Raw genomic sequence first — 72,089 nt, 5'->3', positions numbered from 1 at the left:
AAGCTACCATACAACTTTGTGCTTATGCGATTTTCCTTCCTCTCTGAGAGGAGAGTCTAAAACTTAGGAGGCATCTTGATGATACTCCCATAAGAATAATCTCTCGCATAAAAGAGAAGGAATTAAAAGAACAAGAAATAAGTGAATCACTATGTTCCTCTCAAGCTGTGGCTCCATGAAAACAGCAATCTAGATGGTCACAACTCCTCCCAAGAGGAAACGGTCAACCCATAGTCCTTCTCCTTGTCACTCCAAAAGGAAGACAAGAAACAAAGGAATAAAAAGGCAAGAAAGAGGTCACCTCTTCTCTCTTTCTTCTTCGCCTTCCTCCTCTTCCGATGAAATCAGCAGCTATTCTCCTAGAGAATAGAAGAGGAGAGTACATCCCAAATCCTACCCTGCTTGGAGAAGGTCCCAAAAGCTTAAGAAGCTCAAAGAGGGAGGAAAGAGTATCTCTTTTCTCACCTATGATGGCACCTTTGGTGCTATCGACAAAGTATTGGCCTTCATCCAGCAATTTGATGCGGAATTTGGAGACAAGGACTTCACAGAGTCCTCCAAGCTATGTCATGTAGCTATGCACTTTCAGAAATCTGCTCGTCAATGGTGGGCTAGCAATCGTGGCAATGGTGAGGCCCCAAAGACATGGAAAATTCTACGAGTTTCCATCATGAAGCAATTCCTTGCAAGCGATTCAAAGGACAAAGTGCTTACCGAATGGTGGAGTTTGAAGCTGCTCTCCAACGAGTATATCCACAAATATGTGGATAAGTTTTTAAATTAACATCTCAAACCTATAGTCTTTCAAAAGATAGACCTCGCCAAGCAAAAGAAACAATTTTGTGTGGGCTACCTGAAGAAATGGCCGAGTATGTCAACTCACAACGGCCTGGTTCTATCATAGAAGTCACTCCACCACACTATGGTTGCTTCTCATATTAATTTCCAACAAGGGGCTGACAGGAATGCCAAGCCCATGAAAAACAAAGATCAAAATGATTCAAAGGGGAAGAACAATGCTCAATTTTCTTCCCAAGGTAGTTCCAACAACAACAACAACAACAAGATCAAGGAGAAGGGAGTCTATAAAGATAAAAATAAGCTATCTTCTAAAGAGCTAGAGGCTTTTTGCAAAAATCATAAATTCTTTAAGTGCGGGAGCAAGGACATGGCTACCATTCTTGCCCCAAAAGAAATACGTGCAATGAGACTCCTAGAGCTTCCATGGTCGAAGCTCCAAAAGAGGATGCTCATTGCAAATGATCAACTCTCTCATATGCTTGAGGAAAGGTGAGGGAGCATGATGCCTTCATCCTTTTTAACCCCTGGCTCTACTCACAACTTCATATCAACGTTGTTTTGGCCACAAAGCTGGGCATACAATCTTTTGAGATGGGAGCTACTGTAATTGTTGATGGAGATTTCAAGCGACAGCAAGCCTCTCTTAGTCCATTGATTGGGAAGTTGAGGCCTCGTGTCCAAATCTACATTGACAAAGAAGAATTTTTTCTCCCCCCTCTCCAACATGAGGATGTCATCCTAAGGGCACCATGGTACAACTGCATGGCTGCCAACATGAAGTTCCATGAAAGAAGAATCAACTTCACTTGTAGGGAAAAATCCATGTACATAGATGCTAATGAGTCAAGGAACACCATATCCTTGGTAAATACGCTTGCTTTTGATAAGTCAATGAAAAGCTATATTTTTTCGTATATGATTTTGTTAGAGAATTTGTTATACCGTTTTTTGGCTATCTGGAATTTCCATAGTGAGATACCTCACCCTATCAAAATCACTCAAACATTGTGGCTATCCTTACCCTTGCACTGTACATAGGCATGTGTGAGTTAGGGGACTTTCTCCATATCTCCTTAAAAACCCTCAATTGGCTAGTCACTACGCTAATTGAGCCAAATAAATAAATAAAATAGAAAAAAAGTATATTATGGCCTTTTTGTGTGTAAATATTTCATTATATCTAGGGCCTAAATATAGGTATTTTTATAATTATTTTGATATTTATTTAAATATTATTTACCTAGGTGTGTGTTTTACTAGACCTATGTATGCCTTCTTTCATCCCCTTGCAGCATAAGTATATTTTTATTACCAATGTGTACGTTCTCTAATCTCATAAATATTTTCTTCTTTTATAGAAATCACCCTCTTATTTCTACCCTCACCCTTGTAAAAACAAAAAATAGGTTTCTACTTCCTTAGTCACTTTTATTTTATAATTTTCATTTCCTTGCATACTTTTTCCTCATTCACCAAAAGTGATAGAAAAGAGGGACCATATCCTATGATTCCAATATCTTTGTTCATATCCATGATTCTTTCATACTTTTTATATTTTGTACTCATGACACCATGTGCTCATTAAGCTAAAGTCCATGAATAGTCCATACACTAGTCTCACCATGTATATATTTCTTTATTCACCAATAATCCTCCTCCATGCATGTGTAAAGATAGGTTGGATTATTTGTATCATGAAATGACTCATGGAGGGGGTCACTCTTGGATGCATTGTGAAAATTCAACAAAGGAGGGGACCATTGAAGACTTTTCTAGTGAGAAAAACAAGCATTTTGGTGGGATTTTTGGCGCACACCTCCACTCTGCATTTGATAAAGCATCAACAAACAAAATGTAGCCCACAAGTTGAATAACCATCTCAATTGTTTTCATATTTTTTGGGGCTACCACTACTGGGATATGATTTTTTTGGTGGACCCCAGTCTGTCCACTTTTTCTCACAAGTCACCCTTGTCATCTCTCACCTCCATTCACTTCCACACACACGCTCACACACTAATTCCTCTTCATCCCTTACTCAAACCTACACCTTACATGGTTTCTCTCACCCTCTTCACCATTAACCTCCCCTCTCACTTTCATAGCTCTCATATGAACTCTACATGTACATACATCATCTCTTTGCCTTTCTCTATGACCTCTAGATTACAATTTCCTTTACCTCTTCTCTATCTACATAAAATTCAACATGTAAAACCATGCTTAATCTCTGCTAATTGGAGAATCTCATCAACCAACATTGGCATTTTTATCGTGGTGACTCAACCTTGGCTACGACAACGCAACAAGAGAAGAAGAAGAAGAGGATCGGCGGTTGTTTTTGAGAACCTAGTCCAAAACTTCTCTAAGCTTCACCATCACAAGTATTTCCTCACTTCATTCAACCATATTACTTCAACCATCCACCTCATTCTACCCATTGTAAATATATCATTAGCTTTTTAATGATTACTAATACTAACCACTAGCCTACTCACACAAAAAATCCATTGACTTAACCATAAAAGGAACCTCACCTCAATTCTTGTACATAGTAAAAACTCTCTCTCTCTCTCTCTCTCTCTCTCTCTCTCTCTCTCTCTCTCTCTCTCTCTCTCTCCTTCATTAACTCTATAATTTCACCCTATCTACCATCAGTAATGCTCTCTTTTGAACCCACATCCATGACTCAAGAAGACAAAGAAGACCCGCAATGTTTTGAAATTCAAAATAAACCCTAATCTTGATTTGGCTAGCTTGTAAATAAGGTTATCAATAACCTTAATGAGGGACCTCCAACCTATAAATAAGCCCCTCTCCTTCTTGTCAATCATATCCAACGTCTCACAAGCACCCCAATACTATAGGTGTGAGGAGAGACTTAGGTGTAGCAACCACTTTGTGAGATTCGCACTTTGTGTGAAAGAAGCTTTGATACTACACATTGCAAAGTGAGAGAGTGTGATTGTCCTATCTCAAATCACTATTGTATATGCTCTTTCTCTATCAACAATTGAGGTTTGGTGCTTCAAAGATATGCTTGGCTTGAGGATCTTCATTCTTCCACTTGTGTAAATCTCTTTGGCAAATGCAATGTGACTTGTATCTTTTAAGTTCTATCATTTGAACTTTTTCAAGAAAGTGCTTATTGTGTTTTCATCGTCAAATTTGTGTCCATTGTAAGAGGGTATTGTTGTTAGAGGGCTCCCACACCCTAAGACAATGTGCATGTGTGTTGGTAATTTTTAGCATTCTCTATGCATTGGGATAGTTTTTGTACAGGCTTTATGGTAGCGTTAGCGAACCATCTCCATTTGCAACAAGGTATTATGCAAGTCTCCTTTCTCCCTCTCTTCCCTTTATGCTAGCTCTCTCTTTCTTCATTTGGTGTTGGTCTTGGTGTGAGATTACCTGTGTGTGTTTTTGTTGCACCTCTTCTTGGTTGTGACAAAATCTCTCTTGCGTTCTAGTTTGCATCACATAACTAGGTGGTGCCCCTTCACTTGTTTGGAGGTGGGTTTGTTGTTGTTGTTTATTGCTTACGGTTACCCCAGCCCCAATTGAGCATCATGGGAGCCTTGAGAGGTTTTTAGAGATCATCTCTCTTGTTTCCCGCCTTGGACCACCTCAATTTTGGTGTCCCCACGGAGGAGGGCTTGTGTATGTTGTTGTGAATACTCAGTGTTTAAAGTAATCAAGTAGCTTGCATGAGTCACAAAAATTTGTATGACCCAATTGTCTCCATTGCAAGGCAAAAATTGCATATCAATGTAAGCATAAAATTATAATTTCAACGAGTAATTCGTAGAATTGTGGGCCCTCTTAGGTTGGCCGAGCTTTAGTAAATCCTTTTATTTTTCCTCTCATTAGGTACGATCTTAGTTTGAATGTCTATATTTTTGTTTTCTTTTAAGCATTAGGTCATGCATAGACCATGGATAATAGCCTAGGAATAGAGGTTTTTTCCTTCCATTTCACTCCACATATTACAATAAACATTGGAGTTAGTAGACAAATCCATTTTCAGCAACGTATGGTGTTCATGTTTGGTGCTCAAAGAGTAGGAAAAATTCTTGTGTCACCAAACTATGTCATCATGCCTCTTGTTGACTATCATAGATCATTTTGTGTGCATATTTTAATTTTGTTGTAGAAAAGATTACAATTTAGAAAGTTTTATTGTGTAAGTATTTTTAAGAAAGAAAAAAATGTGTGTCACTTTGAAATCTATTCAATGGAGGCCCAACACCAAACGTCAGGATATCCCCTCTTCTTTAGAGATTCTGGCAAGGATGCTGAGATATTTCTAGCAAATTTCAAAATGGTTTTCCATATAAAAATAGTGATAGGGATGATGAATGCTTAGAAATGCTTGAGGTAGTTCCGAGGAAGGATGGTAACACATGGTTTGAACCTCTATCTCAAGAGGTTAAGGAAAACTATAAAGAATTCATTGATCATTTCAAGCAATACTTCTTTGACCCCCAAAACACTCAAAATCTATGGCAAAACATCATTTCTCACAAGAAAAATGACTAAGATGACTACTACATGTACAAACAAGAGTTTCTACGTCTTTGGGCTGTATGGGTGAGAAATGTTGCCATTGGCCAACCCTAGTGATGGTGCAAAGTTCCAAAATAAGGAGGATGCTATGGCGATTCTGAAAACGCTAGGTAAGGGGGTGAAGTTGGGTTGCTGAAAAACGCCACAATCTCTTTCCCACGCTCAAGATAAAAGTCAAGGCAGGTGCACCTGCTACCTTTGATGCAACCTACCTTTGATGCAACCTACCTTTGATGTAACTAGTGAAGGTAACCTACCTTTGATGTAACTAGTGAAGGAACTAGTCACCAACCAATGCTTCTACAAAGACAAAATGGAGCAATACCACCTCCACAAGGAGTGGAAGGAGTTCCACCTTTGCCAGATCCAAATGTGCATATGGTAGAGGTGACAAATTCAAATGAGGTTGACATGGAAGAAAATGGCATTAAGTGTGGCTGAGCAAAAGGTAAAGAGAAAGAAGGAGTCAATTGGAAGCTCAAAAATTCTTTCTTATTTGTTTCTAACTTTCAAGCTTCTAGTTTGAAAACATTTTTCGTTGGATGCTCTGTGTAGGATGCCAACCTCCAGCTTGAACAAATGAGGATCTACAGTCATAGAGTCACAATCCTAAAAGACTCTTTAGAGATTTAAGCAAGAAGGCCTAAAGACCTGCGGGGCCTGCTGGATAACAGTGGCTCCCTAGATGTGATATTTAATTGGGTACAAGAGATGAATGATGAAGTGCTCGAGTTGGCCTGTAAATATTAAGACTCAAGAGGCCCTAAACTTTTCCAACAGGCTTCAGGAAGAGATAGATTGGCTGTGAAGATTAGTGCTATCCACTAGCTATTTTGGACCCTTTGTACCCCTGGGACTAGTACAACCCCTTTTTGTAAAGATGTAGTTAGACAATATGAAAGTGAGCTTATGGACTTATCCCTTAATGTATCTAATCCTTTACCCCTTCCATGGGTGATCAGATGTAATTTTGCTTCTCTCTTATAAATTCAAAGTGCTTATCTGGTTAAAAGAAAAGACGGAGTCCTATCACAAAGTGACCATGGACGAGAAAAGAAGGCAAAAGAGACAAAGGAAGCCAAGAGTATTAGCCATCATATCAACCTCCAAGACTTCCCTCTTGGACATGGTATGGCTCCATACAACCTGTTGGAAGACGTGGGAGGTAAGGGCTTTGATATCTCATGGCCTCAATTTCTTGCATTATGTCCACAAGTTAGAAGGGATTTAACAAAGGAAGTTAGCACTAAGATAAAGGTAAAAGAGAGTGTGCCTGTTGTAAAAATTTCACAAGTTGAAATGAATGAGGATATAACACATGTGCTATATTGTTATATCAAAGGGAGGTTGGTTAGGATAGGTCTAGTGGACGGGGGTGCTCAAATTTGTAACATGAGAGAGGGAACCATGCAAAGACTAGGCATGCACATCCATGAGACACTTGAAATTAAAGTAAAAATGGAAAACAATAGCAAGGCTAGGTGCGTAGGCATTTGTAAAAATGTTTTTGTGGAGGCCTTTGGCATTAAGAAGTCAATGGATTTTTATGTTATGTCAACCAAGGGGAGTGGCTATTTAATTATCCCTGGAAGACGATGGCTAATGAAAATGCAAGCTTTGCAGGATTGGGAGAGTGGAAAGCTGATTTGTAGGAATGACAATCATAAAAAGGTTGTCTTCGGCATGACGGAGCAACGTCAAGAGGAGCTCCATGAGGAATCATCACAAAGTGAGACGAAGGAAGAGTGGACTTATAGCACTTTAGAAGAAGAAGGTAGAGGTAACACTATAGAATAGGAGTCTTCAATTTAAGTCATGGGGGTGAGGTTTAAGCCAAACAACCAAGAGACCTCTTGTCAAGGTTTGGAGGAGGTAGGTTTCAAAGAGAACCAAAATGTGAGAGATGAAGGGATGATAGAAGATATGTTATTAACAACACTTACAACCAAAGAAAGATAGGAGTTCAAATGTGTGCTAAGGAAGTTTCTTAGGATTTTTGTTGAAGGCTATATAGTTCTACGTGGAGTAGATGTTGCTTAACACAAGATCAAGTTAAAGCCGGAGGCCACACCTAAGGCTCAAAAGCTACAAAGGCTAGGAGTCATCAAGGATCGGGCTATACTCAAGGAGGTAAGGAAGATTCTAGAAGTAGGTTTCATTTATCCAATGGAGAATTCTGAGTGGGTCTCTCTCATTGTTGTCACTCCCAAGAAGAATGAAAAGTAGAGGGTGTGTGTGTATTACCGTCCACTCAATGAGGTGACAAAAAGAGATCGCTTTCCCCTCCCATTTGAGGATGAGATACTAAATGAGGTAGCCGGTCATGCGAAGTATACTGTGTGTGATGGATACTCAGGTTACTTTCAAATAGGGATTCCATTAGAAGATCAATTGAAAACAACCTTCGTCACTCCTTGGGGTTGTTATGCTTTTAGAGTCATGCCATTTGTCCTGACAAATTCTCTTGTATATTTCCAATGCTTCATGAACATGGTGTTTTAAGCATTCTTTGGGAAAGTCAATTAGGGTGTTCGTTGATTTTTTTTGCATTTATAGCTCAAAATCATTGCATCTAGAGAGGGTAGAAGAAGGATTGAGGAAGCTCTATGACATGGGAGGTCAACTCAACCCCGACAAGTGCCACATAGGTGAGGATGAAGTGATCTTTCTTGGTCACAAAGTTTCTTGCAAAAGCATTGAGGTGGATCCTTCAAAGTCAAAGGCTCTTATTGAGTTACCATCACCCAAGAATCTCAAAGAGGTCATCTCATTCATTCAAAAGGTAAAGTATATGTCCCGCTTCATTCATCTAGCCTCAAAGTGACTTCACCCTTTGCAAAAGTTGATACAAAAATTTGAGTTTGTTTGGTCTAATGAGCTTGAAGAATACTTCTGTAACATTAAATCCATTCTATCAGAACTACCAACACTCATGCCTTCTTGTTGCGAGTAAACATTCTTTGTTAGCTCTAGCGTTGGAAAAGAAACAATTGGTGCTACTTTTTTACAACAAGATCCCCACAGTACCAGAATGTAGTCCATCTACTTTGCTAGTAGGTTCATGAATGCTTTGGAGAGATGCTACACAGAAGCAAAACTTATGATGCTTTCTCTCATATTTGCAGTGAAAAATTTTAGATCCTACTTGCTACCAAAACCTTTTGTAATTCTCACTGTAGAAAATTTGCTCCCTTCGGTGTCATCTCAAATGAATATTAGTACTAGTATCTCAAAATGGATTATGGAATTTCAAGAATTTCAATACTCTTTCAAGGTAGCAGATAGTGTATGTTTACAAATAGCATGTATCCTCACTTATAGGGTACATGCGAAGGAGATTAAAGTGCATGAAGTAAAGACCCTACCATTGCCACCACCTAAAAGTATCCCTAATGCATTTACCTTGTTCTTTGATGGAGATTTTCAACGAGCTATGGGTAGAGCAGGGGGAGGGCTAGTGTTGCTCAACCCAAGTGGAGAGGTGGTGATGGAAGAGAAGTTCAATCTACCAGGTTCAACTGCAACACTGAAGAAAAATGTGACACACTACTGCATGGTTTAAAGATGTGCATTGGCCAAGGTATACAACGTCTCATGGTAAAGGGGAATGCACTTCTCATTGTGAAGAAGATTGTAGTCATTTGGGCATGCAAGAATGAAAGCCTAAGGACAACTTTCATGCCATTCGTAGGTTGTTTAATCAATTTGAAGAGGTGCAATTGTATCATATTCCTAGGAAACAAAATGAAGATGCTAATTTGCTTTCAGAGAAATCACTGGCATGTGTTAACACCATTGTGAGTTACATTCCGGAAGGCAAGTTTCCACGAGATTTCACAAAAGCTCAAAGGAGACTCATGAAGAAGGCAAGTTCTTGTCGCTTCCTACAAGGCTCCCTCTATCAAGAGGAAAGGATGAAGTGTGCATAAGAGTATTATAGAGGAAATTCCAGCCATTCCAAAAGACTTGCATGAAAATGCATGTGGTGGTCATTTTGCCCAAGCTTTAACTGTGAAGAAGATTTTTCTTGCGGGGTATGTCTGGTCAAGCCTGCATGTGGATGTCCAACATTGGTGTAAAAGATATCACAACTGTTAGGTTAATGGAAATAAAAGAGTCGTACATGGTCCAAGGAAAATTTTGCTTGCAAATGGACCCTTTGAAAAGTGGGGCATTGATGTTATGGGTCCTTTGCCTAGAACAAAAATGGTAAACTCTACATTCAAGTGGCTGTAGATTACATGACTAGGTGGGTAGAGGCTCAAAGTGTGGCAATTGTAAATGGAAAAACAATGAGAAAATTTATCTGCACTAATATTTATTGCAGATTTGGTACACCTTAGGAGATTGTTTTTGATAACGGTCCATGGTTGAGGAAGGGTTTACTCATGGAAGTTTGTGAAGAGCTTCATATTCTACAAAGTCATAGCACACACTACTACCCACAGTCACATGGTTTGGTGGAAGGCTAATGGTGTTATTACAGGCATCATTAGAAAAATGGTGTGAAAACAAGACAAAGTTGTGGGATGACTTCCTGTGCCTTGTGGGCATATTGAACCACATATAGGGAAGCCACAAACTTCACACCATGTCACTTGGTCTATGGTCAAGAGGCCTTGTAGCCTATCGAGCTCAACATTCCAACCATGCAGCCTCACGGTGGCAAAGGGGCATACGATGACCAAGAAACATGGACAGATTGACTTCTTACCTTAGCGGAACTAGAGTCAGAAAGAGAAGCACCTTACAAGTGCTACAAGAGAAAAGCTATGCAAGCAAAGGAGAATCTCGATAAGAAGGTCAAGAAAAAGGGTATCAAGGAGGGTGGGCTGGTGTTAAGGTATGACAATCCACTTGACAATAGGTTTGATGTCAAATTCAATATGTGGTCAAAAAATCATTTAATTCAAGTTACCATTAGCTCATAGATTTTTATGGCAAGGACCATCCTAAGAAGGTGAATGGGTACCGACTAAAACCCTACTTGAGTCGCATTCTACCAAAGGATCTGCAAGAGCATTACCAAGAAGCTATATCATCATGTAAGTCTTGTAGCTTGGTTTGTGTCAGTAGTTCAAGACAAGGTGAAGAAGAACTACAAAAGGAAGAATTTTTTGAGACACAAAACACTGCAAATAGCTTGGAACCACTCTCATTGGAGAATATGTCTTTTGATGGTACATGAATGTACCATCATCTTGGGGGAGGGCTAATGATAGTGGTTTCTTGGCTATCCGGAATTTCCATAGTGAGATACCTCACCCTACCAAAATCACTCAAACAATGTGGCTACACTTACCCTTTCATTGTACATAGGCGTGTGTGAGTTAGGGGACTTCCCCCATATCTCCTTAAAATCCCTCAATTAGCTAGTCATTGGGCTAATTGAGCCAAAACAATAAAGAAAATAGAAAAAAAATTATATTATGGCCTTTTTGTGTGTAAATATTTCATTGTATATAGTGCTTAAATATAGGTATTTTCATAATTATTTTGATATCTATATAAATATTATTTACCTAGGTGTGTGTTTTAGAAAGCCAAATATTGTTTTGGTTTTACTCTCCCTTGACTACTAGGGCATACAAGACCAACAACCTCTATAAGCAACAACCCCTTTTCCCTCCATCTGTAACAACCCCTTGACATACCATATATGGCCATCTCCAAAACATTTTGCTCATGACATTCATCTTCATGCCAAACTCCCAAATGTCGTAGCTATCAGCTTTTGCTTGTAGCATTTCCATGCATTCATACTCCCCTTTCAAATATCTTCTAAAAATTTTATACCTTGTAGGTCACAAAAACATTTAGTAATGACCTTTTTTCATACACACATGAATAAGGTTGACCCAAGGCTTCTCTGCATAGAGGCCTCTTGGCCCTCATACCTCCACCATTGCTTGTGGGACACTTTTCATGCACATATGGTGCTTAGTTTAAGAGAATATTGTATGGATATTGACCTTTGAATTCCTCTTATATTAGTTGTATGCTTTTAGGTTCATACACATTGCCAAATGTTCAAGCTTAAAGTTGAGACTTTTTGAAACTTATGTATGTATTTTGGTGTCTATTGTATGTAAAATGTTTGCTTTTTGGTTTAGTATTTTGTGCCGTTTAAAAAAGGTCTAAATTAAATATCAAAAAGCTCGCAAAATTTGTTTTATTGCAAAAGATCAAAATCAAAAGCTCGCTAAAAAACACACTCTTTCATTTGCAAGTAAGGTATTATGCAAGTTCCCTTTCTCCCTCTCTTTCCTTTGAGCTAGCTCTCTCTTGTTCCATTTGGTGTTGGTCTTGGTGTGTGATTTCTTGTGTGTGTTTTTGTTGCACCTATTCTTTGTTGTGACAAAATCTCTCTTGCATCCTAGTTCGCATCCCATAACTAGGTGGTGCCCCTTCACTTGTTTGGTGGTGGGTTTGTTGTTGTTGTTTCTTGCTTGTGGTTTCCCCAGCCCCAATTGAGTAGCACGGAGCCTTGGGGGTGTTTAGAGGTCACCTCTCTTGCCCGTCCCGGATCGCCTCACTGTAAATGATTTTAATGTTTTCACAAGTAGCAATAAAGGGAATCAAGAGGAATTAGAGTTGTCTAATTTACTAATGGATTCCAATATGTTTTTATTAATGGCATCCCTAGTGAGCTACGTCCAAAACAAGGGGATGATGACCATGCAATAGAGCTTCTACCAGGAAGCTCACTGCCTAATTAACCTCCTTATTGAGTTTTGCAAACTCAACAAGAGGAGATCATGAGGCAAGTGCATGATTTATTGGAAAACGAGATGGTGAGGCCTAGCTCCTCTCCATTTTGTTCACCAGTCCTACTAGTGCAAAAGAAAGACTACACATATCATATGTGTGTCGACTATAGAGCACTAAATTAGATCACTATCAAAAGCAGATTTCCTGTACCGCAGCTACAAGGTTTGACCTACTTCAATAGTATTGACCTTAAAAATGGCTATCATCTAATAAGGATAGTGAATGAAGATACTGTAAAGACTGCGTTTCTTTTTCAAGGCTCGTGTAGGCATACTACGGGCAAGAATCCTACAGGCCACCAAGAGTATTATGCTAAACTAACAAAAAGATACTATGGTCCTTTTTAAATTCTTAATCCAATCAATGAGATGGATTATTAGTTAAAGTTTCCCAGCCATTGGCTCATGCACAATGTTTTCCATGGAAGCCTACTTAAGCCATACAAAGGAGTGCCACCAAAAGAAGCAATAGTTGCAAACCCTCCAAAAATCAAAGATCAAGAAAAGGTACTTCAATTTGAAAACCATCCTATGACATGAAGACAAGGTATTAAGAAATGGTAAGATTATTCGACGATATCTATTAAGAATTATCTTTTAAAAGATGCTAGATGAATGCAAGGAACCTAGCTTAAGGATAATATGAACCTTGTCAGTGCTTACAATGATGCCTTAGCATAAGCATATGAAAATGAAATTTAAATGAACAATATTTTTGTCTTATAAGACTATCTCTTTCTTTTATTATGCACAAAATTTAAGAACTATGCATGCTTAGGTTAATGTTTGTGGCAATGACGTCTCCTAAACACCAAGTAGAACTTGTCACTCTACATTGGAATTATTATATAGACTAAAGATCAGACATGCTTGGGGTACCTAAGTCTCTTGAGCACCAAATGGATTATTCACCCATTCTAGAATGATGCCGTAGGGTAAAAAGGGATCGTCTACCTGCTAAAAAACATTGACTAATGTCTACCTGCTAAAAAACATTGATTAATGACTAAGGCTTTATCTCTTCTACCTCATAGTCGAAGACGAGTATGATTCAAGAGAAAGGTAATGTCATAAAATCTAATATCTAACTAACCCAAATTATTTTTTCATATTAAAATTGAACATTTTATGTGGGAGAAAAAACAAGAACAAGAGTTAGAATAGAGACATGTGCTTTTAGATTTATCTCAGCACGGGACCAAAGGCAATGTGTCCAAATGGGACATTGTCTAGCAAAGAGAAATGACAGCTAATGGATCTTAAAAGACCTTAGGTTTAGCTTCATTAAAGACCTCCAAAGGTTAGTGTTAAAAGTCCTTAGACCTTAGGTAAGCTAGGGTTGTACTTGAGGTGAAAACCCGACCCAAGCTTGAGGTGCTTGTCGTGCTTGCTGACTAAGGTTCTTGAGGTGCTTGATAAGCTTCCCATGCATGGGGAGTAAGGTTTTTGTTGGGTTTAAGTCAAATAGAGACCCTACAAAGGAGGGGGAAAGCCTCCCACTCACCCAAAGAGCACCCCCTTTATCAATGGGAACATGGACACATGTCAGGCTCTCCCTATGCTTAGCCACATGGTGTGATTGAATCCTATTGGCTAGGCTAAAGAGGGGTCCAATAAGCTTTTAGTTTAATACAACAAGTATCTAGATATTATCAAGCCCTCTCTCTCAAAGGAGTAAGGAGGATACTTATCCAAATCCTACCCTTGTTTCTTGATATGCTTTATGCATGTGATTGGCTAGGCTTAGAGGGGTCCAGTTATAATTAATCTTGAGCTACAAAGGGGTCCACCAGGGCAAGTTGGGGGTGTTCTTGGAGGTATACACCCTCTCACATGTTTTTCACACATTCTCACTTTGTTAAGTGCAAGAGCTCCTTCTCCATTGAGAATTTGAGAGCCTACACCAACACTCTTGGCTATGGAATGCAAATCCAACCAAGATCCATGCTTCAATGCTTAAGCTTGAAATCTTCTCCATCTTCATTACTATGCCATAATTTCATGCGAATCAAGAAGAGTTATGATAAGTGAGGAGCTATTTCTTTCTCCTATGAATGATCCTTCTTCCTCTTTCCTACCCTCATTCCCTGCGAGCTCTCTCCACCTTTGAAGGTGTTTGAGGCCTTGGGACTAAGGCTGGGGATGGTTAATGCTTTTACAAAGTTTATGTTATACTCATGATGCATGAACCTTTTCATCTTCATGCTATCACCAAGGTCACAAGGAACACAAAGATTGTATTGTATAAAGTCTCTCGTTATGTGAGAATTTATAATACAAAAACCTATTGGAGGGGGGACCAGCTCCACATAAATCATGTCCTCAACTGTTGTCAAGTTCTTTGATTCTCTCTCTTGCAAAAGTATTATTCATGCCAAGCTAATTAGGTATAATAATTATGTTGCTACCACTAATTAAGTTCACACTCTATGCTCTCAAAGTAGTCTTATAAAAATGCTCACTCTAATTCCTTTAATTCCACTATTCTCAACGTTCATAGGCCAATTCCATTACACATGCCCACCCGGGCCCAAGGGGTAATTTTTTGTGTGTGTGTGGTTGTTTTAACATAAATAATAACACATAATTGAGCTTTCATATTCAAAAGACAACTGTCTCTAGAGAAAGAAAAATAATTTGCAAAAACAACTCAATCTTAGAATCATTTTTGTACAATGCTTATAAGAATGAAGCCTCATTCTAGCATACAGTTATCAGAAGTACTTCCTCTGCAGTAATTGTATGTGAAACCATGTGTGGAGAGGAACTTTTAAGTCAAAAGAAACCTCCAGGATAAGATACAGTCATTACCTGCATCCATCCAAACAAGACAACATATATGTTAGCCTTGGATGTGTTTTACAGGTATCAATGGACTATACCAGTTGTTATCCATGTCCATCTTTTAACATTTCTTTAAAATTCTTTCAAGATTAGTCCAAAGTAATTCATCTACTTTTTGACCAAGTAATTATTAACCCAAAGTTTTATTTAGTATTTTAATCTTTTCTTTAGAGGGCCAAAGCCCTTTCTACTCCAAGTGGTATGTTCCCCAACACCAACTTCTTGAGTTTTTTATTTGCCAAATTAATGGGGCTCTGTCTGTAAAGAAGCCTAAGATATTATAAACGAGTACAAGCCTGTTGTTGAATATATTCAAAACCGATAAAGTTTTAAAGTGGAATCCAATCCTTCTTAATTCTATAAGTAACAACCTCCTATCAAGCCAAGTGGTAGAGATCTTTCATGGTATCTTGACTTGTCTAATTATCAAACCAAGAAAAGAAACCGGTCAAGTTGTGAATGCCAATAGAGTATAGCATTATCTTGACCTATCAATTGATAACAAACAGGTGCATACATCTAGTGCAACCGAGCCATAAGCCCCCAAGGTCACCCAAAAAATTCCACATCAACGTGTGAAAAGGTAGAAAAGGACCCAAAAAAACCCCAAGTAAACCTAACCAGAGGGTTATACTAGCTTTTAAAAGCGACAGTCTAACATGATATCATGTTATAGCAACAGTACCAAGCACAAAAACCAATAATCATCCGGGGTATACCCCCCATCCCAGAGCACCTTAATGTACTGACAGCAATAATAGCATATGCAAGAACCAATACCCATCCGGGGTGTACCTTTCCAACAAAATCTTCCATTATGCATAGACAATATACTTACCTTCTTAGTGAGTAAGAGACATCACTACAAAATCTAGTAAGCCAACCCCCACTATAGGGTTCATCAGTATAAGTAAACAACAGGATACTTACCTTCATGATGGGCAAAAAGATATCATGATTAACTAGTTTAGTAAGCCAACCCACATAGTAGGTATCACCAAAATTAGTAAGTGATATGCAAATGATGACATAGTGTCAACATCATGTATTAGACCCACTATTCATTAGGTGTATAATCCATCCCCAAGCTCCAGGCACCTTACTATTCCTATATCAAGCTAAGAGGTAGATACCATACCATATTCTCCTATATTATTGCGCAACAAATCAATGTTATTCGTGTTGTCAGTATGTTTGCAGCCAGATTATGCCAAAACAAGTATTTTTAGAAAAATACCTCCCCCAAAAAAACCAGTGAACCAGTTATCACAGAGTATCAGAATAAAAATTTGCGCAAAAAAATTTCCAACCAGAACCTCATCATTAAGTGCTACCTTTATTAGAACAATGTGTGTCATCTACTGAAATACAATCCAAAACCCAGTTGATGGTTTAAACAAAAAAACCATTCAACTTTGTAAAGCAACCATATTCAATAGGCCATAACAGGCATCTTGAATAGGTTTAGAAAAATACCCAACCTATGCTTATGAAATCACAACAGGAAAGAAAATTACATTTAGTAAATAATGGAAAACCTGGGTTGGTTGCGCTATGAGCTCCATGTTGGTGCAACAGTAAAAATTACAAATCAACACACAGTCCTCTCTTTTAGCAAAAACACACACACCCAATGCTAAGTGAGGGGCAGAAAGCGCCCTCACCTTCTTAAATAGAGGGGGAACATCATCATTCTCGATGCGCAGATCACTTCTTCAATCTTTGAGTGTAGTATGCGCCCTCTGGGGAATTGACACCACGCGGACACCTCAGTAGTGGTACGTAGCCGACTAACTTTACCACAGCTCCTCACGGTAGAGTTGGTAGGTGTAGAGTAGATATAGTCACATTCTTTTACTTTCTAGTTATAACTAAGTGGTAATCAATAGCCTTTAAGGGCTCTGCCCCATGATATATTCTACACTCAGTGTAAATTTGAAGCCTTTTAACCAAAGTGACATAATTTTTTTGGTTTTTATACAATTTTATTTAAGCTGAAAGCTGTAAAAAATCAAGTAACAAAGTGAGTGTGTGTGTGTGTGTGTGTGTGTGTGTGTGTGTGTGTGTGTGTGTGTGTTTTAATTCAAAATCCCATCACTTAGAATCATATACTGAGAGACTTAAATACTGATTAAAAAGGGATTTTGTATAAAGCAAAAAAAAAATGAAGCATTTCTTGATTAATACTTGATTACAAAATACTCTGATACATGACAAAGTAGGAGCTTAAGCCGGAACTCCTATCAGATGAGAGTAGGGATCTTTACATGCTAGCCAACCACAAGTACAATTAATTAGAATTAATTTGAACTAAATGGGTGACAGGTATATCAAGCAATCCCCACTGCTTGTTATTGATGTCAAACCCTGGACCCCCAACCTTACTCCTAATCATATGTTATGTTTTCTTTTGCTCGTCTATGCAAGTAGCGTCGATTAGGGTCTGTGAAAGTTTTTATGGGTTTAGACGGCTTGGAGATGGGGTATGTCTCTAATTTCTAATGGCTTCGTTTTATTTGTATGTGCTACCATGAGCTTGTCCCGAATCTCTTGTAGCTTAAAAACATCTCAAGTGATGCTCATCCTAGTTGTCTGCCTGTACCCCTGTTTGTCACCAATGATTACACATATGAGTTTAGCATTCTTAGATACTATACTAGATGTTTCCTTAGGGGAGTCCTTATCTCTATGATTTATAAGTCAGCTTTCCAATTTATAAGTATATCTAATTTGTGAAAATTTTGGCAGCATTTTGTTTGTAAAACCTTTCTTTTTTCAAAAAAAAACCATGGCATCTGTCCTCATAGGAGGTTATCATATACCCTCTTTCAAATCTTCATTATATTTTTATGCTAGAAATTATCATAAAGAAAAAGTACATAAGGAAAAAAACTTTTCTTTTTAACATCATTGCTTAAAAACAATTGTACTCAAGGCTTTCTGTACCAATTCACCTGGTTATTGCTTGTAGTAGACATCTATAGTGCTCCTCTTTCCCACTTAGTGTTCAAGGTAATGCACCACTTGAAACTGCTACCTTTAAATTTCACATAATTTTGTGCAGAGATATTAGTCTTATGATACCGCTTTTAAATTATGCACATTATACAATTGGTTTATAAGCCAATACGATGCTTTAATGTGTTTATGTGCTTATGCTTTTGTACATGCATGCCAAACCGTATGTATAAGTGTGTGCTTATTGTCAAGACCACCACTGTGTTTACAGTTCTACGTGTGTAAACTTTGATGCTGGTTCTATATTCGAGACCAACTCGTTGGTACTTCCCAATCATACGTGTGTAATTAGCAATCCTTTTGTGTAGTGTATGAAATTTACCTCTACTTACCGTGTGTATGAGCCTTCAATTACCGAAGCCCTACATGTTTTACTTGCTCTTGTGCAGGCATTTGAACAAAACGATGAAGAAATCGTTGATTATGTATGCAAAAAAATCACAAAAATGTCTATGTGCTCATTTTGCTGCGTAGTTGAAGGTTGCCAGGTAGGTGTTTCCACCCTTTGCCGTATTGTAGCTTTTGCGTAGCAGGAGGCCACTATTGGTTTGGTGTAGATTCGAACTGAGATCGTTGTGCCTCTCTGTTGAGAATTAACACGGTACTTATTAAATATGTAAAAGTGATACTGAGGACTCTCTGTTGAGCAGTAACGCAGAGCTTGAAGGTTTAACGCATTGTTTGCATAGGCTTACATGCAGCGTTTGCATATGCTTAGTCTTACACGTACGGTGCTCTAACAGTGAGCGCATATGCTACATGAATTAGGCGCCACCTATGGGAGTTTTCATGCACTATAGAGTATTTATAGCCTACTCTGTATACATTCCTTTAAGTCCTTGCGTTTGTTTTTTTAAGCAAGTGGCACCGCCTAATACAGCTAAGGCTTTACTTACTGGCTTGACCTTGCCAGAGTACCTCTTTAAAAGATTTTATTTTAGGAATGATCCTTAGCTTTTAACCGAGATATCATAGTGAAATGTATATTTTTCTGTAAAATCGATTTGGGCACTTTCTGTAAAAAACCTTCCCACTGAATCTGATAATTTATGCTACGCTTGTGATGTATATTTAGTGTATGCTTTTTTTTAAAAAAACCGGGTATGATTTTCGTTGGGCATTGCATAGTCAGTTGTGAAAAAACGACAATATCTTGACCTCGATGTCTTAACAGGTAATATGCTCATACCTTCCTTGATGAAAACATGGCCATTTTTAGCCAAATAATACCACATTTATTATTTTAGGGGCACCCCCTTTGCACTAATTCAAGGACCAATGCGAAAATATCACAAAGAATTGAGATTTCACTAAAAAAAAGGGTGGGTTTTACATGTTTTCCCTAGAGCATTGCTCCATGTGAGGGTTTACTATAAAAAAACCATGGCTTTTATTTAGCACACTTGATGTATTGCTTGGGGTCTCCATCTCCTTCCAGTCACTGCTTGTCATTCGTCTACCAATGAAATAATTGCCTCTTGCCAAGTTAATTGATTTAATAAAATTGTGGTGTCCTGTCCTCAACTTATGTGCACTTCATATATGTTATTGGTATATTATGTATGCATAAATGTGTGTGTGTGTGTGTGTGTGTGTGTGTGTGTGTGTGTGAATGAGTACTACATGTACACTATTTTGTGTGTGTGTGTGTGTGTGTGTGTGGCCCTCCCCCATCCCTGAGAAAGGGTACACTTGGTGGAGGATAGGCCACCAAGTGGACCTATCCTCTACCAATTCTATGTTTTAAAGTATTGATGGTAAATCTAATGCCGGGAAATTTGTTTTCTTTGATGAATTTGGTAATACATGCCACAATCTTTTCTTTTTTGAACCCATTCTCTACAAACATAGAATTAAGTTTATTTAAGTCTGTAACAGCATATGATTCATGAGATGCATTGTATAATATGGGAAGGACTTGAGATATGCATACATTATATGCCATTCTTTTTGGCCGATTACAAGTTGCATGAATAAATGGAACATTGGGACATGGTAATTTATCTTTTTTAATGCAGTGTATGTAACATATTCACCTTCTATTGTTTCACATATTTGGACAAATGTGTTTAAATAAGTTACGTGGTTTTGCTTGTGTGTGGCTTTTATCCCAATAATGTCCAAGGGATAAATTGTAAAGGGGTCCTCATGGGACAAGGGTTTTTTGTGGTCTAGAAATTGCAAAATAAATTGATTGTTGGTAAATAACAAATCATCCATATATCTCCATGAATATAAAAAATCTTTCAATATATCATACCGGGAAAGGCGCGATAATTTTGTTATGTATTCAATTTCAAATCATGCTAAATATAAATTACACCATAGTGGAGAGCAATTATATCCCATTGGTATACCGTTTTCCTGGCGGCAAATATGTTTGCCTAATTTAGTAAAGCAATTGTCAAGGACAAATTCATTAATATTTTGTAAGTATTCAAATGTCCATATTACATCATTTTTCTTTTTGGTGAGGACAATCTGCTTTCAGAATTTCTTAAAACCAAGATACTTCATGAGCTTAATAATGTTGTTAATTACATCAAGCAGTCCATGCGTGCCTTTATGAGGGATAGCTTCATAATAGGATGTTATGTCAAATGAATGAATGTTTGTGATACGTTTTGGTAAATTAATCAAAAAATCATATTGATTATTGATGATCTAATACCCATTAGTTTGTGTACCAGACATAATGTGTATCTTTTTATGTATGTTTTCGGTGTACTCAATAAACTTGCATTATTCCCTTGAGTAGTTTAGTGATTGTAGTTGTAGCAGGAGTAAATACATAGTTATGTGCATTAGTGATCCACCTAAAATCCATTTTGTGAATTTTAAAACTACCCATTAGATACGGGAGAGTGTATTCCAAGGTGCGTCCAACCCAATTCCTTGAGTATAAGACCCTATGTCTTGACAAATATCTTCTTCACACGAGGAAAGAAGACAGAATTTGGGTGTTTCTAATCTTCTTCTTGCAGCTAGTTGAATAGGTTTTTTACATATGAACACAGGAGTTTGTGCGGATTTATCTAGTCCACATATCAATAGATCTTGTAAAATATACTGAATTTCATTCATTAAATCTTTGTTTTTGTACCATGGAGTTTGATTTTGCCTGTGATAAGGAAATTTTTGGGAGAAGGTTTCATTGACTAAACTATGGATATAATTGTGATGTGCTTTGGTATCTTCACATCCCAATATGGTACATAAGGCCTTCCATACTTTGTTAAGTTCTCTGACTATTGATGTAGGATTTATAGGTACGTACTAATGGAATGTGATCTAATCCCTTCTTGATAAATTCTTGGAAAGTTTTATGTTTAGCTATGCTAAGGTCCATGGTGATAACATGTTTTCCAAATGGTTCTAAGTCAATTAGAAATTTAAAGAATCGTTTATGAGTTAAGCATCCACAGGGTTGATTTTCATCAAACTCATCGAAAAATACTAAAGTTGGTTTGTACAACGTATGGTTCAAGTTATTGGTATATTTCCAACCAAAACAAATCCTCATCTTAGATAAATCCTTATTTATATGAAAATCATTTATCATCGTTTGAAAAAAAACCATAGGGTTGATAAAATCCATATATTTGTTACAAAACAAAATGTGAATAAACCTCCTATGCATTTTACTATTGCGCTCAAGATGTAACAAACCTTAATTTCTTGTAATAATTGAGTGTAGCTGATCTTTGGAATTTGGGTATTCAAGTGCCTTGGGGGTGTCTCCGTAGTCTTCTGATCCTCTGAATTGTCTTGGTTTCTTGCTTGTTGATTCCATGCTGCTTGGTGTGTGTGTGATCTTCTTTAATTGCTCTTTACCTTTGGGAGGTTTGAGGAGTGTTTCAATTGTGTTGGATACTGGTGTGTTGTGTAGCTTCTAAAGAAGTGGAGTTCCTGGTGTGTATAAGACCAATCCTTTAGCTGCTTCAAGTATGTGCTCATGAAACTGATAATATATGATCACAGCATGCCTCAATTTTGTGAGAAATGAGGCTACCCAAGCTATAAAGGCATACACTTGTGCCGGTCCTGAAGAAAATTGAAAGAACCTTGGTAAATTTTGGAACACCTACCACAAAAATTGGTCAAACTAAATGATATAGGAGGAACAATTGGAATTTGCATCAACCCTTTTGCATTGGCACTTGAGAAAAGGTCTATACAAATTCCAACAGTTTCTTAGAAACCATTTTTGACATTTTTCCCGGTCCATAAGAGACAATCCCTTGGTGCGTGCAATGATTGAGGATCTTGTTCATTTTTTGCCATCCACATCAGATAATTTGACTTGCTTAAGCTCAAAGAGAACATCTTGTGATAAAAGATGTTTGGAATGTAAAGCAAGAGTTTTACATTGCTCCACAATGTCCGTTGGAATGCTACAGAAAAATCCGAGAGAGGAAATCATGAAAGGCTCTCGATGGTTCAAGATTTCATAATCCCAGAGCTTGTGTTCGAGTCGAATAGCATCCAACTCTACTTGCATGGGTGGTAGTAGTGGGATAACTTCTGAAAAGAGCTTAGACATTGCTCTCTCTGGGGATATGGTGTTGGCATCTGCTAAAAAAATTGAGTGCTTCTTTCTCTTCTTCTTCGAGAAGATCAAGGTCTAAAAGAGGATTGATGACTTTTTTGAGTGCTTAATTTCTATAGGGACAGCAGGGAGGTTGTTAATAAAATACAGCTTGTTTACAATAGTGGATAAAGAGGTAAAATAAAAATCAAGATCATAGCTATCTTGTGTATCAATAATAGGTAGCTTAGCTAAGAAGGTGCTAAATGCTTCCAAAAGCTTATCTTTTCCTTTTCTGGAGAGAATCGGTAAAGAAAACTATTCATTGCCAAAGCTGTGTTTAAGACAGATATAGAGTGGGTGATAATAGCCTATTTTTCAAAATCAAGAAATCTTTTTGTGGAATTCTACACCTTTAAAACATGAAATCATACATTGGGTACCAATTGGTAAAATAGGAATGTCTTCTTCTATACCATATCCCAACCGAGTGAGAGATGGAATCCAAAAAGCCTGAATCCATAAGAAGCCTGAATCAAAAATCTCAGTATATGATGGATACCCGACCAAAGGAACCCTGGGAAAGTTTTGTGTGTGTTTGAATTCAAAACCCCATCACTTAGAATCATATACTAAGAGACTTAAATACTAGTTATAAAGGGCTTTTGTGTAAAGCAAAAAAAATGAAGCATTTCTTTATTAATACTTGATTACAAAATACTCTGATACATGACAAAGTAGGAGATTAAGGCGGAACTCCTATCAGATGAGAGTAGGGATCTCTACCTGCCAACCAACCACAAGTACAATTAATTAGAATTAATTTTCAGTGAATGGGTGACAGGTATATCAAGAAATCCCCACTGATTGTTATTGATGTCACACCCTGGACCCCCAACCTTACTCCTAATCATATGTTATGTCTTCTTTTGGTCGTCTATGCAAGTAGAGCCGATTACGGTCTATGAAAGTTTTTATGGGTTTACACGGCTTGGAGATGGTTTTCTTTGTATTTGCTACCATGAGCTTGTCTTGAATCTGTTGTAGCTTAAATACATCTCTAGTGATGCTCATCCTAGTTGTCTGCCTGTACCCCTGTTTGTCACCAATGATTACACATATGAGTTTAGCATTCTTAGCTAGTATACTAGATGTTGCCTTAGGGGCATCCTTATCTCTATGCTTTATAAGTCAGCTTTCCAATTTATAAGTATATCTAATTTGTGAAAATTTTGGAAGCATTTTGTTTGTAAAACCTTTCTTTTTTCAAAAAAAAACAGTCTTACACAATGACATCTGTCCTCACAGGAGGTTGTCATATACCCTCTTTCAAATCTTCACTATATTTTTATGCTAGATAGTAATCATAAAGAAAAATTAGCTAAGGAAAAAAAACTTTTCTTTTCAACTTCATTGCTTAAAAACAATTGTACTCAAGGCTTTCTGTACCAATTCACCTGGTTATTGCTTGTAGTAGACATCTGTAGTGCTCCTCTTTCCCACTTAGTGTTTAAGGTAATGCACCACTTGAAACTGTTACCTTCAAATTTCACATAAGTTTGTGCAGAGATATTAGTCTTATGATACCGCTTTTAAATTATGCACATTATACAATCGGTTTATAAGCCAATATGGTGCTTTAATGTGTTTATGTGCTTATGCTTTTGTACATGCATGCCGAACCGTATGTATATAAGTATGCCAAACCGTATGTATAAGTGTGTGCTTATGGTCATGACCATCACTATGTTAACAGTTCTACGTGTGTAAACTTTGATGTTTGTTCTATATTCAAGACCAACTCATTGGTACTTCCCAATCATGCGTGTGTAATTAGCAAGCCTTTTGTGTAGTGTATGGATTTTACCTCTACTTACCGTGTGTATGAGCCTTCAATTACCGAAGCCCTACATGTTCTACTTGCTCTTGTGCAGGCATTTGAACAAAACAAGGAAGAAATCGTTGATTATGTATGCGAAAGAATCACAAATACGATTACATATATGCTCGTTTTGCTGAGTAGTTGAAGTTGCCAGGTAGCTGTTTCCACCCTTTGCCGTATTGTAGTTTTTGTGCAGCAGGAGGCCACCGTTGGTTTGATGTAGATTCGAACTGAGATCGTTGTGCCTCTCTATTGAGAGTTAACATAGTACTTATGAAATATATAAAAGTGATATTGAGGACTCTCTGTTGAGCGCTACGAAGAGCTTGAAGGTTTAACGCATTGTTTGCATAGGTTTACACGCAGTGTTTGCATAGGTTTACACGCAGTGTTTGCATATGCTTAGGCTTACACGTACGGTGCTCTAATTGTGAGCGCATATGCTACATGAATTAGACGCCACCTGTGGGAGTTTGCATGTGCTACAGAGTATATATAGCCTACTCTGTATACGGCGCTTTAAGTCCTTGCGTTTGTTTTTTTTTTTAGCAAGTGGCACCGTCTAATACAGCTAAGCCTTTACTTACTGGCTTCACCTTGCCAGAGTACCTCTTTAAAGGATTTTATTTTAGGAATGATCCTTACTTTTAACCCGGATATCATAGTGAAATATATATATATATATATATATATATATATATATATATATATATATATATATTACCGTATTTGGGCACTTTGTGTATAAAACCTACCACTGAATCTTGACCTCGATGTCTTAACAGGTAATATGCTCATACCTTCCTTGATGAAAACATGGCCATTTTTAGCCAAATAATACCACATTTATTATTTTAGGGGCACCCCCTTTGCACTAATTCAAGGACCAATGCGAAAATATCACAAAGAATTGAGATTTCACTAAAAAAAAGGGTGGGTTTTACATGTTTTCCCTAGAGCATTGCTCCATGTGAGGGTTTACTATAAAAAAACCATGGCTTTTATTTAGCACACTTGATGTATTGCTTGGGGTCTCCATCTCCTTCCAGTCACTGCTTGTCATTCGTCTACCAATGAAATAATTGCCTCTTGCCAAGTTAATTGATTTAATACAATTGTGGTGTCATGTCCTCAACTTATGTGCACTTCATATATGTTATTGGTATATTATGTATCCATAAGTAAGTGTGTGAGTGTGTGTGTGATTGAGTACTACATGTACACTGTTTTGTGTGTGTGTGTGTGTGTGTGTGTGTGTGTGAGAGAGAGAGAGAGAGAGAGATAGATTACCTTCTCTCTAGGTACGTCGAGAGGAGAAAGGGAGTGAGGGGGTTATGTGGGAGCGTACTCTACATCACAGTGCATGACAATAGCAGAGTACCTGACCACACGACTTAAGTGTTTGTGTCGTGTGTACGTTGTATGGTAGCGCACCTTATGTCATAGTGTACAAAAATAATAAGGTACCTTACCACACAATGTGGGTGTGTGCATAAGCTATTCTACCAAATAGTGCACATCACCTCTTTACACAAGGAATATGATGTCCTTGTAAGTATTGGCTCACCGTATGGGTACTACATCGGCAACAAAGTGATATTAGTATCCTTATAGTGAGTCAACTTCCCTTCTCCATGCAAAAGAAACATATGGATATCAATCTATAATGCAGCCATATTATGTTCGCATTTAAACTATTTGTACTCTCTAGATTCGAGCGGCACTTGGTTGGTAATGTAGTTGTAGAGTGTCGTTTGATAGAAGCATTTGTTTTTGCATAAATGTGGTGTTTAGATTGTTAACCTGGCTTTATAAACATTGTATGATTTTCATATGAATGTATATATGATGTTTGTTTAAGTATTAAGTATTTGAAATACTTGGTCGGTTACGCAGCCGTAAAGAGTATTTCATATAATAAAAGTTATAATGTCTTTAATTGTTGTTGTTGAGTGTTCTTGTCAAAATATATCATATCAAATCACATTTTATTTTATGATTAAAAAAATGAAAAAAATTATTCATGTAATAACTATCTATTGAATGTTGGAATTAGGGTTGCAAGAAAACACACATAGCTTGGAGAAGATTAAGGAAGCTCAAGGCACACAACAGAGAGCGTATTACTTAGTGTGCAATGGAAAGATAAGTTAGCCCTAGAGTGATGGGCGTATATACAATGCATGGGAGAAAAAACCCCCTTGTGAGGGAAAAAATTCCTCGGTGGTCCTAAGTGTGTTCACACGCATCACTACCACATGTATAAGGTAACCAATCCCCCTTGGAGTGATGTGGTGAACAAGAGCTAGCACATAGAGTAAAGGGAAGTTCCATGCCCTCAGGACATGATCAATCCAAAAAGTGGAGTAAGCCCAAAGCTTTGCGAAAAGCTTTGGACTTCTAACGAGACAATTCCTTTGTGAAAAGATCTGCAAGGTTGTCTAGTGTTTTCACATAAGCCAAATTAATCTCTCCTAGTGAGAGCCTCTTCCTAACATAGTGTTAATGCACCTCAATGTGCTTTGTGTGAGCATGAAAACTTGGGTTCCTTGCAATTTCCAATGCGCTCTGACAATCACTATAGATAGTGTTGGCACTGTCATGTCCAACACCCAAATCAACCATAAGGCATCTAAGTCATACATAGTACTCAGCCTCACACCTGTAAGTGTCCACAATAGCTTGCTTCTTGCTCAACCATGATATGCATGAGCTGCCAAGCATGAAACAAAAACCACTTGTGGACACTCATGTGTCAACACAACCAGCCCAATTTGAGTCTGAAAAATCATGCAAATCTTGCGACAATGATCCCCCTTGGGATAAAATAATCCAAGATGTAAAGTTGCACTCAAGTAGCAAAAAATCCTCTTGACAGCCTTCCAATGTGTAGACCCTGAGCTATGCATGAATCTGCTGACCTGTGAGACTGCAAACTGAATATTTATCCTCGTACTGCATACATAAATGAGGCATCCAATAGCAGTTTGGTAAAGAGTGACATCTGTAGGATCACCAGAATCATGAAGACTCAATTTCAAACCTATTTCCATGGGAGTGGCAATAGGTTTGCAATCCTCAAGTCCAAACTTACATAGCAATGTCTCTATGTAACTTTTTTGACACAAGGTAATACCACCATCACATTGCTTAAACTGTATACCCAAATAATGATGCAGCAGCCCCAGACCTTTCATCTTGAAAGTGGCATTCAAATCAGCCTTAAACTCAACAATATGTCTCTCATTTGGTCCAGTGACCAAAAAATCATTCACATAAAGAACCACAATGAGAAGTACATCACCCTCACACTTTACTTACAATGTGCTTTTTGTTGGACTGTTACAAAATCCTCATTTGACCAAATGAGTGTGAGCCTTCTCATACCAAGCAGGAGGAGATTGCTTCAACCCATACAAAGCTTTGATGCATTTGCACACTTTATCCTATTGTCCTTTCTTGACAAAACCATGAGGCTGCGTTACATAAAATTTCTCAAATACATCACCATTCAAGAAAGCAGTAACAATATCTGATTGATGTACATCCCAACCAAAATGACCTGCCAATACACATAGAAACTGCACACTGGTTTTACGATAAGTGGGAGAAAAAGTCTCTTCATAATCTATGCCTTTTTGTTGTGCATAACCCATTGCAACAAATGGAGCCTTATAGCAATCAATCTCACCAATTGGCTTGCATTTTAGCTTGTAAACCAACTTTTGTATCAATGGCCTTTTTGCCTGGAGGCAAATCACATAAAGTCCATATGTCATTCTCTATAAGTGCGTCATATTCTAATTGCATGGCAGCCATCCAATTTCTTGAATTTTGTGCTTCATCAAAAGCTAGAGGTTCCTCAATATCATGTAAGCTAGACACAGACAAAGCATAACAATCTGATGCATAAGATGCATGGCGAGATCCTGAACGAGTGCCACTAGGCAAAGGTGCATCCAATTTAATGTCACACGATGTATGCACCATCCATTTTGGCATACCTCTAGCTTTCTCATTTTCAGCCCTTTCCTCATCAAATACATCATGTACATATGCATTAGTAATAAGGCTGATCTATAACATTATTAAAAAACCCCATAGGCTGTACATTTGCCTCATTGGACTTTACATTCAAACTTTGACCGTACTCACTTATGGAAGTTGAGTCTTTGACTCTCATATGCGATGTCATGCCCTTCTTGAAGCAAAATAGCTCCAAGGCAATTACCAAAAGTGTCACATTGGACCTCAAATGGCTTTGAGAGATCTAGTAGTGTGAGCACACATTGACAGATAAGATTCTCTTTAAACTTCTTCAAAAGCTTCTTGCACTTTTGCAGTCCATGAATACTTAACGTTCTTTTTTGTTAAGTCATGTAATGGGCTTGCTATTAGAGAGAATTGTTTTAATGAGGCATCTATAGTATGCACACATACCTATGAAGTTTCGTACCTCCTGTAGATTCCTTGGATTAGTCCATCCTTTTATTATCTCTAGTTTTATTGCATCCATATGGGTGCCATCTTTAGAGATAATGTGACCTAGATATTGAATCTCTTGTAGAAAAAATTCTCTTTTCTTTTGTTTAATAAAAATCTTATTCTCTCTCACAACTTGAAATATTACATGGAGGTGTCGCTTGTAGTCCTCAAGAGAATTTGAATGGCCTAAAGTTGTCCATCACAAGTTTGGATGCGTCTGGAGCATGTGTCAGGCCAAAACTAGTAGCTTATCAAATAGATCTTCTACCCGCATTACAAGAAATCTATTGTTGATAATGATCTTATTTAGTGCTCTATAGTCAACATACATGTGATATGTGTCGTATTTCTTTTGCACTAAAAGTAATGGTGAACAAAATGGAGAGGAGATAGACCTCAAAGGAAATCTTGGAAGGCAAAATGAGACAAGATAAAAGCCAAAGAGAGATCGAAAAAACGGATTTGGAAACCAAATTACTACAAACAAAGGAACAATTGAGAAGGGAAAGAGGACTTAAGGAAAAAAACGAGGTAGAAAGACCATCGGCTATGCCATCGGGAGGATTTGTCTTGATGGACAAGGTTTTTGAGCCTTTGGATGTAATTTTATAAGTTTACAATGCGAGGCTAAAGCCTAACCAAGCCTACGAGGATAGGTGTGGCTAACATACACTCATCTGGGATATGAAAAAGAGAAGCTAAATATGTGCAAGGAGCTCATCCAAGCTGCTCAAGCGCTTATGGAATCACAAGTTCCAACTGCTCCAAAACTTGAGGTATTAATCCGTGAAAAAATTCAAGAGTTAAAGGAGCGGGGAATTGGAAAGGAAGACTAACCAGATTCTGTAAACAAAACACCATTGGATACGAGGGTGGTAGCCAGTACAACAGATGCAATGTATTCACAAGCACCTCTGCCAATTCCGGAAGTGGAAGAACAATGGTCTCAATAGCTATGGGAGCAGATCAAGAATAGAAAAGATAGAAGTGCTAGACTTCTGTCAGCCCCTATCACAGAGATCCACCTAGAACATGAACTCTATCCAAATGATATCCAATCACTGTATGGTGATGCAGGTATGGTGATATCGAAAGACAGCAAACCGCAGTCATTGAAGACTTTACCTTCATTTATTGATAACCATGAAACCCGGTCAAAGGTGAAGAAAGTACCATCCCAATGAAAAGCCAATCCTCAGATGATGAATACCAAAACTCTTCACGAGCTGATGTCATCCCCTATCCGTTGTACGCTAACTCTGGCAGAGTTACTACAGATAAGACTGCATCTTTGGGAGGAGGTTGGAAAAAATTTGGAAAAAATAGGGCTGGTAATTCTACCACCCAATGTTTCTCCAAAAACATTGAAGACCCAACCCTCAAAACAAGCTAAACATGATTCAGTACCAATGAACAAGGTAGGAGATTATTGTGAAGGTGAAGAAGGAAATACTACCCTACCGGTGGAGGACAAAGAGGTTAAGTCAGTAGCAATATTGGATAAAAGGGCCGGAATAGCCATAGCCACCAAAGCAATGTGGGAAAAATGGGGGAAACCTGCTCTTCGAAAGATTAGAATGAAACTTCAATTAGCAGATGGGTATCTGGAGAGACCAATTGGCATCTTGGAGCAGATTGTAGTAACCTCTTGCAGAATTTCATATGAACACACGTTCGCGATTATCAATTTCGATGAGAGCAACAATTTTGATATCATATTGGGCATACCATTCATGTGTCAGCTCAAAATGGTACAAGATTGGGGATATGACTATATCTATCTAAGGAACAAGGATGTCACCATGAAAATTAGTGCCACAGATCATAGCTATAGAGATGTAGAACGAACCCCAGGAGAAGAACTAAACTCCACAACTGGCCAAGAAGGGGGAATACCGGCTTGGCTGCAGAACAAAGGTCACCATTGGGCAGGAAAAGCTCCCGAAGGTGGTAGTTTAAAAGGACTACACAAGACGAGGCATATGTACCAGAGCCTTTTCCAGAGGAGATGTTTGAACCTTTTGGATGGCAACAGATACTAGCCACTCTTGATGTTTGTGTAAATGAGGTGACCCTCACCAAATTCTGCAATGAGGAAGAATAAAATATCATTCCATTCCAAATGTTGGGTGTCAGTCTAAATCCAAAATTAGAATTGGAAGTCAGTGACAAGGAGGGGGTTGCCAATTTCCGACGCATAGTGGATGAAATCTCAATAAGAGACCTTGACCAAACAGACAAAGAATCTTTCCAGGACTCGATGGATAAGCTATTAGAGGACAACACAGACGACGAGATTTTTAGTAGCTCAAGTCAAAACATCATTCGGAAGGATTGACGAGTGATCTACTATGATTTTCCGAACCAAAATTCTCAAAGACAGTGTAGATATTGGGATGAATGCATAAACAAATGAAACAAGACAAAAGAATACTCAGTGCCTCTATTAATCAACAAAACCTAGTACTTAAGGTTATTAGAAGCAACTAATTGCCTCAAAGATGGGATATCCAAGATGTACATGAAACCTTACCCAACCAAAACAAAAATGAAAAAGAAGAACATACAAAAACCAAAAAAGGAGAGAAATTCCAAGAAATCTACGAAGTTGTCCAAATTGGAGTTCAAAAACAAATACAATGAACTGAAAGGAGCTTTGAAGGAAGTTTGGACAACAAAAATGGAAACTGAGAGGAATGAAACGATGATAAATTTTATGCACCTTCTTACTATAAGAAGTATATTATTCAAGATAGGAAATCATGGTCCAGAAACCCAAACGAGATCCCAAAGAACCAGGAACTTCATATGATGGGCTTGAAAAAGCTAAATGCATCAAATTATCAAAACCAGAAAGGAGCCTAAATCGGCATACATCGCCACGGACGTCGCTAACGAAGAAGAGCGACTTCTAGTCGATACGCTCAGACAATACAAAGATGTCTTTGCATGGTCATACAAAGATCTAAAGGGGATAGATCTTGAGATCTGTTAACATAAGATACCCCTTAAAAGTGATGCCAGACCATGCAGACAACGTCCTTACACATACGATGAAACTTTTGCCAAGAAAATTAAGGAAGAGATAGACAAACAGAAAGATGCAAAGTTTATCTACAAGATTGAACAATGGTTGTCTCCTATTGTGGTAGTACCCAAAAAGAATGGCAAATTGTGTGTCTGTGTAAACCTCAAACAAGTAATTGTTGCAACCATCAAAGATACCTATCCTGCAACAATAATGAATCATGTTATTGAGAGGGTAGCAGGGAAAGAGGCCTATAGTTTTTTGGATGGGTTCTCAGGCTACAACCAGTTGAAAATTAAAGCGAAGATCAGCATAAGGCAGCGTTTGCAACAATGTCGGGTATGTTTTCATACAGGGTAATGCATTTCGGCCTGACCAATGCAGCAGCTACTTTCCAAAGATTAACGAGTCATGCATTCAAGGAATATGTCAGACAATTTCTAGAGATATACATGGATGATCTTTATGTTCATTCTCATCGGAGAAGTGACCACATAATGCATCTAGGGAAAGTCTTCAAAACGTGCAAAATGTATCGTATTTTCTTAAACCCTGAAAAATGTGTCTTCATGGTAAGACAAGGTAAAATTTTGGGCCACATTGTGTCCAAAAACGGAATTTTCATTGATCAAGAAAAGGTACAAATAATTGTTGCACTATAGAGACCAACAAAAATGAAGGAAGTGTAGGCATTTATGAGGCATTGTGGGTACTACATGTGTTTCATATATATGTATGCTATAATAGCTAAGCCGTTGTATGCCCTCATTTTGCTAAGTTTGAATGGACACAAGAATGCGAGCAGGCTTTCCACAAATTGAAGTAGCAACTAATTTCTGCTCCAATTTTGCAAGCCCTTGACTGGAGCAAAATCTTTCATGTTCATATTGATGCATCTTCCTATTCCATAGGATGCATATTAGCCCATCCAAGGGAGAAGAAAATGGATTTTCCCATTTGCTACTCTAGTCGACAGCTAAACAACACAGAGAAAAATTTCACCACTACAAAAAGAGAAGTTTTGGGAATGATATATGCTACCAAAAAATTTAGACACTACCTTCTTGCAAACAGGTTTATTTATTTTGTGGATCACCAAGCACTGTTATATCTAGTAAACAAACCTTGCAACACTAGAAGAATTGTTCACTGGTTTATACTATTCCTTGAGTTTGACTTCACGGTAGTCATAAAAAAGAGGACAACACACACACAAGCAGATCATCTTTCACAATTGTTCCATGGGGAAGCACCTGAGGGTATTGATGATGATCTTCCACATTCGTATCTATTTAACAGTGAAATGGTTCCAAGGTGGAGCAAAGAGGTCGTTCCTCTACTGACAATCGGGTCATTACAGGTAAAAAGACAACCATCAATTATACATCGAACACAAAATCTCTGCAGGAAGATTGTATAAGCACGATACGGATGGGATTTTGAGACTATATGTGTAGCCCGAAGAATCAGACTATTACCCCAAACAGGCTCATATATAAAATACGGGATTTCACAATGGAGAAACACAAACATGCCAACGGCTAAAGATATTGGGAGTCTACTGGAAAAACATGGGACACATCGCCCATACATATGTAAAATCATGTGATATTTGTACAAAACAACCTCTAGTGGAACAAGACCTTCCCTGAGGGATGGGTCAAGGCAAGAATGAAAATTGTAGCAGAAGAGGCCAAGCACTATTTGCTAATTGCCAACCAACTGTATAGGCGGGGAAAAGACGAACAACTACAATTGTGTGCTACAAAAAACAAATATTACGTTATCCTAGAACAAGCACATTCAGGACAGCCAGGGGGACATTTCTCTGCTGATAAAACGGCAAAGGTAGTGCTACACTCAGGCATATGGTGGCCAACCCTATTTATGGATGCAGAGACCTATGTCAAACGATGTGATGAATGTCAACGCACAAAACGACCCCTATAGAGAGATGAAATTCCATTAAGGCCAATGATGGGGGTACGTGCTTTTGCCAAATGGGACATTGACTTTATTGGTCTCATCATACCTTGGGAATACAGGTTGCATGCACAATACATCATAGTAGCAACAGACTACATGACAAAATATACGGAAGCAAAGGCAACCCAACAAAATGATGCACGAACTACAGCTCAGTTCCTTTTTGAACATATCTTTACAAGATATGGTCTACCCATAGATATAGTGAGCGATAGGGGAACACACTTTCTAAACAATGTCATTGAAAGCCTCCTTGACAAATTCATGGTGGTCCATCCCAAATCAGCACTCTATTATCCACAAGCTAACGGGCAAGAAAAGGGTACCAACCGTAAAACCCTGGAATTGCCATGTCGAAATCCTCCTCCCAACCTCCCTTTTATAGCCTCCTAGCCCTAGGATCCCTTCCCATTGGCAGTCGGTTGGCCCGGTCCTTGACCTCCAGGATTGTTGCCCTTGGCATAACATTACTCCCCCTTGGAGAAGCGTTTTCATCCTCAAAAACAAGAGTGATGAAATCCTAATGTTTTCCATAGTGGAATCCATCATGGATCCAGCTGGTTGCTTGACCGGAACACGGTTCAGTAGGAGGTTCAATGAAACCAAGAGTAACATCTGGATTTTCCACATTGTTGTCCATTTGCAACCATTTTTTGTACCGATTCCTATCCAATCATAGTGTGGAGACTCCATTCAGAACACACATGAGCATGCTAAACGAGTTATCACAACAAAGTTGTACCGAAAAGAGTACCTCTTTTCACTTTCTATGAAAGTAACTTGCTTACATAACTCATCAGCCAAGTTTAAGTCCTTGACTTGTTCTCAAACTTCATTAGTAAACAACCCCACCATAACTAGTGTTCAAGGTTGAGAATCTGACTTATACATAAGAGACTACACCTAGTCGCAAACATGCTGTAACTTATGGTAAACAAACACCAACTAGAGCAATAAATGCTTACTAATTGGATTGTTGGGTGTTAACATACACACTTTGCATATCCTTTAGCACAAGATTATACTTTGTAATCTATCTATCCCCTTGGATAACTAACAGTACTAAGGTGTTTTTCCCCCACGATTCACAGATAGTCTTCCCAGATGACTGGTAAACGGGGTTCACCATATCATACAACCTTGCTGAGGAATCAACAATTGCCCGAATAATCGTCTTGGTTATCTTGGAAAATCCACAAGCACCCAAACCGAGCCATGACCTTTATTGGTGATGGTAGACTCAAAAGTAATCTCATAGAGATATTGCACATAGAGTGTAAAATGTTGCATAAGCAACTGATGTGACGAATATGCATGCCGCTCCAAATCAGCCTTTGCTAAACACTAGGGCCCATAACACCTAGTGTGCATGCATTTAGCAAAAAACATATCCGAACCTGTATATCCATGGTCATCTTTGCCGATACTTATGGAAAATGTGATGCTCATAGCACACATTAAAAAGGAATGTAAATAGTTCGAAAAAGAAACTAAGTACTATCCGCTGCAATCATTTGCAAGCCTTGCTGAAAAGTTTGAACCATAATAGAAGGTGAAACATGAATCACTTCTAGGGACAAACAATGAAACTGTTTCATGAAAAACTTAGAGCCTTGCTATATGTATAAATAACCATCTATAATGTTGTTTAGTAGTACTTTTACATGAACAAGTCATTCTAAGTATCCGACAATTTCTGGCCACCGAAATTGTTCCTGTTACGTCGTGTTGAAAATGGTCTAGAAAACAGATTTGACCAGCACCTAGAGACTTATATTCTCCACATGTGGAATATGTCTCATGTAAGAATATCTAAAAAAGAACATCCTTCAAGTACAAAAGGTAATTGTGCGTGGAGGTAACTGCAAACACCCTACGACAGGAGTGAGAGGGACCCTCATTAGAGTTGCTCCACACTGGCTAAATGACCTCCTTGAGTTCCTAGACCATGTTGCATCCCATGTGACAACATCTGCCAAATAAAACCCTATAAGTGGGTCTATAACTGCATAATGTAGAAACTGATTTTGGATACTACAACCCAAGTTTCTTGGCACTTTCATGACCCTGTCATTTCCCTTAAGATCAAAAATGGATGAAAACATAGTTCATGCACATGACGTGGAAAATCAATAAAAAAGAAACAAAACTAAATCAGATGCGTACTTGGAGTTTGAACATAGTGTTCACTTATCCGTAGCGAGTGCCCAAATTTCCTGCCTACCTTGGCCAGGAAGTGCTAACGGAGAATTAATGGGGTGCAAGTAGTATTGCACATGTAACCTTGGTTGTTGCCTTTCCAATCCTAAACCTCAGGGGGGGGAAATCCACATTGGCAAACCACGTGGTTAGACTCTTTTAGAGAAACTGCTCAACTAGCAGCCAACAGTATCTGAATTCAACTTTGAAAGTTGAAACTATCCACGAGCCCTTGGCAGCTTATGGACTTGTTTCCTTGGAAGTGCAAGTGTGAAGATTCCAAGAATTGACCATCACACTTAGTAAGTGATTTAGTAATCACGAGCTGAGTTTTACCCCCAACATTGGACTCATATAGACACGTGTAGTGCTAGAGGTAAAATAGGAGATCCACTGAAGTGGGAATCGTATTCTCAACTAGATCTTTTTTGGACCCAAAAATCCATAATCTTGGGTTTTTGTGAACAGTCGTGTTGTCTGAAATGTTGGCTTTATCTATACACCTAGGTAGAGATAAGCCCTTATGAGTTTAGGCGTTCAAAAACTCAACTTGATTTTCACACTCAAAGTGTAGTGCTAAAAGAATGTCTAAAAAATTACTAATGGCAAGACTCTTTCTTGTCTAGTAGAATCGATGCGTGCTCAACTAAATAGGATTGCTCAATCACTAATAGATTACGAACAAACGGCTCTTAGCCCTTCCAATTGGCTCGTAGCCCTTCCGAGTATCGTACTGACATAGAAAGATTTCAAGAAAATCATGCCTAGTTGCTCTTTTCCCGGAGAGAAATTGAGAGGAGAGAGAGAGAGAGAGAGAGAGAGAGAGAGAGTATGAAAATGTGTTGTATGCCCCTTGCATGTGATCCCTTGCAGACCATGTCTATGTCTTAGCTTATCCTATAAGCGTAGAACTATGTAAATGTACCATGACCTCGTAGTAGACAGAGGTACCATAAGTCACATCTGGACCCACTTACCTTGGTTGTGACCGGGGCTATATCAGGGTGCAGATGTATGGAACGTTGGTTGTGAATAAACATTAAAAAAAAAATGTTTGAAAACATTAACCACTGAGCTCGTTCTTGACAGAGTAACTAGTGTTATAGCGGAAGCGTATGCAATGATGGGTGTTGTACGTCCATCATACTAGTATGCCATGCATACATATCAAAACATGGAATGATAAGCCATTGGCTTCAATGACAGTCTCAACCATGTGAGCCGCTAGTATACATGACTTTCACGATTATACTGCATGGATACATCACAGTGCGTCGTTCCGTAAACTATGAACTTATATCCACATAGTGTCAAAGAGGTGTGCCATTATTATTGATCTAAAGTCAATCGATAATACCTTGGCACATAGAGAAGTCGTGTCGCACATGAAGACAGGCAAAGCACGTTGCTTTGTACATTGGCTTCTTATGGAGTCTACCCAAACTCTTTGCTTTGCACAATAGAGAGATCTTTTCCAAAATTAAAAGTACTAAAACATAAACAAAACACAAACATAACTTTAAATGGACTAACCTTGTCACCCACTTGTTGGTAGTGTGCTTGAATCTAGCTCATAGCCATATATGCGAAGGACTTGAGAGCTTGAGGATGTCCCGCACATGCCTTCTTGGCTTGGGTTAATCTGATCTTGAGTGAGAAAACATGCAGCCATGGGAAAGACTCCCAAGTTTGTATGTTGATAGCATAGTCCGAACGTCAAAAAATGCCATGTCGTATGTCTGGTGATTTCATTGAATTCAGCTCATAGTTGTGGATTCCGCCAATGTGTTTAGTCATGTGGATTTAGCTCATAGCTGTAGATGTCAATGTGTTTAATCGTGCTCTTGAAAGCCTTGCTTTCCCTCGTTTCTAGGTAACACGAGGTTTTGTCCTTGCCTGACCGCATCAATGGTAGACAACGTGCATAGGAGCCATGCCCAAGAAAAATTTCTTGACAGTGGTGTGCAATTATAGTCAAGGGTTGGCCTTGCCAAATAGCTTTGCCTTACATGCCACGGGCCTTGCCTATACTGGTATGCCAAAGGCCTTGCCTGAACACCATGATATTTATCTGTGACAAATATACCTGGGAACAAGCTCCCCTTCCATCATAAGGCAGAGTCTCGAATATTGCTTTTAGCAAAAAATCTAAATGAAGATCAAATAGTAATCTCTAGTTCATGGTACTTATCGGCCATCAAAGATGACGATATCAAAAAACTCCGTCAAACATGAAGCGATTGGCTTGAAAGTCATAGCTTTAGCGCGTTGGCGATGGTAGATAACCGAAAGCCTTGCTTCCTTTGAATCCATTGTCAAGTTGAAGCCAATAGATCGACAATCTTTCTGTACTAGTTTGGTTCAATTGGAGCACGTCGTGTATGCCTTTCTAAAAGGCCTTGCACTTCTTGTTTAATCTAATCTAGCTTGCAATGTTAAGGTCTTTGCATGGCCAGTGCCAAGTGCATGCCATGCATGTCGCCTTCTCACAGTCCTCTAACACCTGTAGACTGGTCAATATAGCCGTGCTATCATGCCAAGTACATCAATCTGTGGTAATTTCCAAGTCATGCCTAACATGCGCATGCATGACGCATTGTATAGGTTTACTATGCCGTGCAAAGCTTGGTCATACCATATCTTGTTGAACTCTATATTTGTACGGCTTGCACGGTCCATGCATGCAACCCGGACCGCCGGCTACTGGCTTTTGTAGTCTAAGCTATGGGAGCAACCCCCAAGGGTGGCCTTAGGGCACCTGTAGGGCGCCCAATGTGAAAAATAGCATAGCGTTAGCCATGGCAGCTCTGCTATCGATGTTGCACAAGGGAAAACCGCCCAGAGCGAGCTGCTGAGGCCAAACTAGGTGTTTTCCAAGTGACGAAAAACCTACAGAAGCTCAAGGAAAAACCAAAGAGGGTCATAATTCCCTATTTTGTGCAGGTCAAAAATGCAGTCTCCATGCATGATAGGGTTCCTTCCCGTTCGGTCTCGTTGGCCTCCTTCCCGCGTGACCTCCTCTTCGGTTCTGCAAGGGCAGTTTCTTGTGGCCAAGAAATAACATGCAAGCTAGAGAGTCACTAATTCCACGCCCTAGTGCCCTTTGAGATGACCATGCAGGCCTTGCTGCCATGGGACCTCGACGAGCGAGAGAAGGAGAAAGAGACCACCTTGAGAGGCCATGCCTCTTGGTGGAAAAAAAAGAGATACATCCTTCCCCTCTTCCATGGATCCTCCTTCTCTGAGCTTTGATACCAATGTAAAACCCTGGGATTGCTATGTCCAAATCCTCCGCCCAACCTCCCTTTTATAGCCTCCTGGCCCTAGGATCCCTTCCCATTGGCAACCGGCCCTTGGCCCGCCGTCGGTCCCTGACCTCTAGGGTTGTTGCCCTTGGCATGACACCAACAAAATCTTATGCATTGTACTCACCAAAATAGTCAGTGACTCAAGAAATGATTAGAATCAAAATCTACACACAGCATTATGGGCTTACGGAGTAGCTTTTAAAACTTCCATCGGGACAACTCCCTTCAACTTGGTGTTCGCGATTAATGCGATTCTTCCCGTGGAATTCTTAATCAAAACCTTACTAGTTGCAACACAATTAGGGTGGACGGGCCACAAGCTATCAGAAAGACTAGACACCCTAGAGCAATTAGATGAAACCAGAATGAGAGCGATAGCTAGGATATATACTCAGAAAAAAAATGAAGTTTTTCTATGATCAACATGTGATTAGCAAGGAGTCCCAAAAAGGGGATTACGTTTTAATGTATACCCTCAAACAACACTCCAAAAAACTCAAAAGGCAAGGGATGGGGCCTTTTGTAATACACGATATATAACAAAGCGGCGCCATCAAGCTCGCATCATTAGCAGGTGAGGAGATGCCTAATTGGATGATTGGCTGCAGATTAAAAAACAATACACGTAGCAGATCAGCGCAAAAGTCAAGCACATGACATTCGGGAACGAGCACAGCAGGAAGCCAAAATTAGAATATTAAAGCGCAAGGAGCAACCAAACTTTCAGAGAAAAGCACAAAAAATGATTATATCGATAGTATTTTGATAGCATCCATACAAATGGAAGCTACATGGTTATGTGGAATGGATCTACACATTAGGTTACAACTTGCTGATGGCACCACCGAGCAAGCATTAATGGACACTAGGGCAAGAGCTAATTTTTTTAACTACTACACTTTCAGAAAACTCACAAGAGAACCTCTAATACCAAACACAATGGGGTTCAAAGTGGCAAACAAAGGCATAATGGATAGTCTAGGACACATAAATTTACCAGTCACTATTGATGGAATAGTTTATCCACATCAATTTCATGTGGTCGAGGATGAGAATCTTAGCAAAGCAGCTATTCTAGGAGTGCCATGGATGTACACTTATCAAGACACACCAAATTGGCAAGATAAAACCTTGTAGCTCAGACTAGAGGACCAATTTTTTGCCACACCCTTTGTACAATCAGATCATGTATGGGAACCTCTACAATCAACACATGCTCCAATTTTGTGATATTCTCCAACCGTGGTCAAGAAAATCTAGGTTAAAAAGTCCATCATGCAAACCAATCTGACAAAATTGTGGATACCAAAATGACACAGCAATACAAGCCAACCTACATTGCCTCAACAAACATCCGACATCGACAAACTGCCCAAGGCTTTTGTCAGGCAACCTAGGCTAATCCAACATCAACATTGACAACCAAAAGACGTCAAGTGGGTATGGAAACCAAAACAAACTCGCTCACAAAAAGCCTCTTCAAGGGAATCCACATCAAAGAAATTTCAATGGCGCCCAAAACACAGCCCTCGATCAAAACAAGCAGGGTCACAACTTTTGCAGGTCACCGTCAAACACAGGGCGCGTCTTCTCCAACTACTACTGTTTGAACCATGCAACTTCAACGTAACCTCGCCATCCGCAGACACAAAACATATTTTTCAGCACCCCTCTCTTGCACAGCATTTTGTTTCCCCATGCATATCCTACATTGGCACCATAGAGCCACACTATATGGCTATGCATAGACACATACTTGGTTCCCATGCACTCTAACACATGTTCATCTGGGACGATTCACTCTAGGAAGGGGAAAAATGCAGAAAGATTATCATTTTGTATATATTATTATCATCATATTATTTCTTTTCTTTTTCTTTAAAACAAGCTTTTCAGAGCCTTATAAACTCTTACCCAACACAATCATGAGCCGTACCGACACCACCTAATACCGGGTTAAGAATATGTATATATGAGAGGTTACACTAATTTTGGCTAATTTTTGGCCAACTAATAATAATTGTAAATAATTTTCTTTTACTAAAAAGAAAAAAACGACAGATAATCAACAAAAATTGATGTCGAGCCAGGAAAGTTAGAATTGACTCTTGAAAGCAAACATCGAAACTTCAAAGCAAGGACTTCAAACATGGAAAATATGAAAAGAATTGGCACACGATGGATTTTGAGCCAACTTCTAAAGGATCAAAATTGCAGATCTAACGTCGTTTGTTGATCGAATATCAGAATGAAGAACGGTTCGAATTGCATGTGATATGAACAACAAGATATGATCATTCGAGGTTAGTATGAATGGGGCATTCCGGGTAGACTAGGAACATATAGTCAAATGGGGAAACATAAGCTCATTTGCCTAGAGAGAGAGAGAGAGAGAGAGAGAGAGAGCCACAGAAGCATAGGGTTTTTGGCTTTGTTTCTACCTGTTGCGACTACCTCGGTAGCTCTTACTACACCAGATTCGACAGATATGATCATTAACCCTACAAGAACATGTATGTATGCCCCATACTGCATCAACATTGCCAAAACAACAGATGAGAGCACTACTAAGTCACAAAACTTGTAAACTGACAGGGCCAATGGGGGACTTCAAAACTCATCAAAAACCAAAACCCTTTCATCAGTAGACCCCAAGTAGCTGGTCAGGCAGAGCAAAAACAGCTGCAAAAGGTGGTGGAACATGGATCGCGATCCATGCTCCTCAAATCCTAAAAGAGTCAAAAACATTTGCACAGAAGCATCCACAGGTGACCAGGAACAACCTCCCCTAGCTGGAATTGCAAAATACTTTCCAACATGGATCGCGATCCATGTACCTTTTTGCCAAAATCAGGGCAGGAGTGGTTCACTAGCTGGGGAATGCAAAAATATGACTGGTGCTGCAAAAATAATCACAAATATTGCTCTTAAGATCATTAAATCCTCGTAAGTTACAATACAACAATACAAAGATTAGTTCAAGCATTCATGCAATACAACAACAATAAGCACAAAGTCATCCTCCGTGGGGGCACCAAAATTGAGGCGCTCCGGGGCGGGCAACAAGAGAGGCGACCTCTAAACACCCCTCAAGGCTCCCGTGCTGCTCAATTGGGGCTGGGGCAACCACGAGCACATAAACAACAACAACAAACCCACAGCCAAGCAACTGAAAGGGCACCACATAGTTATGGTATGCGAACTAGGACGCAAGAGAGATTTTGGCACAACCAAGAAGATGCACCACACAACACACACAAGCAACCTCACACCAAGACACACACAAAATGGACCAAAGAGAGCTAGAGCAAAGGGAAGACAGAGAGGAATGGATCTTTCGTAATACCTTATTTGTGACTTGCAAATGGAGATGGTTCGTTATGATGCTATTGTAGATCTTGTACAAAAAACTCACTCAATGCTTAGTGATTGCTAAACATTGCCAAAACACACACACACTGTCTTAGGGTGTGGGAGACCTCTCACCACAATACCCTCTTACAATGGACACAAAATTGGCAATGAAAAACACACTAAAACACTTTCTAAAATCAAGATCAATCGATAGAAACTCAAAATACACAAGTCACCTTGAATTCACCAAACCGTATTGCACAACTGGAAGGACGAAGATTTGAACGTCAAATCACGCCTTTGATGCACCAACCCTCAATTTATTCATGATGAAGAAGCATATACAATAGTGGTTTTGAGATTTGTGGAACTCACTCTCTCTCACTTGCAATGTGTAGCTTGAAAGCTTCTCTCACACCAAGAGTGAAACTCACAAGTGGTTGCTACACCTAAGTCTCTCCTCACGCATAGAGTGTTGGGGTGCTATGTGAGATATTGGAGGTTGTTTTACAAGAAGGAGAGGGGCCTATTTATAGGTTGGAGACCCCTCATAAATATTATTGGAAATCCTAATTTACAAGCTAACAAATAAGGATTATGATTTTTTTGAATATCAAAACATTGCGGGCCTTCTTTGTCTGCTTGAGTCATGGGTGTGGGCTCAAAAGAGAGCATTATTTATGGTAGATAAGGTGAAAGTAAGTAAGGAGAGAGAGAGAGAGAGAGAGAGAGAGAGTTACTATACACATGTCTTGAGGTGAGGTGTCTTTTATGGTTAGGTCAATGGCTATTTTGTGTTAGTATGTTAGTGGTTAGTGTTAGTAATCACTAGAAAGTTAATGATATATTTACAATGGGTAGAATGGGGTGGATGGTTGAAGTAAGATGGTTGAATGAAGTGAGAAAATCCTTGTGATGGTGAAGCTTGAAGAAGTTTTGGACTTACTTGTGTAGGTTCTCAAAATGACTATCGATCTTCTTCTTTGTCTTCTCTTCTTTACGCCACCGCCGCCAAGGTTGATTATCGCGATGAAAATGATAATTTTGTTGATTAGATCTCTTGATTTGCAGAGCTTAAGCATGGTTTAAATGCTGAATTTCATGTATATAGAGAAGGGGTAAGATGGAATTGTACTTTGGAGATAATAGAGAGAGGCATAGAGATGGTGTATGTACATGTGGAGCTCATATGAGAGCTATGGGAGTAAGAGGAGAGGTTAATGGTGAAGAAGGTGAGGAAAACCATTGAAGGTGCAGGTTTGAGTGAGGGATTGAGAGGAATGTGTGTGTGTATGTGTGTGTGTGTGTGTGTGTGTGTGTGTGTGTGTAGAAGTGTGGAAAGAGATGAGAGAAGACTATGGGCTACTTGTGAGAAAAGTGGGCAGACTGGGGTCCACTCAAAAAATCATAGCTCACCAGTGATTGCTCCAAAAATCACCAAAATGTTTGAGGTCATTATTCAGTTCTTGGTCCACATTTTCTATTTTGACCACCGCTTCAAATTCGGAGTGGAGATGGATATTAAAAATCCCACCAAAAGACCTGTTTTTTCTTCACAAAAAGTCTTCAATGACCCCCCTTTTGTTGAATTTGCATATGGCTCCAAAGGGGAGCCCCTCCTTGCATGAGAGCATGACATAATTGATTCCTAAGGGTTTGAAAATGTGCATGGTTGTGGATTATGCACAAAAATAATACATGGATATGATGAAAAAAGACATGCTAGTATATATAAACAATTTATGGAATCTAGAATAGTGTGGGCTATAAATATATAAAAAATAAATATATGAAAATATAGGGAATCAAATGAGGAGGGCCCTCATTTGTTTTTTTGATGTATATTTATTTACAAGAGGTAAGAAATAATACCTGTAAGAAATACGAATTTAGTGAAAGACAATGACTGATGGTGGAAAGTATTTTTGAGGTTTTTTCTTAGGAGTGGATTCACACCAAAAATAAGAGAAGCTTGTGTGAAGATATTTTTATAAGGAATAAAGAGCATGGAAAATGGTAAGAAAATTGTGGTAATGGTGAGTCAATGTTCATAGCATACATAGGTAAATAACACACACCTAGGTAGAAATATTTAAATAAATACCAAAATAATAATGAAAATTCCTTATATTTAGGCCCTATATACAATGAAATATTTACACACAAATGCGCAATAATATATCTTTTTTTTTTTTTTTGCTCAACTAGCCCAATGACTAGCGTACTGAGGGTTTTAAGAAGATATGGGAAAAGCCCCCTAACTCACGCACGCCTATGTACATTGAAAAGGTAAGAACAGCCATAGTGTGTAGGTGATTTTGGTAGGGTGGAGTAACTCACTATGGCAATTACGGAGAGCTGAAAAACGTATATCAATGCTTTTAGCCCACCACCTATTCCCAAAGCTAGGGAGCCACCTATTGACCAGTGGATTGTGAAGTTGACACCCTTTGATGGCGTTGGGGTTGTGAGAGCTGACTCCCATTTACTGCAATTTGTGCAAGCTTGTAGGTTTGAGGGTTATGAAAAACCTGATGACCTTATAAGGTTCTTTCCTGTTTTTCTCACTGGGGTAGCTATGCAGTGGTACCTTAGTATGATGTGTCATTCTCCACATTTGATAAAGACTTGGGATGGATTGGGTAGCGTTTTTGTCGCCAGATTCTCTCCTATTTTGCCTTCTTGTTTAGTCTTTGGGACCCTGTTAGAATTCTTCCAAGGGGAGGGTGAACCAATTGATGAGTACGTTAAGCGTTTTCAAACTTTCAAGATGAAGCAATGTGATCCCCATTGTTTTGATGAGAGAGTTTTGTTGGAATGTTTTCTTACAGGTATGTTGATGGATATTCAATTTCATGTGAGATTGTCAGATCCAAAGAAACTAGATGAGTTTTTTGCATATCATCTATAACTTTATCGTATTGTGCAAGTGTGTGAGTGCAAGAGTCTGTGTGTTTGTCAAAGGGAGTTCTGAGAAGCCTTTGTCAAATATTTTTAAAAAAAGTGCTCTAATATGTCTGTTTAATGTGCTACCGGGATGGTGTTGAATGTGTTGAGGAAGGCCGAGTGTTGCCAGGGGAAAACCAAGCTTACAGTCAGTGTCCGGCCGCCCATAGCAGAATGGAAATATTCTTTAACATCATATTCTTTAACACTTCTCACTCCAATGAGAGGGGCAACTCTTTTTGCAAGTCAAGGAGGGTTCGAGCAGGCCATGAGAGGCAAAGAGTAGAGAGTGGGGGTGTGAACCCATACTTGTCTTCTTTTTAATGAGGTTAACTATTATTTTTGGAATGACGAGGGGGTGGCAGAGACCAAAAGACGGAAGGGTGTGTCAATTGCAGCAGACCGCCGGGTATTGAGGGGATAGAGAGGCACAGCAGGTTGCAATGGGGTTCTCGAGGGCGAGGAAGCAAGAGAGCAAGCCAGGCCAAGCGTACCTTCGTTTTGGTTACCGGGCCATGATGAGGAGATTCCGAGCAAGGTTGCCGGCATACAGAGAGAGGGCTCGTCCCTATTGACAAACGAGTGAGCACCATCGTGGTTTGCAGGCTATTCAGAGGATGAGGCCACGACCTCGTCGTTTATGAAAAGAGGTACGCATTGGTTTGGCCTTGCAAGAGATGGGAGAAGGGAGATAATGAGGCCGAGCAAGCCATAATCGATTGAGGCTCGGGCTACGCTGACAGCAGAAAAGGAGGGGAGCCTTTGCTGGCCGCACCATGAATTAGAGAGAGATATCTCTCTGTGTGTGCATAATCAAAGAGCGAGAGGGTGCTGCCCTGTTGCGAAGCAAGAGAGAGAGTGTACTCAGCCCTGCTAAGGATTAAACGAGTGAGGAGAGAGAAATCTCTTGGTGTAGGTAACCAAAGAGAGGGCTGGCGAGCCTCTCTAGGCTACCAAAATCAAGGGGAGAGAGGATTGCTGCTATATGATGACGAGAGAGAAGAGAACACTCTGCAAGTCGGGAGTGAAAGAGAAAGATGAGATGGCTCAAAAAATGGTTGCTACCGAAAGAGAGAGTGAGAGATGCTTTCTTTCTTCGAAGCCTTTGGCTTTATTAAAACCCACTAGGGGGTGCTCTCATAGGAAGGGATTCGAGGAGGATTGAAGAGAAAGAGCGATTTGTTGTTGCTACAAGTCGAGCTAGAGAGAGAAAGAGGATGCTTGGGACGCCTGTTCGGGGCTACTGTTGAGAGAGAGTGAGTGAGTTTTCCATGAGGCTATTGTGTGTGTGTGTGTGTGTGTGTGTGTGTGTGTGTGTGTGTGTGTGTGTGTGTGTGTGTGTGTGTGTGTGTGTGTGTGTGTGTGTGTGTGTGTGTGTGTGTGTGTGTGTGTGTGTGTGTGTGTGTGTGTGTGTGTGTGTGTGTGTGTGAGAGAGAGAGAGAGAGAGAGAAACGAGTCAACGAGTTATCGTGCTGCCCTATAGGGTGTAAGCCAAATACCTGCGCTACCCTATAGGGTGTAAGCCCTGATACCTTCAATCAAAGTGGAAGCCTACGAAGCTGCATCGACAAAAGGTTTTGAAGTCAAAGATAAGTTTTGTAAAACTTGCTATAAAAACAATATTTTCACTATTCAAATTGCTCAATAATTTCACAATATCTTGTTCTCGTCTCAATTTGCGTCTCTCTCTTTCAAACTAAAGACAACATTCTCTCTCTTCCTTTTTGCTGAACTATTAAGTGATCATGTTCGTGGATAATCATTGATACAATCTGGCACCGAGACTGCATCGCACATTCCTTGGTAGCATATTTTAGCAGCACATCTCCAGCCATAGTTCCTTGTTGGTGGGCTTGGGTTGGGGGTTTGTCTTTTTGTCTTTGCTTGGTTTTTCTTGTCTGGTCCTGCTCGATGGCCCAGGCACAGAAAAATATCCATCAGTGGAACGCCCGGTGGGACCCAGCTTCTAGCGTTCTCGCTTGAGCGAAGTACCTACAATTCTCACAGATGGAGCTAGTTTTTGCTTTTTGCTAGTATTTGATTTTTCGGCTATTTTTCTTCCTCGCGACCATCTGGGATGCATTCATATCTAGGCGGGGGGATTCCAAAAAAGGGGTTATTTTGAATTCTGTTGCTACCTAGACCTTGAATATTGTTGATGATGTTGGTGAGCATTTAGGCTTTTACAAAATTTGGGATGAGTTTTTAGCCCATTTGAGCGATGAAGTGGATGAAAACGGGGGCATTTACCTTGAGGATATTGCTTCGAGCGAAGCATTGAGAGAGAATGCGACTTTTGACGAGTGCATATGGGATGGGTTTTTGGCCAATGTAGTGGATGATGCCACTTTTTTTGAATCTTTTCTTACACAGGAGAATGGTTATTTACCTCTTGTTCTTTCCCACCCTCCCACCCTTGTTGAGGAGGTGTTGTATGGAGTGGGGTTTACACATTCTTCTGAGCATATCGATGAAGAGATGCAACCCTTAGAAGGGGTCGGGTTTGTCACAGGGGATAAGTGTGTGGTTGCAGCCACACATTTGACGACATTGTCCTTATTGAAGATGTTTGTGATGTTCTAGTGTTAGCAATCTTGATGTTTCTGATGGAGATGTGGTTCCTATTGAAAATGTTTTTTTGAGAGAGCAACATGATTCTCTAGTTGCAGATCCCGTGGTTACTAATGGTTATGATGCTTTTAGCCCATCACCTATTCCCAAATCTAGGGAGCGAACTATTGACCAGTGGATTGTGAAGTTGACACCCTTTGATGGCGTTGGGGTTGTGACAGCTGACTCCCATTTCTTGCAATTTGTGCAAGCTTGTAGGTTTGAGGGTTATGACAAACCTGATGACCTTATGAGGTTCTTTCCTGTTTTTCTCACTGGGGTAGCTATGCAATGGTACCTTAGTATGATGTGTCATTCTCCACATTTGATAAAGACTTGGGATAAATTAGGTAGCGCTTTTGTTGCCAGATTCTCTCCTATTTTGCCTTCTTGTTTAGTCTTTGGGACCCTGTTAGAATTCTTCCAAGGGGAGGGTGAACCAATTGATGAGTACGTTAAGCGTTTTCAAACTTTCAAGATGAAGCAATGTGATCCCCATTGTTTTGATGACAGCGTTTTGTTGGAATGTTTTCTTACGGGTATGTTGAGGGATATTCAATTTCATGTGAGATTGTCAGATCCAAAGAAACTAGATGATGCATATGCACAAGCTAGAGTTGTGGGGGAGGCCTTTGAAGCTACCGCCCTAGAAGACCAATGGAGGGTAAACTTTGACGCTGAGCGAAACGACAGAGAGGGTTGTTGGAATGCTATGACATGTGCTTGAATTCTATGACATGTGCTTCTAATGTTCCTATTCCACCATCTCTCACTCCAACACCTTTGAAAGCTAATGAGGCACATGTTTTTAAAGATAACACTTCTTCTCTACCACATCGGGTACCACATGTGCCAAAGAGTGAGTTGTTTCCCATCCAAGGGGGTTTGGCAAGATAAAGAAAAGAGGGAAAATAATAGAAAAAGGGTAAAATTTAAATGGAAAAAGAAAAGCCCAATGGATAAGGCACCCGTCTAACCGGAAATTCTGGGTTCACACTAGCAGGCTAGTTTTCCCCACAGGATGCCACTGTTGCACTCTTTTTCGGCCAAGGGCATGGGGATTTCAACAAAGAAACAGAGCATCTGCATGAGATTTGAGTGTTGAAGAGATCTTGAAAGGTTGTTTTATCATAATTTTCACGGCGATGATCTCACTTGGTCTGCTTTAAGGAGTTGTTTTGACATGGTATGATATGCTTGGAAATGCTACAACGAAGTCCTCGACCTTGACGACTAAAGATCGACATCGATCACTGCTAGAGATGTACAAAGGAAGTTGGGCAAGGATGGTCACCAATGGCCGCTTTTTTTTTTTTGCATATCATCTGTGACTTTATCGTATTGTGCAAGTGTGTGAGTGCAAGAGTGTGCGTGTTTGTCAAAGGGAGTTCCGAGAAGCCTTTGTCAAATATTTTTAAAAAAAGTGCTCTAATATTTCTGTTTAATGTGCTACGGGGATGGTGTTGAATGTGCTGAGGAAGGCCGAGTGTTGCCAGGGGAAAACCAAGCTTATGAGACGGGCAAATCTTTTTGCAAGTCAAGGAGGGTCCGAGTAGGCCATGAGAGGCAAAGAGTAGAGAGTGGGGGTGTGAACCCATACATGTCTTTTTTTTAATGAGGTTAACTGTTATTTTTGGAATGACGAGGGGGTGGCAAAGACCAAAAGTTGGAGGGGGTGTGTCGATTGCAGCAGACCGCCGGGTACTGAGGGGATAGAAAGGCACCGCGGGTTGCAAGGGGATTCTGGAGGGCAAGGAAGCAAGAGAGAAAGCCAGGCCGATCGTACCTTCGTTTTGGTTACCAAGCCATGATGAGGAGATTCCGAACGAGGTTGCCGGCATACAAAGAGAGGGCTCATACCTATTGACAAACAAGTGAGCACCATCGTGGTTTGCAGGCTATTCAGAGGATGAGTCCACGACCTCGTCGTTTATGAAAAGAGGTACGCATTGGTTCGGCCTTGCAAGAGATGGGAGAATGGAGATCATGAGGCCAAGCAAGCCATAGTCGATTGAGGCTCGGGCTACGCCGAGCGCAGAAGAGGAGGGGAGCCTTTGCTTGCTGCACCATGAATTAGAGAAAGATATCTCTCTGTGTGCATAATCAAAGAGAGAGAGGGTGCTGCCCTGTTGCGAAGCAAGAGAGAGTGTACTCAGCCCTGCTAAGTATTAAACGAGTGAGGAGAGAAAGATCTCTTGGTGTGGGTAACCAAAGAGAGGGCAGGCGAGCCTCTCTAGGCTACCAAAATCAAGGGGAGAGAGGATTGCTGCCAGATGATGACGAGAGAGAAAAGAACACTCTGCAGGTCGTGAGTGAAAGAGAAAGATGAGATGGCTCAAAAAATGATTGCTACCGAAAGAGAGAGTGAGAGGTGCTTTCTTTCTTCGAAGCCTTTGGATTTATTAAAACCCACTACGGGGTGCTCTCATAGGAAGGGATTCGAGGAGGATTGAAGAGAAAGAGCGATTTGTTGTTGCTACAAGTAGAGCTAGAGAGAGAAAGAGGATGCTTGGGACGCCTGTTCTGGGCTACTGTTGAGAGAGAGTGAGTGAGTTTTCCATGAGGCTATTGTGTGTGTGTGTGTGTGTGTGTGTGTGAGAGAGAGAGAGAGAGAGAGAGAGAGAGAGAGAGAGAGACACACACACACACAGAGAGAAACGAGTCAACGAGTCATCGCACTGCCCTATAGGGTGTAAGCCAAATACCTGCGCTGCCCTATAGGGTGTAAGCCCTGATACCTTCAACCAAAGTGGAAGCCTACGAAGCTGCATCGACAAAAGGTTTTGAAGTCAAAGATAAGTTTTGTAAAACTTGCTTTTAAAACAATATTTTCACTATTCAAATTGCTCAATAATTTCACAATATCTTGTTCTCGTCTCAATTTTCCTCTCTCTCTTTCAAACTAAAGACAACATTCTCTCTCTTCCTTTTTGCTGAACTATTAAGTGATCATGTTTGTGGATAATCATTGATACAATCTGGCACCGAGACTGCATCGCAAATTCCTTGGTAGCAGATTTTAGCAGCACATCTCCAACCATAGTTCCTTGTTGGTGGGCTTGGGTTGGGGGTTTGTCTTTTTGTCTTTGCTTAGTTTTTCTTGTCTAGTCCTGCTCCATGGCCCAGGCACAAAAAAATATCCATTAGTGGAACGCCCGGTGGGACCCAGCTTCTAGCGTTCTCGCTTGAGCGAAGTACCTACAATTCTCAGAGATGGAGCTAGTTTTTTCTTTTTGCTAGTATTTGATTTCTAGAATGTTTTTCTTCCTCGCGGCCATCTGGGATGCATTCATATCTAGGCAGGGGGATTCCAAAAAAGGGGTTATTTTGAAGTCTGTTGCTACCCAGATCTTGAATATTGATGATGATGTTGGTGAGCCTTTAGGCTTTTACAAAATTTGGGATGAGTTTTTAGCCCATTTGAGCGATGAAGTGGATGAAAACGAGGGCATTTCCCTTGAGGATATTGCTTGGAGCGAAGCATTGAGAGAGAATGCGACTCTTGACGAGTGCATATGGGATGGGTTTTTGGCCAATGTAGTGGATGATGCCACTTTTTTTGAATCTTTTCTTACACAGGAGAATGGTTATTTACCTCTTGTTCTTTCCCACCCTCCCACCCTTGTTGAGGAGGTGTTGTATGGAGTGGGGTTTACACATTCTTCTGAGCATATCGATGACGAGATGCAACCTTTAGAAGGGGTCGGGTTTGTCGCAGGGGATAAGTCTGTGATTGCAGGCACACGTTTTGATGACATTGTCCTTATTGAAGATGTTTGTGATGGTTCTAGTGTTAGCAATCTTGATGTTTCTGATGGCTATGTGGTTCCTATTTAAAATGTTTTTTTGAGAGAGCAGCATGCTTCTCTAGTTGCAGATCCCATGGTTACTAATGTTTATGATGCTTTTAGCCCACCACCTATTCCCAAAGCTAGGGAGCGAACTATTGACCAGTGGATTGTGAAGTTGACACCCTTTGATGGAGTTGGGGTTGTGACAGCCGACTCCCATTTACTGCAATTTGTGCAAGCTTGTAGGTTTGAGGGTTATGACAAACCTGATGACCTTATGAGGTTCTTTCCTGTTTTTATCATTGGGGTAGCTATGCAATGGTACCTTAGTATGATGTGTCATTCTCCACATTTGATAAAGACTTGGGATGGATTGGGTAGCGCTTTTGTTGCCAGATTCTCTCCTATTTTGCCTTCTTGTTTAGTCTTTGGGACCCTGTTAGAATTCTTCCAAGGGGAGGGTGAACCAATTGATGAGTACGTTAAGCGTTTTCAAACTTTCAAGATGAAGCAATGTGATCCCCATTGTTTTGATGAGAGAGTTTTGTTGGAATTTTTTCTTACGGGTATGTTGAGGGATATTCAATTTCATGTGAGATTGTCAGATCCAAAGAAACTAGATGATGCATATGCACGAGCTAGGGTTGTGGGGGAGGCCTTTGGAGCTACCGCCCTAGTAGTCCAATGGAGGGTAAACTTTGACGCTGAGCTTAACCACAGAGAGGGTTGTTTGAATGCTATGACATGTGCTTGAATGCTATGACATGTGCTTCTAATGTTCCTATTCCACCATCTCTCACTCCAACACCTTTGAAAGCTAATGAGGCACCTGTTTTTAAAGATAACATTTCTTTTCTACCACATTGGGTACCACATGTGCCAAAGAGTGAGTTTGTTTCCCATCCAAGGGGGTTTTGGCAAGATAAAGAAAAGAGGGAAAATAATAGAAAAAGGGTAAAATTTAAATGGAAAAAGAAAAGCCCAATGGATAAGGCACCCGTCTAACCAAAAATTCTGGGTTCACACTAGCAGGCTAGTTATCCCCACAGGACGCACTGTTGCACTTTTTTTTGGCCAAGGGCATGGGGATTTCAACAGAGAAACAGAGCATCTGCATGAGATTTGAGTGTTGAAGAGAGCTTGAAAGGTTGTTTTATCATAATTTTCACGGCGATGATCTCACCTTGTCTGCTTTAAGGAGTTGTTTTGACAGGGTATGATATGCTTGGAAATGCTACAATGAAGTCCTCGACCTTGACGACTAAAGATCAATATCGGTCACTGCTAGAGGTGTACAAAGGAAGCTAGGCAAGGATGGTCACCAATGGCCGCTTATTGTTTTTTGCATATCATCTATAACTTTATCGTATTGTGTAAGTGTGTGAGTGCAAGAGTATGTGTGTTTGTCAAAGGGAGTTCCGAGAAGCCTTTGTCAAATATTTAAAGAAAAAGTGCTTTAATATGTCTGTTTAATGTGCTACGGGGATGGTGTTGAATGTGCTAAGGAAGGCCGAGTGTTGCCAGGGGAAACCAAGCTTATGAGAGAGGCAACTCTTTTTGCAAGTCAAGAAGGGTCCGAGAAGGCCATGAGAGGAAAAGAGTAGAGAGTGGGGGTGTGAACCCATACTTGTCTTCTTTTTAATGAGGTTAACTGTTATTTTTGGAATGACGAGGGGGTGGCAGAGACCAAAAGACGGAGGGGGTGTGTCGATTGCAGCAGAGCGCCGGGTACTGAGGGGATAGAGAGGCACCGCGGGTTGCAAGGGGTTTCTGGAGGGCGAGGAAGCAAGAGAGCAAGCCAAGCCGAGTGTACCTTCGTTTTGGTTACCAGGCCATGATGAGGAGATTCCGAGCGAGGTTGCCGGCATACAGAGAGAGGGCTCAGCCCTATTGACAAACGAGTGAGCACCATCATGGTTTGTAGGCTATTCAGAGGATGAGGCTACGACCTCGTCGTTTATGAAAAGAGGTACGCATTGGTTCGGCTTTGCAAGAGATGGGAGATCATGAGGCGGAGAAAGCCATAGTGGATTGAGGCTCGGGCTACGTCAAGAGCAGAAGAGGAGGGGAGACTTTGCTGGCTGCACCATGAATTAGAGAGAGATATCTCTGTGTGTGCATAATCAAAGAGCGAGAGGGTGCTGCCCTGTTGCGAAGCAAGAGAGAGAGTGTACTCAGCCCTGCTGAGGATTAAACGAGTGAGGAGAGAGAGATGTCTTGGTGTGGGTAACCAAAGAGAGGGCAGGTGAGCCTCTCTAGGCTACCGAAATCAAGGGGAGAGAGGATTGCTACCAGATGATGACGAGAGAGAAGAGAACACTCTGCAGGTCATGAGTGAAAGAGAAAGATGAGATGGCTCAAAAAATGGTTGCTACCGAAAGAAAGAGTGAGAGATGATTTCGTTCTTCAAAGCCTTTGGATTTATTAAAACCTACTAGGGGGTGCTCTCATAGGAAGGGATTCGAGGAGGATTGAAGAGAAAGAGCGATTTGTTGTTGCTGTAAGTCGAGCTAGAGAGAGAAAGAGGATACTTGGGACGCCTGTTCGGGGCTACTGTTGAGAGAGAGTGAGTGAGTTTTCCATGAGGCTGTTGTGTGTGTGTGTGTGTGTGTGTGTGTGTGTGTGTGTGTGTGTGTGTGTGTGTGTGTGTGTGTGTGTGTGTGTGTGTGTGTGTGTGTGTGTGTGTGTGTGTGTGTGTGTGTGTGTGTGTGTGAGAGAGAGAGAGAGAGAGAGAGAAACGAGTCAATGAGTCATTGCGCTGCCCTATAGGGTGTAAGCCAAATACCTGCGTTGCCCTATACGGTGTAAGCACTAATACCTTCAAGCAAAGTGGAAGCCTACGAAGCTACATCGACAAAAGGTTTTGAAGTTAAAGATAAGTTTTGTAAAACTTGCTGTAAAAACAATATTTTCACTATTCAAATTGCTCAATAATTTCACAATATCTTGTTCTCGTCTCAGTTTTCGTCTCTCTCTTTCAAACTAAAGACAACATTCTCTCTCTTCCTTTTTGCTGAACTATTAAGTGATCATGTTCGTGGATAATCATTGATACAATCTAGCACCGAGAGTGCATCGCACATTCCTTGGTAGAAGATTTTAGCAGCACATCTCCAGCCATAGTTCCTTGTTGGTGGGCTTGGGTTGGGGGTTTGTCTTTTTGTCTTTGCTTGGTTTTTCTTGTCTGGTCCTGCTCCATGGCCCAGGCACAGAAAAATATCCATCAATAACCCTCTGGCTGTATCATATAAACTTCTTCCAAATCACCATTCAAGAATGCATTATCGACATCCATTTGCCGTAACTTCAAACCGAACATACTTGCCATGGCTATCACCAATTTGACTGTTGTTATCTTTGCAAACTGAAGTAAATGTCTCATCATAATCAAGACCTTTTGTTTGTGCATAACCTTTAGCAACAAGCCTCGCTTTGTACCTTTCCACACTACCATTTGACTTGCACTTGACTTTGTATACCCATTTTGAACCAATTGCTTTCTTTCCACTTGGCAAGTAAACCAAATCTCAAGTGTCATTCTTCACAAGAGCATCCATCTCATCATCCATAGATGAGTCCCATTCTGATTTTCCAATTGCCTCTTGAAAACATGTAGGCTCTTTATGTCGCACACGTGAAACCATGTATGCATAATGTGTATACATGTAACCGTTGTATGTCAATCTATCAACTGGATAATGCACCCTCTCTGATCTTCTCAACTGTGGTGCACTCTTCTCTTCAACTCTTGCATATGGGAGTACATATTTCTCAGCATGCTTACTGTCAACTGTCTTCAAATGTGGTAAACCATGCTCTTCATCAAAGCTTTCATCTCTAGAACTCTCCTCAACCACTTTCTTCTTGCCTTTCTTGTCTTGCTTCTTATCTCACAAACGATCGCTCCATGGGTTGACACTTACTGTACTCTCCTCTGCCATATGTGGTTTTGAAATAGTTCTTGTTGATGGTCCTGGTTTATCAACAACATGACGCACATTCTCTTGCTCTTCATACTCATCTTCTATCATCATTGGATTTGGTTTATACCATGGTTCATGCTCACAAAATCTGACATCTCTACTGACATGAATTTGTCTTGTCGTAGGATCATAGCACTTGTAACCTTTCTTTTCAAATGGATAGCCCAAGAATATACACTTCACTGCCTTTGGCTCCATCTTCTTTATGGATTCATTTGGCACATGAACATAGCAAACACATCCAAAAACTTTCATGTTGAAGCTGTTGGCTTGATCCCAATAAAGTCTCTCATAAGGTGAAATTTCATGAATGGCAGCTGTTGGTGTTTGATTCATAATGTGTACTAATGTATGGATTGCTTTAGCCCAATATGTTAACGGTATATTCATCTCATTCATCATGGCTCTTGCAATCTTTGCTATGACTCTATTCTTTCTCTCAGCAACTCCATTTTTTTGTGGTGTGTATCTGCAAGTAATCTGTCTTTTTATAACTTGTTCATGTAAGTATTCATCAAAACTGTGTGACATGTACTCTCCCCCTCCATCTGTATGTAGGAATTTAATTTGACAACCATTCTCTTTCTCAACCATAACTTTGAACTCCAAGAATATCTCGAATGCCTCTGACTTTGCCTTTAGAAAGTAAACCCATGTCATTCTGCTATAATCATTTGTGAATGTGATAAAATATCAACAACCATTCAGTGTAGCATGATCACAAGGTCCCCAAATATCTGAATGAACAATTTCCAAAGGACTTTGGCTTATTCTCCCCCTCTTTGGAAATGGTAAACGAGATTGCTTTCCAAATTGACAAGCTTCACAAACATGATCAAAATTCAATCTGCCAAACTTTGGTAATCCACGGACAATTTGATTTGATTGCATATGCTTTAGTCTTCTAAAATTGACATGACCAATCCTCGTATGCCATAACTCTGCCCATTCATCTTGAGTGGCTGATTTGTTTGCATACATACCGCTCTGTAAACATGGATCTCCAGCTTCTAATGAGAACAAGCGACCTTTCTTTCTTCCACATGCCAATATCTTGACTGGTTTGCCTTTCTGAAACTCCTCTATGAAGCAGCCATAACGATTAACACGGACTTTCAACCCTTGATCTGTCATTTGTCCAACTGATGCTAAATTCTTTGTGATTGAAGGCACATATAGAACATCTCTCAATGTGTTGTATATCCCATCTTTTTCTAGCAATGGAACTAAACCAACATGCGTAATCATATGCATAGTATCATCACCTGTAGTGACAAACTCATCCTCTTCTAACTTCTCTTTTCTGTCAAACCATTTACCATGATATGTCATATGATTTGTGGCACCACTATCTAAATCCCAATCATATGTATGATGTGGCTCCACCATGCTTCCAACAACATAATCCATAGGAAATAAATGTCCACTCGATCTATTGTTTGATAATGAGGATTGTATCCAGGAAAGTTTCCTCCATGTCTGTCATAACCTCAACTTCTTCCACCACGATCACAATTTTGATTTAGCCTCGTGTAACACTCTCTTTCAAAGTGACCATAAATGCCACATCTGTTACAATATCCATCTCTTTGAGGATGTACAAATCGTCCACCTCCACGTCCATGAGGTTGGGCTCTCCCCCTGTCTCTATGGCTGTAATCATTGTAACTTTGACTTTGTTGGTTTTTCCATCGACCTCTTCCAGCATTGTTTCCACGACCATAGTTTCCTCTTCCACCTCTATTGTTTCCCCACGACCTGTAGAGTAAAAAACCTGATCTTTGGAATTGTTTTTTGATGTAGAAGGACTTGACTTGCCTAACTTCACCTCTTCTTGCAAACAAAGGTTTACTAAATCTTCAAAATCAGGCATGTGTCCTCGAGCAGATATAGATGTATCCAATGACTTGTATTCCGGTCCCAAACCATTCAATGTCACTGAAACTAAGTCATCATCTGGAACTTCAACATTAATGCTTGCAAGATCTTCCTGTATTTTCTTTATCTCTCTCACATAATTTGATATGGATCTTTTTCCTCGCCATACACAATGTAACCTTTTCTTCAAGTGAACTTTTCGTGGTTTCGTATTGGAGTTGTTCATCCTTGCTAGTATCTCCCATGCTTTCTTTAGAGATTGAGCCTTCTTCACATGTGGTATAAAGAAGTTAATAATGCATAGTGAAATCCAATGCATCACTTTCCTTGAATTCTGAATCCACTTCTTGTAAGCTTCTACTCCTGCTTGCCATGTTTTATGTGCTTCAACATTTTTTTTGTTTGGTTCCAAAACAACCTCGGGACACTCTTGTTCACCTGTAATGTAGTCCCATAAACCTTTGCCCATGATAAAGTTCTCCATCCTATAAGACCATATGTTGTAGTTCTCTCTGGTTACTTCTCTCCATCTTCACTCTCTCAATTGCTTCCAAAGGATTTTGACAAAATTTTGGCAGAGTTCCATTTGTATCTGGACAATATCTCAAGTGACAATCTCAACCAAGGTACTCATAAACACTGACAGAAAATCTCTCATTGCTGTCAAGGGAAAATCCACTGACTCACTTTGCCACAGACTAACTCAATACTATGCATAAATACTCTAAGACAATGTCCACATGGACCTATATGCAAATGCAATCCATACGTTATCCTGTACCACATATCCATACATCCACCTTCATCCCATAGTCGTAAAGGACATATGAGGTTTTTAGCGGGGCCAGTCGGGGGTTCGCTCCAGTACCTAATCCACCTTGCCAAGGTACCAAAGCTCCCAAGGCAAGGCTTCAAAAAACCTCACTCGACCCTCATAAAGGCTGCAATTTTCCAAAATACATTAACCACATATCCATACATAACCACAAAGTACTCAATCTGACAATATAACCGCCTCAACTTCTTCCCACAACCTTTCTTACATAGGCGACTGTCCATAAGGGACCCACAACAACCAAACATAATCTTCAATAACACAATATCATGATACAAAATCTCTATGTCGCTCTCCAAAACCCGTGTAAATGCTGAATTCTTCACCTGTAACCTGTAAATCTACTGCCAAGTGTAAAACTGGAAATCTCCTAAGCTTGTGTGAGCTAGCTGTTTGCTGCAGAAAATTTTTGTTGTAGATTTTGGTAAATCTAAGTATGCCAATGCGTCCGAAATGGCCAAAAACATAAAGATAGACTCCTGGATCACTGTATTCCGAGTTCGGGTGAGGGAGTTATGACTAGAAAACCTCTCTTTTTGGCTGTTTTCAAGAGCTGCTGAAATCTGTGTAAAATTGAGCTCTGATACCACTTTGTAGAGTGTGTAGGTGATGGAGAAGGTAAGAAAGAAAACTATGCACACACACTAATACACATTGAGACACACACACACACACACACAATTGTTACCCTGCAGCAGCCATTCAACGTGCTGCTCTCACTCTTCTTCTTCTTGAACTATTATCCAAAGTATATTTACAACATAGTATAGTCAGTGTCCGGCCGCCCATAGCACAACGGCCATATTCTTTAACATCATATTCTTTAACAAGTTACTAGTGGTTAAAGCATTCTAGCTTAAGGCTTTTGAGTGAGACATACTAATAGCAGGAGAGGTGGTGTCCCTAACAGAATATGCCATATTGAAGTCTCCTCCAACAAGACTTGCATGTACGTGAATAGAATCTAGCCATTACCAAATATCTTTCCTCAAGTTATGAATATTACCAGCATAAGTGTTGACTAGAATTTATTTCCCCCATTCAATATTAATAAAAAAGATTGAGCATCTACCACTAGGGTGATCCATAACCCATTGAGATCTTAGAGAATCTATACATGTATGTACACCATAGTACCCTGACTGGCTAGAGGAAGGGGAATTCCAGCCTTCGATGATAGAGGAAATCAAGGTCATCAAGGAGCAGGTACGGCTGATCAAAGAGGAGGAGAAACAGAAGGCGGTAAAGACGTCTTCGTGGATGGATATGATCACGTAGACACAAAAGAAGGCGGATGAGCTAAGAAATGGATAGAAGTTGCTAAGAAAGGGAAAGGGAAAGAAACCACATCTGTCCCCACTTATACAATCATCAACATGACTCTAAAAGAAGAGCAACGAAGGAAAACTAGAGCTTTGCATATAAGAGTAACCGGCCTAAAAGACCGAGATGATGTGGAAGGGGAAGTCAAAGAACTTCTCCACATGATGGGTAGTGAGGCTACTCATACAAATGCATGGAGCGTGAGGAAGAAGACACAAGGCAATGGAGAGACTTCAAAAGGGAGAGCTTTAATCATCTATTTCCCATCCATGGAGGCAAGGAAGGACTTCTTGAAGAAGCGTCCTACACTAAAGAAAACAGGCATATTCCTTGGAGATGACCTCACTCTCACACAGCTTGTGCACATGAGAGAGGTAATGCCAGATATTCAAGCGGCAAGGTAGAAGGGAAAGGCGGCCTCCTACAGAGATGGTCGGGTGGTGATTGTCGGGTGGTGATTGTAGAACGACACTCCACATGACGGTGCGAGACCTATGGGACCACGCTCATAGTTTCCAATTGGAATTGTAATGGATCTATGAGACTTGATGTGGGTGCTTTGAGGATAGTTTTACGGGAAGAGAGATCGTCTTCTACTCTGAGACACATCAATCCCCTGGGCAGTCTATGCCTAAAATTAGTGGATATAGATGGGAGATAGTCTGTAGACAGGAGACACGATCAGGGCTCATAAGGAGTGGCAGTGTTTTTTAGGGAGGAGTTGCAGCCATTGATACATATAGCCCGCACGGATGAGCAAGCTAGGTACATGTGGGTGAGATTGAGAGCAGAGATAGACAGATATCTTTAGATTACTATTTGCTACTTTCCCTCCAGTACGCCAGTTTATGCACCACTCAGAGGACAATACCCCTTTTCTATTTTGGATGATGACATATGGGAGTTCTCTAGAGATGGTGACATCATCATCCTAGGGGATTTCAATGCTAGGACTGTCCATCATCAGACAATATTTTATGATGCTGAGAGAGCTATATGTTGTAGAGATGGGCCTATTCAGACTATCACAAGATGGAGAACACACTGAGTATGCATGACACTTGATATACATGGGAATTGCACATGGATTGGCAATCTTGAATGGCCTACAAAGATTTCCTACACGGAGGTTTTTACCTGCTTTCCACATAGACATGGAGCTAGCACAGTGGATTATGTCATGGCACAGCCGAGCCTCATCTCTAGTATCCACAATCTCACAGCTGAACCTAGACCTGCTCGTGTGGTGGTGGATCATGCACTTGTGTTGTTGACCATCTCTTTTCAGTTTAGTGTAGCACACAGGCTAGGGGCAGCAGCCCCTACTCGCTACACCTTCACGCGGGGGATGGACTCTGTATACATAGATGGGATCTATAGACGCCTCTGCACAGAGGAGACAGGGTGACCTCTGGAGGATCTTACTACTATATTGACACATACACTACATGATGCAGCAGCAAAGGCATATCCACATACCTAGCCTGAGTAGAGACGCCGCTCGGGGAGCATGCCCTAGAACAGTTGGTATGATGAGGAATGCCGAGACACCATAGCTAGACTTCAGAGGGAGGTGCTTTTGGGTGACATCACTCACAGACAGTCACAGATTGACTTCCGACGCCTAGTGTGGCTGAAGAAGAGGGTATTTTTGGATCACCTAGAGCAGGATCTATACTAGCTATTCTTGAGTCAGGACTCATGTGAGGCATGGTGGCTCTTTCAAGATCACTCCCCCCCCCCCACCCTACCATCACTTATACAGAGGCTTGGGGCCAGTACGCATCATCTCTCTACACAGTTCCTAAGCAGTGGCCCCTTCCCGACCCCCCTGATCCATGCCCCCACACATGTGCTTTTTTCACCGCCGCTGAGATGGTGAGGAAGGCCACTAACAGGATGAGGACTGGGAGAGCATATGATCATGATGTCTTAGTGGTTGAGCATTTCATGCATGCCAAAGATCTTCTAGCTGAGCTCCTAGTAGTTATGTTTAACCGTGCCATGTGTGAGGGCTTGCATGATACTTGGAGCCTATCTCCTATTGTACATATCTTCAAGTTTGGAGACCCTATGGAGCTTGGGAATTATCGCACTATCATGATTGGATACACATTGGCACAATTGTTTGCATCTATTCTTGAGTTGCTGAGTAGATGGACAAAGAGGAAGGGGATACGGGCAGCTGGGCAGGCAAGGTTCAGGAGGGGTTTTTCTACTATTGACCATATCTTGAGACTCAGAACCATCATTGAGGAGGACAAATTGCGTGGGAGACGGATCTATTGTAGCTTTGTGGATTTCCACAAAGCATTTGACACGGTGCCCACAGCTAGATTGATGTGCAGATTATAGCAGATGGGAGTACCAACAGAGCTCATTTGGGGCGTCATGGCATTATACAGGCCAGTAGTGGGGCATGTACACACCGTAGAGGGTCTATACACACCGGTTCACTCCACTATTGGGGTGAAGCAGGGATGCCCGCTCTCTCCTACTCTATTTAGTATGTCTGTGGATGAGGTTTTTGAGTACATTGAGAGAGATGGTGATAGAGGTGCACAGTTGGCAGGGACATGGATTCCACTATTGTTATATGCTGATCATATTGTGTTCATCTCCAACTCTCTGGAGGGGATGCAATGTCAGTAGGATGCTTTGAATAGGTTTTCTCAAGAAAGTGGTTTGTCCATCAACCTTGGTAAAACCAAGGTCATGGTATTTAATACCAACCCACAATGGATCAAGAGGTCAGCACTCTCATTCACATACGGCCAGGAGATAGTGGAGTATAAAAATGCTTACACTTACCTTGGAGTGGTTTTTAGTGGGCCAACATTTTCATTAAGGAGGGCAGAAGAGACTAGATTGACCAGAGCCCATGCAACATTGGGTAGACTGGAAAAGATGTGTTCACAGGTTCAGTTTCAAGAGCCTTGGACGAAGCTCTGGCTCTTTGACACTTTGGTGGCTTCTGCATTGCTTTATGGAGCTGAGATTTGGTGACCTTCATTGGATCATCACGGGAAGACAGGCCGTAGTGACAGATGGGGGGACATGGAGAAGCCTCTGGTCTCTATGATCTCATGGATCATTAGAGCCAAGGCTTCAGTACCACGTGCTCTTGTAGGAGCAAAGATAGACGCCCCTCCAGTAGTGGTTGCGGTGCTCACCAAATCTATCTCCTTCATACACCACATGTGGGAAATTCCCAGAGACAAATATGCCCACCTTGCACTTGAGTCCTCTTGATAGTTAGCCATGCAGAGAGATACAACATGCTGGTATGGGGAGATGACATCATGGTTTCAGGTGCATGGGTTCAACATACACAGATTGTGTAAGCAGCAAGCTAACACCAATTTTCGGAGTTCTCTTTGTAAAACATTTATTATTTTGATAAATCGGGAATATTGTAACTCCTATTTTCTCGGATAAACTCTATAATTAATGAGCCGGGGCTATAAGCTTCTAGATTGTATCAACCAATCATTTCCCATCTTTGGTAGAACTCCAGATTATTAGTTTTGACCACCCAAAAACCTTGGCTAAGGTATAAAAGCCAATTTTTGTAAGTTTTTGGATAAGAAATACACAGCTTGAGGGAGCTAACGGCGCTCACTTCTCTCCTTCTCACGCTTCCTACTCCCTCTCCGGTTGTCATATTGTGATTGTGTTTGTTGCATTGCAATCGCAGGTAAGAGCTCTACACATTGATGTAAGCAGTTCATAGTATTTTGTAGCTTTTGGCGTCGCCAACCCGCGGCCTAATTTCATCATAACTAGGAATTTACACTTTTAAATCAAAAACTAAGCATAGGTGGGGTATTGGGGCATCATTGCTAAGCATTTAGATGCATTCTAGGTTGAAAACGACTAGGTCAAAAATCCACTGCTGTTAATAATCGCGATTTTGGAACTTGACCTAAAGTGGGATTTGAGACATAAGCATGTGTACTCAGGTCTTATAAACTTGTCCTAGAAGTTTCGTCATGTTTGGATGTCATTTGATGATGTAACGGATGTGATTTGTTTGTTGATGAGCGATTGGCTTTTGGTGATTTCAGTCACTTGAGTGTAGCTTGAGTTAGATGCGAGTTGTTAGTTGTTTTTCGAGAGATTAACAACCTCTTGTAGCCTCTATGCACTAGTCGAGTCAGCTTCATCCCATGGTTTGACAAATTGATCGTCGTTCTTGCTAATACTGCAATAAGATAGGATAGTGAGGTTAGACATGCATCCCACATTTGGCGCCATTACCGGGGATCGAAGAGACCTAAACTATCAAAAAACATGAGCGTCTTGTGTAGTTGTCCTTGAACTTCCTCTAGGTTTTCCTAGAGTTCAAAACTTTTTTTTAGAAACCACATAGCTTAAGATTGTCATCTTTTGCTGTGTAGAGGTAGCTTGGAAGTAATTGTACTTGCTGAGTACCTTTAGGATTGTAGGATTGTAGATTTAGATTAGGATTTGGAGAATGATTGGTAGACAAGACAAGTCTTAAGATCAATGCTCCGAAAAACATAAAACACAAGAAAATGAGTGTTTGTGGACACTTTCCACAACCCCATTGCATGAGAATTTAGGAGTAGGGTAAGTAGGATCCGAGGTGGATTTCAGAACATTGCTCTCTCTGAAAGAATCAAGTGTGAGTTGTTATTGGAAGTTGCAGAATTTCAGGTCTATGACTAGAAATAGCTCAAAAAGACTCGAATCAACTCAATCCGACTGGAGAGTAAGCCTAAGAGTTGTCTGAACCAGTTGGTAAGCTCAAAGACACTTCGAGGTAAAAATTTCAAGAGTTGGCCAAAACTCAAATTATTTACTCTTTCTTGACATTTTAGGCCAAATTAAGTTTTGATTTGATTCATAGGCTTAAAATACCTCATATAAAGACTGTCTTTGAAAAACTTGCAAAAAAGTGTTCATTTCAAACCTAAAGTTAATAATCGTGACTATTAACTTTCTGCTCTAAATGGACCAAGGTCATACCTTTGACTCATTGCATATGTACAAACAACTTTTGTAAAGGCCGAAGAGATTTGGATCACTAAACTGGCAAAAAACTCGGTAAAAACTAAAGTTTGTACTGACTTTTTGAATTTTGAGTATAAATTGGGGGAAAATTTATCCAAACTTGTTGAAATTTGATTCATAGGCCTATGTTGATGTGATAAACATGTGGAGACGCTCAGTTGACCGAAAAGATGCAAAAATTTGTCAATTGTAAGTCAATCGCGATTATTTACATTTGCCCTATTTTTCAACTTTTTTGACCAAGTCAGCATACCACTAGTCTTACCATGTTGAAATAAACCCACAAACCAAATTTGGTGAAATTTGGATCACTAGATTGAAAATTGTGACTAAAATTGCAAAGTTAGTCTGCGAAAAGATAATTGATGACCATTTGACCAAAAATTATCCAAACTTGATGAAAATTGGCTAGTGACCTTTACTTAAGGTTCTTGACAAATCTGTGTCAAAGTTGGGGCAAAAACTTGCAAAAATATAGCTGGAGTAAATAATCGCGATTATTTACACCTGCTTCAAAACTTGACGATTTTGCAATTTTGAGTAGACCACAAGGTCAAGCACATGAAGTAGACCTCACAAATCCATTTTGGTGAAATTTGGATTTCAAAAGGGAGACTTAAGCCAGATTACAGAAATCAGAGTCTACGGACACCAAACAGTTGGTAAACTTGATCAGATTTTGTTCAAACTTGTTGAAACTTGTCCAGGAACTTTAATAAGTTGTATACTTGCTAAACCAATAAAAAAAGTGCAAAAATTTGTCAAAAGTAAATAATTGTGATTATTTACTTCTGCTATCCAGAGACATCAATTTTGACTTTTGAATTTATGCAGTGATAAACCAACATGATATAAAGCCACAGGGAAGTTTTGGGTTCAATCGGATCAAAATTGATACACGTACACTCAGTTTATAGGTTGCAGATTAGACCTTTGATTTTTTGCTAAAGTCGAAATTGAAAGTCAAATTTTGACTCTCATAGCTCGATTTGAAGTGATACACAAGGACCAATCACGAGAGTAGCAAAAGCTCTACTATCTTTATAGAAGAATAGCTAACCTTATCAAATTTGTACAGGAATCAGGTTGCAGACGAGGAATTCGTGGCTTGACAGAAAGTTGCAATTGAATCAAGTGGAAATTGACGACAAGTCAATCCAAAAGTGAGTACTCTATCCAGGGCTTCATAAGTCTATATGAGCCTTAGATCTGGTCGTGTACTAGGAAATCAGGGCATTCTTGAAGAAACCTCTAGTAGAGTATCTACCGAAGAAAGCGTGAATCAAGGCAATTCCTTGCACACAATTCTTGAACAATCTCAGACACTTTTTTAGATTCAGCATCCGAAATGTCTTCTTACTCGACTCACTCGAAAACTGGAACGACAGTGCGCTACAAGCATATACTATCTTTTTACAAGACTAATCGTCATGGAGCCCAGGTTTACTTGGACCCTAACGAGGAGTATGCTATTTGCATTGATGACCATGGTATTGAGTTCGAAGAAGAGGTTAGGGCAAACAAACAAGAAAAAATGTACATGGATCGAAACGGAACTTAGTATTTACAAGTCAAAAAACCCTGACGTGATAGACAAATGGGGATTAGAAGTAAACACCATAATCCCAGATATGTCAACAAAAGAAGGACCACCAACTTTAGAATTTGAGGGATATGATCAAGTAGACTTGAAGCCTTTGAAACCGCTTAGTACGGATAATCCTAGGATTGAAGTCTATTGTTGGGAAGATAGAAACATAAAAGATCTTTTGCGGACTTATCATGCCAAACCAGGACAATTAACGACCATGAAGATAATCTATATCTTCAAGACCGAAGATAAGGGATTTGCAGACCTACCAACCTACCTGTTTAGGGATTTTTATATCAACAAATTTGTTATGATGACTCCTGAGGAGGTCGAACAAAACAAATACCAAGGGTATTCCTTACGGGATTGGATATTGGGGCAAGGACCAGAAACAATTCCAAGAGATGAACACCGTGAGAGATCATCTCAGAGTAATATAAAGAAACCAAAAACCACCTCATCACGTAGAAAACCGGGTGACACTAAGGCCAATCCAGGGTTACATGAGTCACTATTTCCGACAGACTGGTTTGAAGGACTCAGAATAGGACCAACTGCCAGGAGATCGGGAGTTGAACCAAACAAACGTGTCAGACCAGCTGATTTTCAGAAATGGGTCAGAAAATACAGTGGATCAGGGGATCCATACGACCACTTAGAAAGCTTTAAGCAAGTGCTAAGAGCAGAGCGTATATTCAATTTCCATACTCAATTCGAGGGGTTTGGAATGACATTAGAAGGAAAAGCATTGACATGGTTCCAAAACATTCCACCAAGGTCAATCATGACTTGAACACATTAGCTCAAGGATTTGTAGCTGCTTGTTTCAAAATGGGGATCAAACATAATACGGTAAGATCAAATATACAACTTTAAATAGAAACATGGTGAGTCTGTTAGGGATTGTGAAACTCAAATGAAAGAGTACATTGCTAGATGCCCAGAGATGTAGATACCTATAGAAGAGCGACTTTTATCTTTATTTATGGAGGGATTGCTAAACAAAGAACTTCATGCTATAGTCTATAGTAAAAATCATACAACCCTAGAAGCGTGTGTGTTTGATGCTATTGACCTAGGAGACAATTGCGAGACTTTCAACGAAGAAGATGTCCCTAAGGATAACCAAAGCGAGAAAACAACACCCACTAAACCAACACAAGTGGGAATGGATGCTGCGGCACCACTCTCATCCATAGAAGATATGCTAAAAAGGATGAACGACATGATGAACAACTTGAAAAAAGCACCTATGAGGGGACTAGGACAAGGGATACCCCCACAGAGACAACCAATTAGGCCACAAAAATGGTGTGCAATCGAGGGTAAATGGACCAACCATGAGACCCATCAGTGCTAATTTAGACCAAAGTATGAGGCCACAAGGACAATTTATATATAGATATCAGCCTAATATGGCCCAAGCTCAAAGACCACCAATGGATATGGAAAGGCCTCAATCAATGTGTGGATAACAACCTCCGTATCTAGGACATAATGCAGTGTCTATAAAGTACATGCACTCTGAAGGAGTCATATATGAACAAGAATTAGTGCATGTTACATCCTATGCAGAGCCCAATCCATCTACAGTAATGGCAGAAGGAGATTGGTATAATCCACATCCACCACCAATGGAAGAAACAATGACTTATGCTCCACCAAAGCTCGCACCAATGTATTATGTAGCTAATCAAGGTGTCAAATCTCCCATGGTAAGACCCATGATGAAGCCAAGAATAGGAAATTTTCATAACTGTGATGTTGATGACCATTGGAAAAATGAATGCCCAGAGCCTGACAAAACCCTCAAACCAATTGAAGCCTATTGCATACAATGTTGCAAAAAGGGAGGAATTGTATGCAAAAAGGGAGGACACTTTTTGAAAGATTGTCCAAAAAATCCTTTGAACAAGGGTAAAAAAAAACGATAGTAAACGTTGTCCAAGTGATACCTAGTAGCTCATCAGAAAGTGAACCGATTGTAGGTAACCAAGGCTTATACTATGATTGTAGGTAACCAAGTCTTATACTACGATCTGAGTAGTCAGCCTTCAGAAGAAGTCCATTATAGATTATATGCCAGATGTATGTTCTTGCCATCGAATAATATGCTGGCCTTTCAAGAACCTTTCTACACTGGATTCTTCACCTGGCGAACAAAGATATTTGCATCGGTGATCAGCAACCTAACATACAGGTTTAATTTGTAGGCTACTCAACAGTGGAGCTGAAGAATAAAGTGACAATGCAATTTCTGCAAGTGCCCGACAAAGAAAGAAGAATCAGATACCAAAAGGCACTGGATGCGCTTAAAGACCGCCACGCCAACCGCCGTCGACCCGAAGACTATTTTAGCCCATAAAGTTGTGTCAAGGGATGATACAGGCGAGGAGGGGGGGAATGTTAGCAGCAAGCTAACACATACACCATTTTTTGGAGTACTCTTTGTAAAACATTTATTATTTTGATAAATCAAGAATATTATAACTCCTACTTTCTTGAATAAACTCTAGAATTAATGACCCGGGGCTACAAGCTTCCAGATTGTATCAGCTAGTCATTTCCCACCTTTGGTAGAACTCCAGATTACTAGTTTTGACCACCCTAAAACCTTGGCTAAGGTATAAAAGCCAATTTTTGTAAGTTTTTAAAAAGTTTTTGGATAAGAAATGCATAGCGTGAGCTAACAGTGCTCGCTTCTCTCCTTCTCGCGCTTCCTACTCCCTCTCTGGTTGTCACATTGCGATTGCGTTTGTTGCATTGCAACCGCAGGTACGAGCTCTACGCATTCAGGTAAGCCATTCACAATATTTTGTAGCTTTTGGCGCCGCCAACCTGCGGCCTAATTTCATCATAACTAGGAATTTATACTTTTAAATCGAAAACTAAGCATAGGTGGGTATTGGGCATCATTTCTAAGCATTTAGATGCATTCTAGGTCGAAAACAACTAGGTCAAAAATCCACTACTGTTAATAATTGTGATTTTGGAACTTGACCTAAAGTGGAGTTTGAGACCATAAGCATGTGTGCTTAGGTCTTATAAACTTGTCATAGAAGTTTCGTTACGTTTGGATGTCATTTGATGTTGTAACGGATGTGATTTTCTTGCCGCCGATGAGCAATTGGCTTTGGGTGATTTCGGTCACTTGAGTGTAGCCTGAGTTAGATGTGAGTAGTTAGTTGTTTTTAGAGAGATTGATAGCCTCTTGTAGCCTATATGCACTAGTCGAGTCAACTTTGTCGCATGGATTGAAAAATTAATCGTGGTTCTTGCTAATACTGCAATAAGATAGGATGGTGAGGGTAGACATACGTCACTCAACTCACTCCCAATCAAATCAACGCTCAATGGCATCAACAATCCGTGCCATATCCTCTCATCAAAGTGGAATTATTACAGGTGAAAGATAGGCTATACAAAGATATACAAGAAGATGGCGCAGATAAAGACCACCCAAAGTGGAGGTTAAGTTGGCTGAACAAGAATCCGAGATACTTGATTCTGTTCACAAGAGCACCTGTAGCCCTTCAAAGAGATCCAACCTTCTGTCTTGTACCCAGAGTAAGGACATGGCAAGCGCATGAAGCACTGCAAAAGAAGAGGCCAACCTTTCTTAACTACCCAAGGTTGCCAGCTCCAGAGAGAGGACATGCAACAAAGGAATACATGATGAAAACCCTAACGGGCTCCATGTGTTTCTTCAAGAGTCTACCAGATCTCTCCTGTGCCATGTTTTATAAGATCTGCAGAATGTTGCTCACATGTATACAAGTTTTTAATGAGCCTGAGCAAACAGGAGCCCCATGGCTATCATTTTTGAAAGGTGACCAAGGCTTATGCTACGATCTGAGTAGTTTGCCTTCAGAAAAAGTCCTTTACGGATTCTATGCCAGATGTATGTTCTTGCCATCAAACAATATGCTGGCCTTTGAAGAAGCTTTCTACACTGGATTCTTCACCTAGCGAACGAAGATATTTGCACCGGTTATCAGCAACCTACATCCAGGGTTGTAGGCTACTAGCGGTGGAGCTGAAGAATAAAGTGACAATGCAATTTCTGCAAGTTCCCAACAAAGAAAGAAGAATTAGATACCAAAAGGCACCGGATGCGCTTAAAGACCACCTCGCGAGCCGTCAACCCGAAGACTATTTCAGCCCATAAAGCTGTGTCAAGGGACAACACATACGAGGAGGGGAAGGATGTTAGCAGCAAGCTAATACTGACACCATTTTTTGGAGTTCTCTTTGTAAAACATTTATTATTTTGATAAATCAATAATATTGTAACTCTTATCTTCTCGTATAAACCCTGTAATTAATGAGCCGGGCCTACAAGCTTCCAGATTGTATCAGCCAGTCACTTCCCAGCTTTGGTAGAACTCCAGATTATTAGTTTTGACCACCCAAAACCTTGGCTAAGGTATAAAAGACAATTTTTTAAAGTTTTCTATAAGTTTTTGAATAAGAAATACACAGCCTAAGCTAACGGCGCTCACTTCTCTCCTTATCGCACTTCCTACTCCCTCTCTAGTTGTCACATTACAATTGTGTTTACTGCACTGCAAAAGCAGGTAATAGCTCTACGCATTGACATAAGAAATTCACAGTATTTCGTACCTTTTGGCGTTCTCAAACCGCAACCTAATTTAAACATAACTAGGAATTTACACTTTTAAAGAGAAAACTAAGCATAGGTGGGATATTGGGACATCATTGCTAAGCATTTAGATGCATTCTGGGTCAAAAACGACTGGGTCAAAAATTCACTACTGTTACTAATCACAATTTTTGAGCTTGACCTAAAGCGGGGTTTGAGACCATAAGCATGTGTACTTAGGTCTTATAAACTTGTCCTAGAAGTTTTGTCATGTTTGGATGTCATTCGATGTTGTAATGGATGTGATTTGTTTGCTGATGAGCGATTGGCTTTTGGTGATTTGAGTCACTTGAGTGTAGCTTGAGTTAGATGTGAGTTGTTAGTTGTTTCCAATAGATTGACAACCTCTTGTAGCCTCTATGCACTAGTGGAGTCAGCTTGATCCCATGGTTTGACAAATGAATTATGGTTCTCGCTAATACTGCAATAAGATAGGATGGTGAGGTTAGACATGCATCCCATAGATTGCCTTGCTTCTAGTATTCACTGGATGCACCCTCTCTGACTCTTACACAGTTCGAGATCACCAGACTCATCTGGGAGGACTTGAATCAGCTAGACACCAGGAGGACATGGATACAGCCAGCAGAGGAGCTGGGTGCGAAGATGGCTTTCTACGGAGAGCATCTCCTCTAGCTTACGGAGGATGATTTTGTGACGAGG

At 40.1% G+C, this 72,089-nt stretch overlaps 3 protein-coding genes and 1 pseudogene across 3 annotated transcripts; all 4 read left to right on the top strand.

Annotated features, from left to right (window-relative positions):
* Positions 1-45,140: 45,140 nt before the first annotated feature.
* On the top strand, positions 45,141-45,680 carry LOC147446954 (uncharacterized; the record flags this gene model as incomplete). The annotated part of the gene is made up of 1 exon (XM_086523548.1): positions 45,141-45,680. A coding segment is annotated over one exon (540 nt), but the record flags the coding sequence as incomplete, so codon positions are not given.
* A 126-nt stretch (positions 45,681-45,806) lies between these two features.
* On the top strand, positions 45,807-49,052 carry LOC147446953 (uncharacterized; annotated as a pseudogene).
* Positions 49,053-51,580: 2,528 nt separating this feature from the next.
* Positions 51,581-52,162, top strand: LOC147446952 (uncharacterized). Its single transcript, XM_086524222.1, has one exon. It carries the CDS (start codon positions 51,581-51,583, stop codon positions 52,160-52,162), a length of 582 nt encoding a protein of 193 aa, XP_086380348.1.
* Positions 52,163-52,207: 45 nt separating this feature from the next.
* LOC147446951 (uncharacterized) lies at positions 52,208-54,692 on the top strand. The gene has a single exon (XM_086524221.1). It carries the CDS (start codon positions 52,208-52,210, stop codon positions 52,868-52,870), a length of 663 nt encoding a protein of 220 aa, XP_086380347.1. The 3' UTR covers positions 52,871-54,692.
* The last annotated feature ends 17,397 nt before the right edge of the window (positions 54,693-72,089 follow it).

This window comes from Adiantum capillus-veneris, chromosome 11, assembly GCF_014529385.1.
Source record: "Adiantum capillus-veneris isolate H3 chromosome 11, ASM1452938v2, whole genome shotgun sequence".
NCBI classification, from domain to species: Eukaryota; Viridiplantae; Streptophyta; class Polypodiopsida; order Polypodiales; family Pteridaceae; genus Adiantum; species Adiantum capillus-veneris.
This window is presented reverse-complemented; position numbering and strand designations above follow the sequence as displayed.

Coding starts and splice junctions, on each gene's coding strand:
- LOC147446952 (XM_086524222.1), top strand. CDS start 51,581: ATGTTTTTCTTCCTCGCGGCCATCTGGGATGCATTCATATCTAGGCAG.
- LOC147446951 (XM_086524221.1), top strand. CDS start 52,208: ATGGTTACTAATGTTTATGATGCTTTTAGCCCACCACCTATTCCCAAA.